We start from the raw sequence: 72089 nt of genomic DNA on the forward strand, positions 1-72089 counted from the left end.
AGTGAAATTTAGGAAATTGCACCAGCATCCTGAAGGTCGCACAGGTTGTTAGTAGCAAAACCCCGCTCTTCTAACACCCAGTCCAGCCCTCCCTGCCTCACGTCAGGCTGCCTCTCCAACCCAGGGGCCAGGTGACGATTCAGCATTCCTGCCAACACTGACACGTTTGACAACCCCAAACACAAATGATCAACCAACACTCTCAGCTGGATCCAGGTCATTTGTCAATAGGATCTGTGTACTGAATGTTTGCTATGAAGAAGAATATTAAAAAGTAGGTCTGGGAGTTCCTGGCATAGTCCCACCTGGCTTCCACACTCACTTTTAGCTTCCCAGAACTCTTAGGCTTAAAGAAAACATAATTAAAATCAAGTCAATGGAGAACTCCCTGAGAAACTAACAAGACAACACAGAAATAAATTAGGCTTTTTATCTTTCTCTCCCTTTTTGCTGGCCTGTCACTCTCAACCCAACATTTGAATCATCTACATCAAATACATGTATATATATAGACAGACAGATAGATAGAGATATGAATCTGAGAAAGATATCACAAAATCTCATTCAATTATCATGAAAAGCTAGAAGGAATTTCAAAAGGTAACAGACAAAGATCAGCTTTAATATTATGCAGAAATCTATGAGCTGCCTTCTTCAAACAAAAAAGAGAGTTTTCTGGAATTCCCTGGTGGTTCAGTGTAGCACTCCATGTTGTTGCTGCTGAGTGTCTGAGTTCAATTCCTGTTTGGGGAACTAAAATTCCACAAGCCATGTGGTGATGCCAGCAAATAAATGAGCAACAAGGATATATATATTTTTAAGAGAGTTTATTTAAGCATCAACTTAAATATTTGCAGTAATGAAATAGTTTATATGTGTGTGTGTGTGTGTGTGTGGTGTGTATGTGTGTACGGAGAGACATATATTTATCACATAAGTTTGTGTATATATATATATATATATGATTGTAAGTTCCTTTGTTTTCTGACTGTGTATAAACCAGCCAAGATGAGTGATATTTTGAAAACCTAAAATTTTGTGTAATTATGTTTACACCACAGGAGGAGGTGGGTGGAATTATTGTTAGACTTGAAATTAAAAACTTAGGTGTGAGGTCCTATAACAGAGATAATAAATTGTATGTGGTGAGGCAGTAGAAGTACCCAACAGGAATTTTGAGCCCATATTGGTCTACATTTACTAATTTTCTATATTGATTGCTAAGACATCCCTCTTAGCCTCGCTTTCCTCATCAGTAAAATAGAGATAATGCCTGTTCCTTCTATTTTCCAAGTGATTATAAAAACTCACAATCTAGTGTATGTTTTAAAATCTGGTTTCAAAATGCCAGAGTTGATGGTGATATCTGCCATTTGGGTTGGGAGGAGAGTGGGGAGACTGTCATGAACTTATTCCAGACTTAGTGGCCAAGAAGCCATCTCTGAGAGTATGACGTGAACAGAATTGACCGAGGATGCTCTAGGCAAGAAGATCAGCAAGCACAAAGGTCTACAAGACACTTATGAGCAAGGCACAAATGAAAAGCCAAATGCTAGTCACTGGTGTAATGAGAGCAGTGAAGAGACAGGAACGCAGCTACAGGTCAAGTCGTAGAGGCCCCCAGAGCCATTTGTGAATGAGGGGACTTACTCTAAGGGGATGGGGGCCCACAGAGGGGTTGAACCCAACATGTTTACTTCTGATGTGACCTTGAACAAAACTGGAAGCACAGAGATGGGTCCCACTTCTCCAAGATTGCTTTCTCTATAAACTGAATCTACTAATGCCCATCTTGAAAACTTATGTTGACAATCTTGTTCCCTCTTCTGTACAACATCTTTAGTATTTGACCCCTGATAAGGTGCTCTCCCTGTTATTGACTGCCATTGCTGCTGTGGTTGACAATGTCACATTATCATTATTATCATCTGATCTGTGTTAGCTCCAGGATAAATATTTGTAAGGAAGAGGGGTTGCAGAAGAGACAAGGTCAATATGGCACAAGAGCAGCTCTAGAATCACAAAGTGATATTTTATTTCCATAAATCAAATCAGTAGCCTTATTTTGTTCATATAGTTCCTTTTCCTTGTAGGCACACATCTACCATAGCATCTGACTTCCAGCTCTTGTTTAAGCTTGTGATGAATGGTGCCTGGCTTCTGAGTAGCTCAGTGCTTGGGTCTCCAGGACAGTGAATTCAATGGTCAGGCAGGGAGCCTGCTTTAGCAGAATGTGTGGCAAGCACCCAGATGGCAATCCAGGAGGTCAGGCAAAGCTTCTGGGAGCTGCCAGGGCTGATAACTCATCTTGGATGTGGATAGCAGGTATTTTGACTCATCACTCTTGAAAATAACAGTAATAGAACCAAGCACATTTACTGCAGCTGCTTTCTCACTGTGGTTTGTACGGAGGATGCCCAGCAAGCCTTGGTTTGGCTTAAGTGGGAAAACCAGAGAAATGAACTGGGGGTGTTCCAGGGCTGATAACTACTCAGACGTGCTTTGCAGATCTCATGCTTGCCTTCCTCTTACTCTCAGAACAAGAGTGGCATTCTTATAATGTAGGCATCGTGATCTTGACTAATAATCCTACAGTCTGCCTGTCTTTCCTCTTCCTCAACTTTGCTTTCTCTCTTCCTCCACTTCTACCTCTTTCTCCTCTATCTCTCCTCCTTTCCCATCACTTTCTATATTTTTCCTTTGTCTCATCTTTCATTTTCTTCCCTTCTTTGTCTTTCAGTGTGGATGTTGAGTATCTATTGGTTCCAACTAAGAGCCAGAGACTTTTTTGGGCATTAGAGATCCAAACACAGATATCACTGGATAACTATGGATGCAGCATCCTGTGATACATGGTTTTGTAGAAGCACAAAGGAAGATGGATTAATCAGAATTGGGACATCAGAAAGGCTTTCCTCTTGGATTCACTTTGGCAGATAAATAGAATGACAGAGAAAGAGAAATAAGTAAAAGGGAAAATCAAGCGCAAAGGCAGAGAGGTGTAAAACACCAGAAAGCATTGCAGTCAGGCTGCAAAGAGGGAGTCAGGGGGCTGTTCAAGCCATGCTAAGGGGATGGACTTTATAAAGGAGGAACAGAGAACCACTGAAGAATATTAAGTGTGAACATGATAGTATTAAATCTATGTGTTAGAAATCTCACTTTATGGTGTGTGGAGGAGGAAATGAAACAGACCAATTAGGCTTCTATTAGATTTTTCAGAATGGGAGTTGATAAACGTCTAAATCAAGCCAGTGACAGAGTAGATGGAGGAACGAAGATGAAGAGGTGAAATACATTAAGGTGGCAGAAACTTGAAGATAACATCCGCTTAGGGGGAAGGAAGCACTGCAGTATGATCACAAACTTTCTAAGCCGACAATTTGATTGACAATAATCTAAGCCTATAATTTGACATCCACTAAAATGGGGATGAGAAATGAGAATATTCAGTACATAGAAGTGTAGACATTTGGGGTTTGAAGTATCTGGGGGACTTCAGTCAATGTATAACTATATTGAACTGAGACTCGGGAAGTCTCCATTACTGAATTACTGATGGAGAGGTTGCATTTAGTTGCATTAATTTGGAAGATGTATGTAAATCTCCTAGCAGTCTCTAGCACATAAACTCTTCTAAAATATTAGTTATCCCTGTCTTGTTCTTTTACTGCCCAGAGTGCTCTGTACTTTTTAAGGGTCCTCTAGGGCTGCACATAACCCCTAAGAACTTTGACAGACAGATAGTAGACTGCCTCCTAGGAATGAAACCATGAGACCAACCACACACAGTTCAGAGCAGAGAGAAGCAGGAGGCGCTTGCTTGTTTCCACGGCTGCCTGATGAAAGGCCATCATATCTAAAGGGCACCTTGTCACATGTTTGTCTATATCTGTAAATGGGCTTTGTTCCAGGCATCCCTTCTGCCACTAATTCCAGAAGAAAGGTGAAGACTAGAGCCACAAAGGAGAAGAGATGGAGTCTAGTGGGGAGGAGGACTAGAGACCTTGCTAGTCCTAGACACCACTCCTCGTCGTGTCAAAAGGAGAAAGAGTTGGAGGTTCTTCAGGTGAATGAGGTAGGCTGCCCACCTTCCTCAAAGAGTTCTGACCAAAGGGGAGGGTAAGAAGGGAAAACAGCAGAGAAACTCCAGAGAGGCGGTGGGAAAATAGAAGACATGTCTTCTGCCCTCCCTGCTCCATCGGGATGGTCTGGGGGTGGGACAGGGCTGGAGAGCAGCGAGAAGATGAGAAACATGCAGAGAAAAGTCTCCGCATAAATTGCAGAAGCCCTAGGGGTTTCCAAATGGGCAGGGACACCAGAAGTGTTGACGGCATGGTGGACCCTCACAAGTCTGTGGCCAGAATGAGTCTACCCATTCTGGGGTGCCTCAAGACAAGAGGTGATACAATAGTCTAGCATGACAGATTTCAACAGTAGGTGCCAACGTCGTGCTTAAAATGAAGACACACCTATATACACACTTCTTTAAAACCGGGATACAGTTGCTTTACAATGCTGCGTTAGTTCCTGCTGCACAACAAAGTGGATGAGCCGCATGTATCCATTTATCTCCTCCCTCTTAGACCTCCAACCACCCCCATCCTACCCATCTAGGTCTTCACAGAGTGTAGACCCGAGCTCCCTGAACTATTCAGCAGCTGCCCACTAGCTATCTGTTTTACCCATGGTAGTGGATATATATCATGGAGGTTCCTTAAAAACTAAAAACAGAACTACCGCATGACCCAGCAAGCTCTCTCCTGGACATATACCCTAAGAACACCATAATTCAAAAGGAAAACACATGCAGCCCGATGTTCATTGCACACTATTTACAATAGCCATGACATGGAAGCAACCAAAGTACCCATTGACAGAGGAATGGGTAAAGAAGATGTGAGATATATATATATATATATATAATGAAATATTACTCAGCCATAAAATTAATGAAATTTGGTCATCTGTAGAGAGATATGTTTTCTTTTAATTTTAAAGACAAAAATCCCAAAACAAAACAGGTGCATAAAGACCAAACCAATTACACTAGTAAGAAACCAGTGAGGGCATGACGCCAGCCAGAATGTCTCTTTTGGTTGACATATGTGAGTTTCTCTTGCACCAAAATGCCATGCCAGGGAAAGGGAGAGAGGAGATCCTTTGCAGGAAAAAAAAAAAAAAAAAACAGCCCCATTGGATTGTTTGAATTTGATCCTTTTATCTCTCCACAGAGAGTAAGTTTAGTGAAGGAAAAAAAAAAAAAAAACCACACATTATCTCAAATAAAGTAGTGATTATTGGTCTCACCCTTTCACCCCCTCCACTTCTGAGAATAAAAGCTTGTAAGAATATTTTGATCATTTATAGAAAAAAAATAATAACTCCATTCTTTTGCACACCTAGGGAATAATGGATAAATTTTAGGCCCCACTGCACAATCATATAATCATCAAATTGTAGTAATAATGAGAGATTATTAGCTCTGGGAGTACAGCAAAACAACATTTTAAGTTGCAAACATGCTGGGCCACTCTGAGCAGTGATCTGAAAGGCAGTTGATTCCTGGTGTGGAGGTGGATGCATAGTAATGTGGCCCCTGAACTTCATGTACTTCTTCGGCAAGACCACCCTTCCTGTGAAAATGCTGAAACGGGCTGTTCCCTGGTGTTCCCTGGCATTCAATTCCTTTCACTTGCTCCAGATTTTGTGCCCACAAACCCACCTTCTAGATTGTCTCTAGGCTCATCATGTTTGACGTCAGGAAGTCATGTTGCAGTCACAGGAAGTTCAGATCACATCAGTGTAATCATTCATACTAAACTAGGGAGGGACTTCCCTGGTACTCAGCAGTAAAGAATCCGCCTGCAATGCTGGAGGCATCGGTTTGATCCCTGGGGTGGGAAGATCCCCTGGAGAAGGGAATGGCAACCCACTTCAGTATTCTTGCCTGGAGCATCCCATGAACAGAGGAGCCTGGAGGGCCACGGTCCATGGGATCACAAAGAGTTGGACACGACTGAGGTGACTTAGCACAGCACACGTGGAAGTGGTCCCTGAGGATGATTTTGTGTAGCTTGATTCCAGGGAGAGACTTTGATGATGACTCCAGTGCAAACTTCCTAATCTCAGAGTATTACCTCTCCAACTCCTCTCCATTTTCACGGCTGTGACACTAGTCCATGCTACCGACCAACCTTCGCCTAGAGAGCTGCATGGCCTCCTGCCCCAAGGTCCTGCTTAGCCAAGCTGAAATTTTTAAGCCTGACTCAGATCATGTTACCCTCCTGCTCAAAATGCCCCCAAATGGTTCACACTCAAAATAAGTTCACAGCCCACAAGGACTTTTAGATTTAGCCCATGCCCATCCCTATATCCTTCTCTCTGACCCTCCGGTCACCCTCATCCTCTACTACATCATCTGCACCGTGTCACCCCTGCACCTGGCTCCTCATGGCCTCAGAGACTTTTCCTTTCCCGAATGTTCTCCCTCAGGCATTCTAATCATAGGTACCCCTTGTCCTTCATTCTCAAGTTTCCTGTGGTGTTGTCTCCTCTTTGTTTTCTAACAAGGCTCTGCTTCCCTGCTACTTTGGAACATCATATCCTGTTTTCTTCTTCTTCAAAGCACTTATCACTGTGTCATATATTACATGGGCTTCCCAGTCAGCCTAGTGGTAAAGAATCTGCTTGCCAATGCAGGAGCCACAGGAGATGGAATTTCAATCCCTGAGTCGGGAAGATCCCCTGGAGGATGAAATGACAACCCACTGCAGTATTCTTGCTGGGATACTCCCAGGGACAGAGGAGCCTCCTGGGCTTCAGTCCTTGGGGTCACAAAGAGCTAGACATGACTGAGCACACAGCATATACACATATAGTACATTCTTCTTTATGTTTTAACCCTTTCACTATGGTTTAAACCTAACATAGCTTACAGGTTACCACTGTGTCCCTGATTCCTGAAACAGTGGTTTGCCCATAAAAAGGATTCTGTGCATGTTTATTTAGTGTTGAATAATGGAAGAAATTAGCTTTCTGATTCCAACATTACATTCTGTACATATTAGTTAGACTTCTGTCAAGCCAGGGTACTGTAAGGAGACTGTGTCTAGGTACCTTAAGCCTGTAGTGAGATTCTGGAATATACCTAATAGAAAATAGTGGCTTTTCCCTCTAGCCCTGGAGTCAAGATGAGTTTGAATTCCATGACTTCCTAGCTGTGTGACAGCACAATACATTATAACTCTTTGAGCTTGTGAAATTTTGTTTCCCCGTTTGTAAAATGAAACAGTAATAGTCCCTACTTCACAGGACTCATGTGAACATGCATAGACTAATTACCTGGGAGGAAGGGAATGGGAGCAGGGGAGGGATAAATTGGGAGATTGGGATTGACATATTCACAATACTATATATAAAATAGATAACTAATAAGGACCTACTATATAGCAGAGGAAACTCTATTCAGTACTATGCAATGACCTATATGGGAAAAGAACCTGTAAAATCTATAACTTATTCTCTTTGCTTATATAGTAGAAACTAACACAAATTTGTAAATCAGCTATACTCCAATGAAAAAAAAAATTATATTACATATGAAAAATAATACATGTGAAGACCTAGCCCAGCACCTGGCACAGAGTGATAGTGGAAATATAGATACAGATTTTGTTTTTTTTAATCACATGGCCTCTTTTGAGGATATTGCTACCACCTCCTTCTTGGCACCATTTCTTATTCACACTCACAGTTCTACAGTCATTGGATATTCGTCCAGGATGCCTACCAGACAGAGAATTTCTTTGTGAGAAGAAAACTCACTAAGCACCAGTGTGTTTCTTGTTCATCATACATGCTTAGAGGTAAGCTATTCAGCTGAATTGACTTTCCTCATATGTTCAGCTTATCCTTATCTCTCTTTTGCTTATAGAGACAAAGGTGTTTAAACCTCCTCTTATTTGTCTTTACCACTTTATCATAAAAATGATGGGTACTTAGAGAGTCAAAGCAAAGGTAGCAAGTATATGGTGTCAACTTTTGACTCAGCCTCACCTTGAATCTCAGCTGTATAATTTATGATTTGGGTGACCTTGCACAAAATGGTCATCCTTTCTGGTTCTCTCCTTCTTCCTCTTTTAAACATGGATGATACTAGCTACTTCTCAGAGTTGTGATAGGAATCAAAGAAAATATAGGTAAAGGGTCTGTCAGATGCTTAGAACCAGTTTAACTTTCCTGCCACATTCAAGAATCCCAGGGAAGCTTCTATGAATGGCAGACAAGTATGTGGTTAGGAGCACAGACTCTGAAGCTGGGTTTCTTGGCTTGATGCCTGCATCCATCCCTCATCAGCTGTGGAACTCCCACATGTATCACTTAGCCCAGAGATGCCTCAGTTTCCTGACCAGTAAAAAGAGAATAATGTTTACATCACAGGATAGAGCCAACGTTTAGTAAATTCTAAATGTGCCCCCCCACACGCACATTTTTGCATATTAGTGGTCACCCTTTTAGTTTAAAAATACTGTTTAAAAATTATATTTTTCTTCATGCTGGAAACTATTCCTTCATCTTTCTCCTCTAAAACTTCCTTCCTCCCTGATCATTCAGCCTGTTTCATCACTTTAATATCTCACTAGAAAATAAATCTTTCTTCTCATATTCAATAGTTTTTGTTCCTTTATGAACTGTAAATAGAGGCTCCAGTCTGTGTGAATGATTCTTTACCAAATAAAGCTGGGTTATATTATACTCTTAGGAGAAAAAGCTGAACTTTGGTGTCTTTTTATCAAATTGTATTTATTAAGGTTCTGTGTTGCTGGCAGTATGCTCTTCTTAAAAATATTCCAAATATAAATGCCCTCCATGTGGTTGATATGTTATCTGATCAATCAATTGGGGAAAATGAAATGCTATGTTTCTATATCTCTTCCCTAGATCTGATTCTTCTGAAAGAATAAAACACAACAAATCTTTTAATGTCCAATCATTCCAAGTTTTCTCTAAATTTAAATTATTATCAAGTACTGCTTATTTTCCAGTGGTTAAGAAGGTCACGGGGATGGCTAATTCCTTTTCAAAATGTGGTTGCAATATAAACATCGCCCATCATTCTTCTAGTAAATTTATGTTAAATGATTTTCAAAATATATCACTGTTAATTAAGCCTCTTGCAGACCTTGATTCTCATAAAAAAAACAAACACAACAAAACAAAAAACCTATGTCTAGCTTATCTCTGGATGAGGAATTACAAACAGTTATCTTTTTGTTCAAGTTTGTTGTTTCTCTGTCTTTCCTTTTGCCAAGTGGTGTAGGGGGAGTGATACAGCCCTGGGGGCCATGGAGTTCTGGCTGTGAATCCTGACTCACCACTCAAGTGAGCTACATTGGGTACTTGCTTGATTGCCCTAAGCCGTACTGTCTCCATCTGGAAAATGAATAAATGATTCCTTGCTTTGTAAGGTCGCTGTGAAGACTAAAGCTTACGGGGCATCTGAAGTACCTTGCTCGGTGCTGCGCTCAGTCCCTTCACTTGTGTCTGACTCTGTGACCCCGTGGACTGTAGCCCACCAGGCTCCTCTGTCCATGGGATTCTCCAGGCAAGAATACTGGAGTGGGTTGCCATGACCACCTCCAGGGAATCTTCCTGACCCAGGAATCGAACCCACATCTCCTGCATTGCAAGAGGATTCTTTACCACTGGGCCACAGGGGAAGCCCCTTACCTTGTTAATAAATGGTAAAGTTTTTTTTTTTTTTAATATTTGCATACATTAAATTTTACATAAAAATGTAAACACCTACTTGCTTGCCAGAAGACCTCTTTTGCAGGAAAACACAGTTACTCCATGCAGCCCATATAAAACAATGAAACAGAATATCTATGAAGGAGAAGAGAAGTATTCTAACAGGAAGAATTAGGTGGCAAATACAGCTCAGCTTCCAGGCAGTCAGGGCAATAAGCAGGGGTATCAGGAACTAACAGAGGGAGACTACAGTAACAAAGAGAGAAAACAACGTCCTGATAAAATATTCTAGACCAAATTTAGCATTAGATCCTGAAACAGAGAGAGAGCACAGAAAATCTTAGGAGTAAATGACTGAATTACAACTTTATAGGAAACTAAAAGCAGTCTTTTAACATTTGATTTTGCCCATTTTAGAGCTGAAAGTACTGAGTCTCAAAAACTTAAGCAAGATGCTCAAGCTTATACTGTTATAAGTGGCAGAGATGGAACTTTGTCCTAGGATTTTTGTTTATTGCTTTTTTATGCTTTTTGTTTATTTTTACCTTTTATATTATTCCCAGAAATACATATACATGTATTAAAAATATGTAATTATTGATATGTACATGTATGTATACATACAGGGCTTCCCAGATGGCACTAGTGGTAAAGAACCCACCTGCCAATTCAGGTGGACATAAGAGACGTGGCTTCAATTCCTGGGTCAGGAAGATCCCTTTCAGGAGAGCATGGCAATATACTTCAATATTCTTGCCTGGAAAATCCCATGGACAGAGAAGCCTGGTGAGCTACACAGTCCATGGGGTCACAAAGAGTCTGACACAACTGAAGGGGCTTACTATGCATGCATGTGTGTGTGTGTGTGTGTGTGTGTGTGTGTCTGTGTGTGTGTGTATGTGTGTGTGTATATATTTATTTATTTATGTATTAGTTTTCAGGGAACTAGTTTTTTTTAGAGAATGACATTCAGTGTTGGTTTACCTTTCACTAAGAACCCTGATATAGTGAAATATGTCATCTTGGACCAGCAGTAGAATTCTTTTCTAAACATCTAAATGCTAATTTTCAATTTGGGATGGATGTCATTGTTAGAAACCTTAAATATGATATGGGATGGATTTCAGTGTATTTAGTGAGATTCCTTAAAAAAAAAAAAACAGAAAAAGAAAATGTGATTTAGATAAATGGCCATGTATAAAATGCAGAAATAGTTCACCTACTAGAACATGGCCATGACCATCAGGTATTCAAATAGCTATGTGCTGTGCTTAGTTGCCCAGTCATGTCCGATTCTTTGCAACCCCGTGGATTGTAGCCCATCAGGGTCCTCTGTCCATGGGGATTCTCCAGGCAAGAATACTAGAGTGGGTTGCTATGCCCTCCTCCAGGGGATCTTCCCAACTGAGGGATCAAACCCAGGTCTTCCACATTGCAGGCAGATTCTTTACTGCCTGAGTGACCAGGGAAGCCCAAGAATGCTAGAATGCATAGCCCATCCCTTCTCCAGGGGTGCTTCCTGACCCAGGAATCAAACCTGGGACTACTGCATTGCAGGCAGATTCTCTACCAGCTGAGCTACCAGGGAGGCCCATTAAAATAGGTATAGGTTTTAACAAGCACATATTGAGTGTCCATGAAGCTGCATTTATTATTATGAATCTGAGAGGAGACACAGACACGGTGAGGAATAAAACACAATGAACACTTTGAAGACACTAGAGTGTAGGTACAAAAAGTGTTCAGTTCAGCTCAGTTGCTCAGTCATGTCCAACTCTCTGCGACCCCACAGACTGCAGCACGCCAGGCCTCCCTGTCCATCACCATCTCCCGGAGGTTGCTCAAACTCATGTCCTTTGAGTCAGTGATGCCATCCAACCATCTCATCCTCTGTCCTCCCCTTCTCCTCCTGCCTTCAATCTTTCCCAGCATCAGGATCTTTTCCAATGAGACAGTTTTTTTTGGATCAGGTAGCCAAAGTATTGAAGTTTCAGCTTCAGCATAAGCCCTTCCAATGAATATTCAGGACTGATCTCCTTTAGGATGGACTGGTGGGATCTCCTTGCAGTCCAAGGGACTCTCAAGAGTCTTCAACACCACAGTTCAAAAGCATCTATTCTTCGGCACTCAACTTTCTTCATAGTCCGACTCTCACATCCATACATGACTACGGGGAAAACCAGTAGTTATTTCTAGCTTTGACTAGAGGGACAAAACAGTGTGATGAATGCCATTTAATCATAGTTGAAGCCATGGGATAAATTTTAGCTTACTAAAATATAGATGGTTCATGGTTTGTTCAGTCACCCAAAATAGCCATAGGGACTATTTGAGGTTGGTTTCCCCAGGAAGCAGACTCTGATTATTTTTAATTGTCTGAGCCACCAGGGAAGTCTTTAATTTACCAGAGATTATTAAAGAGTATTTTTGAGATTGATGTGGAGAGGAAAGTAAAGAGGCACCAGTGAGCAGAGGTGAAGCCAAGCTGTCATAGAGGCCCAAGAGCACCCTCAGGTGACCCCATGAGGGGGTCTGTAGGTTGAATGACCTTTCACAGCTATCTTCTATTGCAGTGATAAGGCTGGGATTGTACAGCCTCTGAGCCCATCAGTCAAGGAATGCTGGCCACCCTAGGAAAGGGATGTGGCTTTAGGCAAGGTAACTGCACTTGACACATCTCAAAGGAACTGACTATTGGGGGCCACCTGTTAGCGGCGTTCCCAGTAAAAGACGTAAATGTCTTTCAATCTTGCCTTAAGATCTGAGCAACATTTCCCAGCATCCGCCGTGGAGACCTGAACCCTGCGCCCTTCCCTTCCTCCATCCTCAGCATGTTGCCTTTTGTCCTCAAAAGATTTCAGAGTTGATGAGATACCTACCCAGCTCCAAATACAACATTTCCACCCAAGAGCATACAAAAACAGGAAGCAAAGGGACCATCATCTTACACTATCCTTTTATCAGAGAAAAATCTTTCTTAATGGCCTACCAGAAGAATTTTCCCTATATTTCACTGGCCAAAAATACTGCCAGAGCACAATCAATGTTCATTATCCAGGAAGAAAGGAAAATGGCATTGTGTAGTGTTAAAGACTGAATATTTGTGCCCTCCACAGTTCGTGTATTAATGCCCTACATGATGGTATTTGGAGGTAAAGCCTTTGGGAGGTGGTTTTAGCTCAGTTGGTAAAGAATCCGCCTGCAATGTGGGAGACCTGGGTTTGATCCCTGGGTTGGGAAGATCTCCTGGAGAAGGGAAAGGCTATCCACTCCAGTATTCTTGCCTGGAGAATTCCATGGACTTCCTGGAGAAGTCCATGGGATTGCAAAGAGTCGGACATGACTGAGCAAATTTCATTTGGCCATGAGGGTGGAGCCTTTATAAAAGAGACCCCACGGTGCTTGCTCACCTTCTGCCATGTGAAGACCAGCGAGAAGACAGTTTCTTTAAGCCAGGAAGCAAGGGATCACTAGACATTGACTATGCCAGCACCTTGATCTTGGATTTCCTAGCCTCAAGGACTGTGAGAAATAACCATTTGGTGTTTAAGCCTGTGTCTATAGAATTGTCTAAGCCCAAATGGGCTGAGACAGGTAAGCTGGGTCAGAACTGACCCTGGTGACATAGAGGCATGTCCAAGTTATGCCCAGAATTTGGGAGAGGGGTCCTTTGTAGGATGTCACAGGGCAGAGGAGTATGCTCACAAAGAAACACTTAAGGCTTCTGTGTTCATGTTTATTCCCAGGATTTTAATTGAGGCAAGCTGTGCAGGTTAACATTGCTCAGCCTCAGTTTCATCCTCTCTAATGGGAATAATAATAAAAAATAAGGTAGTTAAAAGTTATGGGAGCTAATGGAATTAAAAGCTTGCTATAAACAAGAATTAGGAAAGAAGTAGGTATTAGTAGTAAGCAGTGTTAATAATAGTACCTATTGAAACTCACTAATGTAAATCCACAAAAACAAGAGGAGCTTAATACAGATCAATTCTAAATAAAACATGCCATTAATTTGAAGACATGATAAAAACACTCGTTAATACGTTTTGTGCAATGATCTTTGCCAAGCAAAGTTGATCCTGTTTTCTTGCTGGTTAAATATTTTCAAAGACTCCTGAAGCTTTCTCGTTAAATGTCAAACTCTTCACATGAGTGAGTAAAGGTTCCCCGGTCATGCCCTCATTTTCCTCTGTAGTTCCTGTATTGTGAAAGAAAATGAAAGTGTTAGTCGTGCAGTCATGTCTGCCTCTTTGCGACCCCATGGATTGTAGTCCATCAGGCTCCTCTGTCCGTGGGGATTCTCCAGGCAAGAATACTGGAATGGATTGCCATATCCTCCTTCAGGGGATCTTCCCAACTCAGGGATCAAACCCAGATCTCCCCCACTGTGGGCAGATTCTTTCCTGTCCGAGCCACCACGGAGTCATATGCCCTCATTTAGTCTTCACCAACCACAAAGTCTCATAGTGCCCCACGTGCCTCAAGCCTTTTATTACATATTGTCTTTCTGCCTCGAATGCCCCTTCACAGTTATTTATCTGCTACCTCTTCATGCCAGTCACTGCTGAGGACTGTCATCCTTTCACACACCTCCTTGACCTTCCCTCAGATTGAGATGCTGGTCATTCTGCTTGATCTGTGAATATCACTGTCAGAGCACACCACGCACCTTGTCATTTTCATCTTCATATTTTCACCATGATCCTCTGATCTTCTTGATGGCAAGTGCTATCTGATGGCAAGAGTCTGACTTGTCTCTGCCCATTGATAATGTGCCGTATGTGTATGTTTAATGGAGACTCTGCATGCTACATATCGTCATATAGTCTATAGATATACAGCATTTTTAAGAGCATAGAATATTGGAGTCAGACTGCCAGTATCCAATCTTGATTTTACCATTTTCAAATTATATGACCCTTGGCAAATAGTTCACCTTTCTGTAAAATGAAAACTAAAGAAAAACTAAGAAAAATCATGAAAGATACCCAAGAGTGCCAGACACAAAGAAACACTAAAAAATTTAGCCATGATGATGATAATGATGATATTAGGAAGAAATCCCCTAGAAAGGTATCAAATCCTTCATAACTTCCACTAACTACTGGATGTGAAGATAGTGAAGGACAGGGGAGCCTCACATGCTATAGTCCATGGGATCGCAAAGAGTCAGACACGACTTAGCAACTAAACACAAATTACTTAATGCATGTGGGATTCCTCATGTTATGTTAGATATGTAATAGGTAATCAATAACTATAGATTAATAATAAATAGCATACATGTATATGTGTGTGCGTGTGTGTATATATATATATATATATATATATATAACTTGCTACATGCCAAATAGTGTTCTAAAAGGTTTCATATACATTAATTGATTAATCATTTGAGGAAGCTACCATTATCATTCCCATTTTTGCAGACAAGGAAACTGAGGCGTACGGAGGTTAAATGACATACCTTACTTGTCTGTGGCAGAGATGGGATTCAAACTTAACCAGTCAAGCTCCAGAATCTGTTCTTTCTTATCACAATATCATGAATGAGTAAGTGAATGAATAAACTTTATCACTTAAACACATTCAGAAAAGGAGTCTATATGTCCTGTTCTTAAACCCAGAATAATTTAAATTTACCAGTTCTATCTCCTTCTTTCTGTAGCAACTTTTTGTGTTGCTTCTGCTTTTGGTTTCCTCATGAATATACAAGGAAGTGGAAATTAATCACATGGAATGAGATGCTAGCACTGAAAACATCAGTGTGTCTGCATCTCTGTTTAACAATTAAGAATATAAGGTTGGTGGTATATCAGATCAGACTGATCTTGCCATCTAGGGCCCACTTTACAGTCAACTAAAACTATTCTTGTCCCCATTTCTTATTTTCTGCATGCCCCTGAGCGAGGCTGATCAGGTGAAATGTTTAACTACATCACCCAGCAACAGCAAAGTCAAAGAGCAAATTTAAAACATGGTAGGGATCAAAAGCCAAAGAACAAGTTGGTGAAGTAATAAAAAATAGGATAAAGTACAGCCCTATGTGTGGAAGTGATCAAGTGTGGGAAAGTCATAGAGATCCACACCAGGTTGTCATAGAGATCACACCACACCAAAGTGAACAGAAAGCAGGTCAGGGTAAGTGGTCACACTGAGCCAGCTGTGGTGCTTCTTCTGTGATGTCTAATTAAGACATTAGGAATTTTCAAGCATCCTAGTTTCCTTGTTAACCCATTATAAATTTTGTTTTCAATTAATTTATCTAACTTTAATCTTAAGATATTAACAAATTTAGTCAGAAACTAGACAGAAAAAGGAAGAGAATTTAGAAATTATCTATTTCTTTCATTTTAAAATGAGTCAACTATACCTGAAAAAGTCAAGACATTGGTTTATAATCATTCAATCCAAGCAACATACTTTACAAGTTTGCAGCCCCTGCAGAAAGTGAAATTTCCTGATTCATCCTAAACTTGGTATTTTTAATTTCCAAAAGTGCCTCCCCCGCCTCAAGAAAAACCCACTTTGGAGATACTATAATTGAGTAGTATGTCAAAACTCCCATACAGATATAATCTCCAGTCTTACATGTAAAAGTCTTTAAGAAAAAGATTATTTTTCACTATTTCTTGGAGGAGCCATCCATTCAGGATTGAGTGATTGGATATACATTATGAATTTCAGTTGAATGAAATCAGAACAGCATCATGAAAATAGTTGCCTTTTGATTGCTTCTGCAGGTTGTCAAAATGTGTACTGAAAATAGACATAGCACAGGGAATTGAGGTTGGATTTGCCCCTGAAGAATTCCAAACTCTTCCTTACAGATGAAAGAATTAAACAAGTCAGTATCAACAGCTTCTCAGAACACATCATCACCTATGTGTGTAAATGTTTAGGAAAAATAAAAGTTTAACCTAAATCCAATCATGAGAAAATAATCAAGTCATACTGAGGGATAGTCTACAAAATAAATGACCTGAAAATATCAACAATGTCTTTAAATGTTTAAAGAGCTTCTACTGCCTAATGTTTATCTTTCTGGTGACCAGCCCCATCACGAGGCTAGCTAGAGGTCTCCCTATATGTCATTGCATTAGCTGAAACTCAAGTGTACCAAATGAGTTCCTTATGAATAATAAAAGACACTCCTATCACTTAGAAAATTTCAGTTGTTTTATGGCAAGATCAAAAGATAAAGACCAAATATATTCCTTTCGTCTTCTAGAAGCCTGCAGGATTTGCCTCTCAGGAATGGGTCATTTGGCAAGGAATTTCTGAATCTGGTAAAGGACATGGAAAGGCAGTTGTGGGGCAAAGGAAATGATCTTACCCTTTAATCAAAATTGTTTTGAAGTATCTTTCAGGAGGAGTTTGGGTGCCTGTATGTTCACTGAGTGACTTCCCAGGTTCCGTTCAGTTCAGTCGCTCAGTCATGTCCAACCCTTTGCGACCCCATGGACCACAGCACACCAGGCCTCCCTGTCCATCACCAACTCCCAGAGTCCAGCCAAACTCATGTCCATCGAGTTGGTGATGCCATCCAACCATCTCATCCTCTGTTGTCCCCTTCTCCTCTTGCCCTCAATCTTTCCCAGCATCAGGGTCTTTTCAAGTGAGTCAGCTTTTCTAATCAGGTGGCCAAAGTACTGGAGTTTCAGCTTCAATATCAGTCCTACCAATGAACACTCACGACTGATCTCCTTTAGGGTGGACTGGTTGGATCTCCTTGCAGTCCAAGGGACTCTCAAGAGTCTTCTCCAACACTACAGTTCAAAAGCATCAATTCTTCGGCTCTCAGCTTTCTTTATAGTCTAATTCTCACATCCATACATGACCACTGGAAAAACCATAACCTTGACTAGACGGACGTTTGTTGGCAAAGTAATGTCTCTGCTTTTTAATATACTGTTTAGGTTGGTCATAACTTTCCTTCCAAGGAGTAAGCATCTTTTAATTTCATGGCTGCAATCACCATCTCCAGTGATTTTGGAGCCCCCAAAAATACTGCTTCCCAGGTAGCACTGGTGGTAAAGAACCCGACTGCTAATAATGCAGGTGATGCAAGAGACTCGGGTTTGATCACTGGGTCGGGAAGATTCACTGGAGTAGAAAATTGCAACCCACTCCAGTATTCTTGCCTAGAGAATCCCAGAGACAGAGGAACCTGGCAGGCTATAGTCCATGGGGTTGCAAAGAGTCAGACATGACTGAGCAGCCAAATGAACATTTGTTCATTGGGTATCCATGTTGCTATCATTCGAAGTATAAGGGCAACCATTGTAGCAAATTTGCTACAATTTCCGTATTTAGCAAATTGTAGTTTAAACTATTCCACAGAGTGTTGGAGGGAACATTTTTCTTTCTTTCTTTTTTTTTTTAATTAGTTGGAGGCTAATTACTTCACAACATTTCAGTGGTATGAATCAGCCATAGAGTTACACGTATTCCCCATCCCAATCCCCCCTCCCACCTCCCTCTCCACCCGATTCCTCTGGGTCTTCCCAGTGCACTAGGCCTGAGCACTTGTCTCATGCATCCCACCTGGGCTGATGATCTGTTTCACCATAGATAGTATACATGCTATTCTTTTGAGCACACCCACATCAGCAGTCATTAAAGGGCTGAGATTCCAGGATTTAAGGGTGAGGCTCTCTGTGTAACTTGAATGCTTTGAATGGGCTTCTGTTTGGGGTCTTCCCTGGTGGCTCAGATGGTAAAGCGTCTGCCTGCAATGCGGGAGACCTGGGTTCGATCCCTGGGTCAGGAAGATCCCCTGGAGAAGGAAATGGCAACCCACTCCAGTATTCTTGCCTGGAAAATTCCATGGATGGAGGAGCCTGGTAGGCTACAGTCTGTGGAATTGCAAAGAGCTGGACATGACTGAGCAACTTCACTTTATCCTTTTCCCAGTTCCAAGTGGAGATCCTCCTACTGGCCCAGTTAGGGTAGGTAACTGCTCCAAAATCAACCAATCATGCCTAAGAATACAGGGACAAATTCTTAGCAGCTTGTCATCCCTCTATAGTAAGAGTCTAATGAGCCTGGAGAAGAGAAATTACATCCGTCAGCTAGATAATACACATACTAGTAACTTCAACTTCTAAATAAAATAAGCAATTGAATAAGCTATTTTTATTAGAAGAAATTATTATTTTCAAAATTGATAACAGGATAAGAGTTGAAATTACTTATGGCTTTTAAATACCCATGAGTAGGGGGATGTGTGTGCTCACATGTGTGTACAAATGTGTTTCAATGAGCATAAAATGATAGGATATACTGGAATTATGAGTTATAGGTAAATCCAAGCTGTGATTGACTTGATCAATGTCAGTGTTTTTCCTTGCTGATGGTTTCCATTTATCAGAAATTAATGGGAACAGAATGGACTATTACAGATGATGAATTTCCAAAGATGGCTTTCATGCCACTTGGCCAATCAGACACCCTACCTTGGCTCTGTTGGGCTTATTACTGATCTTTCAGACATTTGAAAATCTCTTGACAATTCTCCTTCACACAAAACGGAGCCAGCCCTTTCAAACAGATCTCATTAGACTTCTTATAAAACTGCTACATGCTAGAAAGACTTTCCATCCCAGAAGGGTTTCTGCATTTGAACTTATCAAGCCTCTGTACAGTTCTAGTCCTGATTAGTAATTTGTCCTCCTAAGAGCTTTAAAGATACACCTTTCTATCTCTGTAATTTCATCCCTTTCCCATTTTTTTCTTTATCGGCACATTCAAATGTATTTTACTCTTATCTTGGATCTGTCACTCAGCATATGTCAACTTCAAGAGTGCTGGACTATAGCAGTGACTGTCAGTAATGTTTCAGGGGAAAAAAGAGAAAGAAAGAAAAAAGAAAAAGAATGCATGCACCGGATCTCAGAAAGCTGCCTCACTTGATATATAATGTCCTGGCATGTTATTCTAAGTTATTTCCATCAGACAACCAAATGCCAATCTATACCCTTATCTGGGAGGAGCAAAGGAATATTCTTTCACTGTAAGTTAGGAAATGCCATGTCTAATCTATTCACATCATCTTTTCCTTTTAAATTTTCCCAACACTTTTATGTAAAGCTCTTCTATTTCTGACCCCCTTCTCAATAAACCCCTCATCCTCAGCCCCCGATTTCCCCTGTGAAGTCTTCCTAACAATCCCTGCTTCCTGTCTCATGTAACCATCCATCCACTCCCCTTTCTTTCATTCTCTGGGCAGACTTTGATCACTGTATTTGCCATATTTCTTTGAAGATTTTAATCATGTATCTGGCCCCAAAACTCAGACACTCTCTGGGTAGAGACTGCAAGTTATCATCTGAGCCAGAGTCTAACACATATATAAACAACCCAGATTGGTGATCCAAGGATGCTTACCTGTTGAGTCAATAATCAGATGGGCATAAAGATGGATGGATAGATATATGGACAGATAGATGAATGGATAGATGGATGGATAGATGGATGAGTGGGTGGACAGACATGAAAAACTGGGCTGCCTTATGTAAGTATATGGGATGATACCTACACATAGCAGATATTTAGTAAAAGGTTGTGAGTTAAGTTGTGTATCCTAAATATGAGGCAGAGTTAAATAAAGCAATGGAAATACCTTTAGAAAGATTACCTACTAGGTGATTCAAAAAGTAAAATGTGAGAGCTCGAAGTAATAATTAATATATAAATTAAGTAGGAAATGAAGGGATTCAAAGGCAGCTATTTACATTTCTTTCAGCAGAGAAGGAATGAACTTTGACTCAAGGTAAAGTTAGCTTTTCTAAAACCACAAAGTGGCAGAAAGTAGCATTTTCCTTATGTAGTGATCACTTTTAAAGGGAAGCTAAGAAATGTTGGATCACATCATGTTCAATCTGTTAACTGATAGTTTTTCACCAACTTCCTTGATAGTGGATCTGGAGTCAGAAGAATGTGTGTTAATTCCTGACTCTGTTACTAACTATATGACTACAAGTCTAGGAAATGCAAGCATTGAATTATCAGATGTTTACTGAGTGCCTGCTACATGGCAGACAACATACCAACTCATTGATGTTCACAACAATCTGATGAAATTTTCATTTTCCCTACCTAACAGATAGTGAAAGTGAAGCACAGAGTGATCAGGTAACTTTCCCAATGGCACAAAGCAGCTGTATTAATTTCTTATTGATGTAAGAGATTACCACAAAATTGGTGGCTTAAATCAACACAAATTTATTATCTCACAGTTCTGAAGGGCAGAAGGAAGGTTGCAATTCATTTCTGTAAGCTCGAGTTGGAATGTCTACAGGGTGAGTTCCTTTAGGAGACTCAAGAGGAGAATCTGTGTCCTTGTCTTTTCTAGCTTCTGGAGGCTTCCTGCATGCCTTGGCTCATGGCCTCTTCCCTGCATCAGTCCTAGCTCTGCTTCCAACATCACCTCTCCTATGATCTCCTCCATGTCAAATCTCCCTCCATTCTCATCCTATTAAGACTCCTATGGTTACATTTAGTGCCTACATTTAGATTATCTGGAATAATCTCCCAATCTCAAGATATTTAATCACATCTGTAAAATCCCTTTTGCCACCTAAGGTAATACTCATAAGTTCAAGCAATTCAATTCCAGGTATATTGGGGAGCTGCTATTCAGGCTATTATAGCTACTGAGTTTTGGGCCTAAGATTCAATTCCAGAAATTCTGGTTCTACAGAAAGCTGGTCCTATCACTACTGTGCCTAGCCACTTCTCTATAATGGAGTGCAGCTGCTCAGACAAGAATTGTAAGAAAAAGAACCTATTCCACGTAGTCTAAGAAAAGTAGGGTATGGTGCTTCATGGAGCCCAAGGGCTAGGAGTCAACAGAAGTTCAGGAAAGGTCCAAGTATATTTATGATGAACTCTTAGGACATACACTTCTGGATTTGTCTGCATGTCTCATCCATTCTTCTCTCTCTGCAGCTCATCTTTCTCTGCACCTTACTTGACAGGAAACTGTCATAGCTCAGTTTGACAAGTTTAGGTTCTATCCACACAACAAAACACAAATCTGTCCATCTTCCCCTCTGTAAGTGACCTTTGGTTCTAACTAGCTATGCTGAGGGCTCGATCACAGAGCACAGATATGGCTTCTGGGTGAAGTGAGATCAGAACCTGACCCAATAGACATTTTTTTGAGTTGAGGCTTAGAAACTGAACAGAGTCCAACTAAGTCACTTCTACAGCTTTCATCATAGTAAGCTCCCTAAAAGCGTGGACTCTAGATTCTACTTTGATTTGAAATCCAGGAGAAATGTGGCAGAATTTATTCTAACTCTATAAGAAATGATGGTAAAATTATGAAAGCAGCAGGTCCCAAGATAGAGAGGGACAGGCCCTAGGAGATTTAGCCAGTGACTTCCAACAGAGCTGTAAAGTATTCCCTTCCTTCCCCCTTCCTACCTTCTTTGTTCTATCTTCCTTTCTCCTTTCCCCTCCTTCCCCCTCTCTCTTCTTTCCTTCCTTCCTTCCTTTCTCCCTCCCTCCCTCCCTCTGCCTTTTTTTGGTTATATATTTGTTTGGTTGTTGGCATATATATATAAAATAAGTGAAAGTGGCTCAATCGTGTCCGACTCTTTGTAACTTCATGGACTGTACAGTCCATGGGATTCTCTAGGCCAGAATACTGGAGTGGGCTGCCTTTCCCTTCTCCAGGGAATCGTTCCATCCGAGGGATTGAACCCAGGTCTCCCACATAGCAAGCAGATTCTTTACCAGCTGAGCCACAATATATACATATATATGTGTGTGTGTGTGTATATATATATATTCTATATATATATATAGAGAGAGTATATATATATATACTGGGAAATATCTATATATATATATATTCTAAATATATATTTTCTAAATATATATATAAATATTCTAAATATATATATATATTCTATATATATATAGAGAGAGTATATATATATACTGGGAAAAAGTTATCGAAGTGAAGGAGAGGCACTTCCCAGAGGGTTCTTCCCAGAGGGTCGGGGAGCTGTGGGGGTTCTTCCCAGAGACGTCGGGGAGCTGTGGGGGTCAGCTGAGCCTACACCTGAGATAAGTATCACCTCAGACAAAGCATCTGAAGGACTTTCCTGGCTGTCCCATAGTTAGGATTTCCCCTTGCAATGCAGAGGATGTGGGTTTGATCCCCGGTCAGGGACATAAGAACCCACCTTATTTGCAGCTGAAAAAAAACCAAAACATAAAACGAAAGCAATATTGTGGCAAATTCAATAAAGACTTTAAAAAAATGATCTACATAAAAAAAATCTTTAAGACAGAACATCTATGATTATGCCAAGTTAGAATCAGTGTACAATCCAAGGCCCTGAAAGAGGTCAGGGACCATAGTACTGAGCATTGGTAGGATAATAGCAGATAGTATTCAGTGGGTGTGGGTTGCCTCAACCATGTTTTCAACCAAGGCAGCCACAGTGAATAAAATTACAAACACTTGAAAAGCTAAGTTTGGGTGGGGCAGTTTCCAAATGATGTCTATTGACAATGCTAATGATAATATTAGAACAAAGAAGACAAAACAGCTAGTATCATTGATGTGCATCGGTCAAAAGTCATGGAATGCCACTTATACAGGTTCAAAGATTTTCCCAAACATTCTGAGCATTAAACAAATCAAGATGCTCTTAAAACCCTCAGTGTGGACATTCCATGGCAATGAGAATTAAAATACAAATTACCTAGAACTATACTGAGCAAACCAGTCAATCCTAAAGGAAATCAACCCTGAATATTCATTTGGGTTGGATATTGGAAGGACTGATACTGAAGCTGAAGCTCTAATAGTTTGGCCACCTAATGCAAAGAGCTGACTCCGTTGGAAAAGACCCTGATGCTGGGGAAAATTGAAGGCGGGAGGAGAAGGGGATGACAGAGGATGATATGGTTGGATGGCATCACTGACTCAATGCACATGAGTTTGAGCAAACTCCAGCAGATAATGAAGGACAGGGAATACTACAGTCCATGGGGTTGCAGAGAGTTGGACATGACTTAGTGACTGAAAAACAACAATACTGAGCAAAAAGGGGCAGGCGAGCCTTGGGAGTGTACAAATCCAGGCATAAGTCAGATTTTGAATCATGCCTTCCTCACGTTCCAGTTGTATGGCTTTGGATAAGTCTTTACTTTTTTAAGCCTCCATTTTGAAGTAATAGCTTTCATATGGATGTTCAAAGCATTCACTGAGTTAATATAAGTAGGGCCTGACACATGGTAAGGACTAACCAAAATGCTTTTGACCGTCCATTTTCTTCTGCCTTAATCACTCTTCACGTGGACTCTATACTCATCCCTCTGTGAGCCGTGGAGCATGTTAACCAGCTGTCACCAACCTACCTCCTCTGTGCTGACCTAAAGTTACCCTTCACATGGATTGCTCACAAATCAAGTTGAGCAAATAGCAAACACTTAATGCAAAGTCCCTCATTGTCCATATGTTCTAAAAGTAAGTGACTCAGTTCTTCAGACTATCTGCAGAAAGTAGAGCTCTTTGACAACTGTATATTTTAGATTGTTTCTGTATCTCAGAAAATATCCAGGTGGCTTAGTCTTAATACAAACCATCACAGACTGCACAGGCCATGATCATAGGAAATTACATTTCCCATCCCACAGAGTGACTGGAGGCAACCTGTCATCAGAGAGAGAAAGGTGGCAAGAAGAGATCTCACTGAAATGAGGACATAAATTAGGAATATGGGAGTTGGAAAGCAAAAGAGACTCAGCAGCAATACAAGGCAGAGAGGGGTTAGAAGGGATGGCCAGTGGCATGGATTAAACAGAAGATATAACTGAATGATGTTTTCTAACACTCCTGATGGAATTGCAGAAATAAAAACATGAAGCAAGTTTTTACTGTTTTATAAAGAGTATAAAGGATGTGATATAACTAAGGGATCCAATTCAAAATTATATATATATATAGCATAATATCTGAAACCAATATACACTAAGTGATAATTTACTTGTAAATATGTTTGTATCATATCAATAAATGTTATTTATTTATTGTATACTTTCAATGCTTGGTACTTTATAAAAGCTCAAAACTTTATAAAAAGTTCAGATACACTAAGAGATAAAGATAGGTGGTAAATTATATATTAGAAAACAGAAAAGTAATAAAACCAACAAGCAAATTTAAGAATAAGTTTCTTTGAAGATGAACAATTCAAAATTACTGAAACTCCAGTGAACCTGGTAAAAAGCAAGGAGAGAAAATTCAAATATTCAGCATTTGAATGGAAAGGATGGGAGTGGAGGACATCAGGGATATCAAGGAAGTAAAAAGAATCCTAATAAAAGTGTTTGCAAGACTAATATTTTTGAACATCTGGATGAAATGAATGATTTTCTAAGAAAATAAGTCAGCAAAGCTGACTTCCTAAGGACCAGACAACCCAGACAGTTGACAAATTGAGAAAACTGTCAAAGATCTACACCCAGCCATGAGCTGGAGCTGTCTGGCCCTGATTTGTGAAGAAGGCTTCTGTACTTCTTCCCACCTTCAAGTTCAATGACATTGTGTTAATAGGCTTGAAATCAGCCCTGGTGGGAATACTTACAGTGGAAATCAGGAAATGCTACAAATAAGAACTCTTTATTCCTCCTGAAGAACCATTTATTAAACATTTACCACCAGCACACTCCTAATTATGTAGTTCTAACAAATCTCAGGGTCAGATGACATGACTCAAACTTTTAAGAAGCAGCCATTTCAGTTATCTGAAAAACAGTCAGCGGAGGGTGCCGGTGTAAAGTTCAAATCTTTGTTTGACAAGTGTTATACTGATACTGAAACAAATGCAGAGGGCTTTGGGCAAATCCTTCTCTTGTATATTAATGCAAAACAAAACCAATGTAAAATAAAAGCAAAGAGAATTCCATAGTTTATCACCGGCTAATACATCAGAGCCAACTGGGGTGCATTCCCAGAGACAATGGTGGTCTGTAGTAGGAACTCCATGATTTCAATGCATAATAATGTGTTAACTGAGAAAATATGAGTTATGTTCTCTCATGACTGAGGTGAACAGATGAAGAAACAATCAAACAAAATACAATATAGTTTAAAAGAGAAAGAAAAGATGCATGATCAGGGAAGAAAGTCTGAACTCTGTTCATCCGAAGGACTTGGCTACTTTCTACTAATTCAGCTACCCATATTTTTATAAATATAAGCAGGGACATGTATAGAAACTCCCCTTTGCTTTAGTTTGGAGTCACATATGATGAATATCTTAGGATAGTTCTACCAACTTATACTCGAGACAATTATTATAATGAAAGGGCAAAGAAAAAGAGAAAGATTGAGGAAATAGGGTGAAAAAGAATGTCAAGAAAAAGGGGGGGGAGGGAGAAAGGAAGATAAAGAGAAAGTAAGATAGTGGGAAAGAAAAACAAAACAAAGGAAGGAGGGAGGGAGGGTAGGGAGGAAGGAAGGGGAGAAGAAAACTACATTCAGCCTTCCTTGTTCCCTTTCGTGATTTAAAAGCTCCTTAAGGAGAGTGATCAGGTTTGGTTCCTAGGAAAGCAGCATCTCCTTCCCCTTCAAGCAGGTTTATTAAAGCACAAAAGCTCTGACTTGGCCCAGGTTCTACCAGTGAGGAGGCAGAAAATGAGGGGGAAGAAAAGACCAAAGCTCTGAGGTGTGCGCTGGGGTAGCCAAGCCTTTGCCAAGTCAACCAAGGCCACCAGGATCACAAGTGGCTGATCTGGCCACCCATGGAATGTGCTGCTGTGCCTCTGAATGCACTGGGTAATTGTCCTGGAGAGGTCTGGATGAGGGTGAGGGAGCAAGTTCTTAAAAATAGCTTAGCAGCTCTGAGTTGGCCAGACCCTTCCATGGGGTCTAAAAGTCAAGGTAAATAACCCTTTCATAAGCCAAAAACCAAAGCAAAGGAGGAATGAGACATGAGAGAGGTATCAACTGTCTCCTGATTTTTTTTTTCCTTCTTTCACTCATTAGACAGAGAAGATACGGACATTTTTGACTAGAGTAACTTAAGTCTCTTACATGTGAACAAGTTCCATTCCAACAGTGTGTTAATAAGTCCAATTTTTCATAAGTCCAACAAAGGTAGCTCAGACACCCAACTAACACAATCAACAGTATATTACTGTGCTGTAGTAAGTTTGTAATACTTTTCACATGAATAATATATAAAAAACAAGCACAAAAAATAAAGGAAACATTTTTAATCTTACAGTACATTACCTTGAGAAGTATAGGAGTATAATACAACAGCTGGGATACAGGGGCTGACATCGAGTGGACAGGCAAGAAGAGTTACTGGACTAAAGAGAAGGGGTGGGAGATGATAGAGCGGAAGGATCATCAGCCATGGGAAATGGAGGCCACCCTGCAATTGCACTCATGCCTGATGTTGATGGCACAGGTTCTGGTTCCTTGCTGGATTCAATTCTATCTACCCTCTCGATTCCAGACATCCTGGGCTTGAAATGAAGCTACTGTGCTACTGTACTCTATGCAGCACCATACAATAATGTTCACAAAAGCACAGCCACTTGTGGAGGGTGACAGTGTGAGCCAGACACGAACTAACGTGATTGAACATGCACACGCATATTCACATCTTTGAAAGTTTGCACCCTGAAGGTTCCTATGTAGGGGACTTACTGTATTTCAGGAAAAATAGTCATGTCCCAAGGTCTCGGGCGGGCTTCCTTGGTAGCTCAGTTGGTAAAGAACCTGCCTGCAGTGCAAGAGACCTTCGATCCCTTGGTTGGGAAGATCCCCTGGAGAAGGAAACGGCAAACCACCCCAGTATCCTTGCCTGAAAAATCCCATGGACAGAGGAGCCTGGTGGGCTGCAGTCCATGGGACTGCAAAGAGTTGGGCATAACTGAGCAGCTAATAGTTTCACACTTTCACAAGGTCTCAAGTGAATCCCTGGGATAGGCCACCAGTAAGAATCCTTGGCTTCATGCAAGAAATAATAAGAGTAAGCCATAGTAAAGTGAAAGCAGATTTATTCAGGGAGATGCACATGCCATAGACAGAGTGTGGACCGTCTCAGAAGGCGAGAGGCAGCTCTGAAATATGGGATGCTTAGTGTTTATGGGTTGGGTAATTTCATATGCTAATGGGTGGGAGGAAGATTCTGTATTGGAGAAGGGGCAGGGGTTTCCAGGAACTGGGGCACCACCCAGTTTTAGGCTTTTAATGGTTGGCCTCAGAACTGTCATGGCGCCTTGCAGCTGTGCCATTTAAAGGTGAATGTGTCACAGTGAAGACATAATGAGGCTCATGGTCTTCCAGGAGTCAAATCTTCCACCATCCTGGGGCCAGTAGGTGCTAACCAGTTTTTGTGGAATCCTGTTCTGTTTAATGGTTGTTTCATTTGTTGAATCATTGTGCCCTGCCCCATTCCTTCCTGTCTTAGTATCCAGGCAATTAAAAAAAAATTTTTTTTTGCACATATTGCTCTGCTGTATTCTGACAGCATTCCTGAGAGATATTCTTATCATCGGAGGAAGGAGAGGAGGAGAAAAAGAGGGAAGAGAGGTAGTAGGAATAGTTACAGTAGTGGTTGTATAAAATGGTCGTGATGGTGATAGACCACACTATCATTGTAGCTATTAGAAAGTTTTTTACTAAATAGGTAATAAAAGAAACTGTGATAAGAGTCATCATATGTACATAAAACAAAGAGGAAAGATGGAAAATCTTTCTGAGAAGATCTTAAACCCTCCCAAAAGCACCCGAGAGGAACTCTTAGGAATCTAGAAAGACAATAAAGTGAAAGTGAAGTTGTTCAGTCATGTCTGACTCTTTAACGACCCCATGGACTATAGCCCACCAGGCTCCTCCATCCATGGGATTTTCCAGGCAAGAGTACTGGAGTGGGTTTCCATTTCCTTTTCCAGGGGATCTTCCCGACCCAGAGATGGAACCCAGGTCTTCTGCATTGTAGGCAGACCCTTTTACCGTCTGAGCCAGCAGGAAAGACAATAAAGAGAGTAAGAAAGGAAATAAGAAATGACATTATGTGAGCTTGCAAATCATATACACTATTTTTAGGTGCTTGTCATGGACTGAATTGTGCCCCCCCCCCCCCCAATTTCTTTGTTGAAGCCATTACCCCAGTACATTCAGTCAGTTCAGTCGCTCAGTCGTGTCCGACTCTTTGCGACCCCATGAATCGCAGCACGCAAGGCCTCCCTGTCCATCACCAATTTCTGGAGTCCAGTCAAACTCATGCCCATCGAGTCGGTGATGCCATCCAGCCATCTCATCCTCTGTCGTCCCCTTCTCCTCCTGCCCCCAATCCCTCCAAGCATCAGGGTCTTTTCCAATGTGTCAGCTCTTCGCATGAGGTGGCTAAAGTATTGGAGTTTCAGCTTCAGCATCAGTCCTTCCAATGAACACCCAGGACTTATCTCCTTCAGGATGGACTGGTTGGATCTCCTTGCAGTCCAAGGGACTCTCAAGAGTCTTCTCCAACACCACAGTTCAAAAGCATCAATTTTTCGGTGCTCAGCTTTCTTCACAGTCCAACTCTCACATCCATACATGACCACTGGAAAACCATAGCCTTGACTAGACGGACCTTTGTTAGCAAAGTAATGTCTCTGCTTTTTAATATGCTATCTAGGTTGGTCATAACTTTCCTTCCAAGGAGTAAGCGTCTTTTAATTTCATGGCTGCAGTCACCATCTGCAGTGATTTTGGAGCCCAAAAAAACAAAGTCTGACACTGTTTCCACTGTCTCCCCATCTATTTCCCATGATGTGATGGGACCAGATGCCATGATCTTAGTTTTCTGAATGTTGAGCTTTAAGCCAACTTTTTCACTCTCCTCTTTCACTTTCATCAAGAGGCTCTTTAGTTCTTCTTCACTTTCTCCCATAAGGGTGGTGTCATCTGCATATCTGAGGTTATTGATATTTCTCCCAGCAATCTTGATTCCAGCTTGTGCTTCCTCCAGCCCAGCGTTTCTCATGAGGTACTCTGCATATAAGTTAAATAAGCAGGGTGACAATATACAGCCTTGACCTACTCCTTTTCCTATTTGGAACCAGTCTGTTGTTCCATGTCCAATTCTAACTGTTGCTTCCTGACCTGCATACAGGTTTCTCAAGAGGCAGGTCAGGTGGTCTGGTATTCCCATCTCTCTCATAATTGTCCACAGTTTATTGTGATCCACACAGTCGAAGGCTTTGGCATAGTCAATAAAGCAGAAATAGATGTTTTTCTGGAACTCTCTTGCTTTTTTGATGATCCAGTGGATATTGGCAATTTGATCTCTGGTTCCTCTGCCTTTTCTAAAACCAGCTTGAACATCTGCAAGTTCATGGTTCATGTATTGTTGAAGCCTGGCTTGGAGAATTTTGAGCACTGCTTTACTAGCATGTGAGATGAGTGCAATTGTGCGGTAGTATGAGCGTTCTTTGGGATTGCCTTTCTTAGGGATTGGAATGAAAACTGACCTTTTCCAGTCCTGTGGCCACTGCTGAGTTTTCCAAATTTTCTGCCATACTGAGTGTAGCATTTTCACAGCATCATCTTTCAGGATTTGAAATAGTTCAACTGAAATTCCATCACATCCAGTAGCTTTGTTCATAGTGATGCTTTCTAAGGCCCACTTGACTTCACATTCCAGGATGTCTGGCTCTAGGTGAGTGATAATACCACCGTGATTATCTGGGTCATGAAGATCTTTTTTGTACAGTTCTTCTGTGTATTCTTGCCACCTCTTCTTAATATCTTCTGCTTCTGTTAGGTCCATACCATTTCTGTCCTTTATCGAACACAACTTTGCATGAAATGTTCCCTTGCTATCTCTAATTTTCTTGAAGAGATCTCTAGTCTTTCCCATTCTGTTGTTTTCTTCTATTTCTTTGCATTGATCACTGAGGAAGGCTTTCTTATCTCTCTTGGCTATTCTTTGGAACTCTGCATTCAAATGGGGATATCTTTCCTTTTCTCCTTTGCCTTTTGCTTCTCTTCATTTCACAGCTATTTGTAAGGCCTCCTCAGACAACCATTTTGCCTTTTTGCATTTCTTTTCCATGGGGATGATCTTGATCCCTGTCTCCTGTACAATGTCATGAACCTCCGTCCATAGTTCATCAGGCTCTCTGTCTATCAGATCTAGTCCCTTAAATCTATTTCTCACTTCTACTGTATATTCATAAGGGATTTGATTTAGGTCATACCTGAATGGTCTAGTGGTTATCCCTACTCTCTTCAGTTTAAGTCTGAATTTGGCAATAAGGAGTTCATGATCTGAGCCACAGTCAGCTCCAGGTCTTGTTTTTGCTGACTGTATAGAGCTTCTCCATCTTTGGCTGCAAAGAATATAATCATTAGAGATGTTATTAACTGGATAAGGTGGGGCCCTAACCCAATCTAACTGTTATCCTCTTACGAAGAAGAGATTAGGACATGCAGAAAGACACCTGGGATGCATGCTCAGAAAAGAGAGGCTGTATGAAGATCTAGTGTAAAAGTGACCATGTGCAAGCTAAAGAGCAAGGTCTTGGAGGTAATCAGACCTGCTGACACCTTGATCTTGAACTTCTGGTCTCCAAACTGTGAGAAAGCGAACACTTCTATTCTTTAAGTCACCCAACCTGTGCGATTTTGTTATGGCAGCCCAAGCAGACTGAAACGGGCTCCACTGAAGATGTGTTGTGTAAAGAGAAGAGTCAGGGAGGGGTGGGAGAAAGGAGAAGGGAAGGAAGAAAACAAGGGGGAGTGCATAAATCTCACGTTCCTGTACTTGACCAAGATGGTAAGTATCACAATTTACTTCCAACTGCCTTACATCATTTTCTAGACCAATATTACTAAACATGATCATAGTCAGGGCTTAAAACTAGGGGAATGAGAAGAGACACCTTCTAGAATGTGCTTGATTAGGGATGTTTAAATTAGAGCTTTCTTTTTTTTTTTTTCATTTTCATGTTCCTGCCTTCTCACATAAAGTATTATTTGGTGTTGCAGAGGTTATCAGTCAGGGCCTACCTTGTTGATACACATGTATTTGCTTCTCCCTGCATTTATCCAAATCTTCATACACTGTCTCACGCACAGAGGATGTTCCTAGATATATGAGTAATCCTTGGGATTAGTATACTGACTGCTTAATAAAACCCAGACGATTTAGCAATTTCCCCATTTACCTTTCCATCCCTCGCTATTCTCTTTTCTGAGGGGAAAAAAATTTAAGATCGTAATAACATTAGTTTGTTGGTTCGAAAAGTTTCCACTTGGCAAATTAAAAGAGGGATTTAAACATCATTAAAGCATTAACACAGTGGTTACTCATTTGTTGAGCATTTGGGGGCAAATCAGGAGACATAAAGATGCCACAGTGATTAAAGTTGAATAATAATTTGCTAAGTGTAAAGAGTCGAAACCATGCTTGCAAGGGCTCATTCCCTCCCAGGCCATCGCTCTAAAGAATTCTGTGATGAGATGGGACTAAACAGCTTCCTTAGAGGACAGAAGGCTAAAAGTAGAACTCCCCCAACCACCCCCCCCCACCACCCACCAAAATAAACAGGGACTTCATGAAAAGTAGTTTCATGGGGGCATCTCTGGCTGCCAGAATCTAACCCATCCTTCAAGTCTGGCTTAAGAAAAGGGACCTGGCTCTATCAATCCCCAGATTTGGGGCATCCCTGAGCCCCATTTTCTAATCTATAAAATAGAAACCATTATATTTATTTCACAGAATTTTAAACTAGAGATTGTAGGGGACAAAAATAATGTTTCCTCTCCTTTCTAGGTTATTGGCTGAGACCACACCCCTACCCATAGTACAAAAACAGATTAACAGGAGGAAAAAAAAGTATCTACATACATACAGGAATCCCTCAAAGATGTGAGACTCAAAGGAAGCCAGACTATTGAGGCTTATCTATAATCCTGAATTAAGGAAGGGAATTGGGCCCTGGGGCTTCAAAGGGGAGCAGGCAATTTGCTGGAAGGTGAGGAGAGGAAATGTTTGATAGGCAAATATTGGCCCTGCCTGCCTTGGGGCAAGTTTTTCAGGCAAAAAAGTGAGGGATCTCTGGTAATAGCTCCCTTCCTGATTATAGGCCCCCTTTCTAGTGTAAATTTCCCTTACAAACGGGTAATTGCTACTCTCTTTCAGAGCTTCTAGTGTGTCTGCAGTTTCTCAGAATAATCAGCTGAAAATAATCATTATGCCAAACAGATATGCTTTGGGGTGGCATATTCTGCTTTACAAATGCCATGGAGACTAGACAGCACAGGCATTCAGTGTAAAGTGCTGTGTAAATGCAAGATGGCGGCAGTGGCGTTGTTGACAAGCAAGAAAACTTGATGAGGAAAGTACATTATCTCCAGAGATCCGAGTCATTGCTCCCCTCAGAAGTGTCTCCTCTCCTCTTGCCCCAACTCCCCCCTACAGCTCCAATACCTTCCAAAAGGAAGTGTGGTCAGCTTTTCCTGGCCCCCACCACTTACATCCCTTCAAGGATCCACACAAGAAGTGAATTTCTTTTTTGCTATTGCAAATGGGAATTCAGGCTTTATTGATTTCAGCCTTTTTTTTTTTTTTCTTTCCTGCTTTCAGAAACACTTCTTTCTTGAAATGTTCCTCAGATCTTCAGGTTCCCCACACCAAGGCAGTGAATGGTTTTAGACTCAGGTACCTCTGTTATCTCTAGTTACAAAGCAGGAGAATGAATCCTGAGGCATTAGCAGTAATGCGGACAGAGTCTTATGTCTCCCGGTCACTGCCACAGGCCCTTGTTATTAACAACGTTGATGGGAAACCCTGAAAGAGGGAAGCCAGTCAGGTAGACTGAATGTCATATGTTGAAACCCAGTCCCTAATGTGTGGATGTATTTGGAGGTGGGGACTTTGAGAGGTGATTTAGATCATGAAGTAGAATTTTCATAAATGGAATTAGTGCCCTTATGAAAGAGACCTCAGTGAGTTCTCTAGCTCCTTCATTCCATCATGTGAGGACACAGCAAAATAGATTACTGTCTCTGAACCAGGAAGATGGCGGTCACCAGACACCAAAACCCCAGCCTCCAGAACTATGAGAAATAAATTTCTGATGTTTATAAACCACACAGCCTATGATGTTTTTTGATTATAGAAGCCCAAACAGACTAAGACACCTTTGAGTGTCGTCTGTCCACACACACTCCCAGAGCCCTGACTGGATGCTGGGGGAAGAAGTGGATAAAGATGACCAAACCAGGATCTGCCCGCGGGAAAGGTAGCTTTCTTGAGGAAAGAAGGCTTCTATGATATAACTTTGACTGGGGGCTTAGAATATAGGAGGGAACACAGGAACAAAGTGTTTCTGAAGGACTAAAGTGGAAGAAACATTTCCTGCTGAGATTAAGGAACTCTTCATGGAAGAATGACATATGGGATTAGAGCCCTCAGTTTGGAAACATTCAGTCTTGCTGAGGACAGATAAGGAAGTATAGTTTAGTTGAGATGCAAAACTTGGACAAAAATCCCGGGTCACATCTATGCTTGAATATAGGAAACCAGAAGCCATAATTATGAATATATATTTTTGACTAATGCTAGTCCGTATTTTAAGTACTTATTTTATGTTTACTGTAATCCTTGTAACGGCTCTACAAAATAGACACGATTGTGGTGTCAATTTAAGATATGAAGAAATCAAGATCACACTATTTAAGTGTCTTATGATCTTTGGACTTATTTGTGTAGATACTGAGCTCCAGTTCAATTGATGGAGTTACATGCAAAATGCTAAAGGAACACAGAGGAAGTCCCTGCTATTGTATTCAGGAGAAGAATTATGAAGGAGGCAGGTCTTCACCAAAAGCAGAAAGAGATAGCAGAGAGAATGGAGTAGGCAACTTCTAGGTGGAAGGAATCACCACGTGCAAAGGTTGACACAATCATGGAAGTTAAGGGGAATAGGCGGAACTTCATAAAACCAAGTGTGGGGGCAAAGTGGTCCATGTCCAGTGGGACAGGGCTGTGGGATATGCAAGGCCTACCACCACACAAGTTTCCTTTGCCAGGCTATAGAATTGTGCCTTAATTCTCAAGCCAATAACGTTTTTTAAAAAGTTTTAAATGGAGGAGGGTTCTGATTGTTTTCCTTTCCCAAAGACCACTTTGGCTACAGTAAAAACTGGATGGTAAGAAGGACAGGCAGCAGGAGACAATTCGGAGACTCTTACAGAAGTCCCTATATGATGTATACAGGATCAAATGGCCTGGGGCTGATGTTTAAGAAGTTAAATGGTCCAGACTCAGTAAATGCTTAGCTGGGTTGAGTGAAAGAAGGGATAAAGTTGAGGATGACTCAAGATTTTAGGGCTTCCCTGGAGGCTCATTTGGTAGAGAATCAGCGTGCAGTGCAGAAGACCTGGGTTCAATCCCTGGGTGGGGAAGACTCCCCTGGACTGGAGGAGGGCTTGGAACCCCACTCTAGTATTCTTGCCTGGAGAATCGCATGGACAGAGGAGCCTGGCAGGCTGCAGTCCATGAGGTAAAAAAGGTTCAGATACAACTGAATGACTAAGCACAGCACAAGATTCAAAGGCATCTAGTCCTAAAGACTAGTTAGATAAAAGAGCCAGCATCCATGTTAGGAAATTCCAGTGTAAAGGTGATGTTCATAGTCTCTTAATGAGCCTCAGTGCCTCTAGTCTTTTTCTGTTTCATTTTCTATAATATCTAATTTAGAGGATTATTTTTAAGGATGCTACAATGTCCTAACAATCAAAATCCACTGTTTTCTTTTAAACATTGCCTGAGACAGAGAGAGAAAGAGAAGAGGAAGAAGAGGATAGGGGAAAGAAAGGAGGAAAGGAAAAGGAATGCTTAATTCCAATTTTAAGCAAGAGTTTGAGATTTTTATGACTGTGATTTGCTGCTGCTTGAAAGTAAAAGTAAAAAATACTATCAATTCATAGTTATAAGGTTTTAACTAGTAGCCAGGATTATTATTAGACACTCATCACAAATTGCTTAATTTAATCCTTTCATTTATCATGTAATTATCCCCATTTTTCATATGAGGACACTTATGGACAGACACCTAGAAAATAGTAATTCTAAAATTTGAACAAAGTATTTTGGCTCCAAAACCATTCTTCCACTGTGTCATGACAAATGTATTTTATAGACACACTCAAGGGACAAAGAGTCTATGTCCATCAAAGTGTGGAACTGATTTACTAAGGAACCAGAGAGAAAATGTGCCTCAGTATTCTCGTCATAACTCATGGCCCACCTCTGACAAGGTATGAGGGCTGATTGATTTTCACATGTTAACTGGATGCTCACCAGCTGTATAAATGCAATTTCTGGAACCCTAGGAGTGGTCCAAAATAGATTCCATTTTTCATTTTGTAAAACAAGAACTTGGCGACTGCACAACAGTAAATGTTGACAGTTGGGCAGCAAAGTCTTGAAGTGACAGCACAGGAAAAGCATAGTCAGTATTTTCAAAATGGCACTGGACAGGAGAGACCTGACCAAGACTGCAGTAAGTCCATCTGGACAGTGGGTCATTTTGAGGATGACTTCCTAAATGACTGTGCTCATTACTTCATTTCTTCTCCTTTGCCAGTCATGCAAAATCCTGTTTGCAGCTTGCTCTTGATGCCTTTCCTTCTTCACTTGGCTTGTAGCGGCTCCCATTGCTAATACTGGACATGCCCACCTCTTGGATGACTAACACTGTTCAGTGATCTGTTACTACTTTTCTGGCACTGATATCTGGCATGTGCTCCACATTCAGTCCTGTGCTAAGCCTGTGCAATAGAATGAGACTTTCTTTGGTGTAGGTGTATGCTGGGAGAAAATGTGGTGGGAACATAGGTTCATTGTCCAACAAACCTTTCCTGAACTTACATACAAAGCTATATATAATTATAGATCGATAGGTAGAGAGACAATAATGCCAATGAAATAAAGGTCCGTGTGAAATTATTTGGGAGGCATTAAAAAGAAAACTCAGAGCACTGAGTCATGAGAATCCCCCTTTTCAAGTCCTCCTTTTCTTTCTCCTTCAAAGTCCAACATAGATATTATCTTCTCCATGACAATATGCATGAGTGTCCTAATCAGTATGAAAGCACACTTATTAGAAACTCAACTGACTCATTTACTAAAATAACTGTGGAGTCCTGAGCCAAGCCTTGTACTATAAATTGGGGCACAGAAATGAAAAAGGCACATTTTCATCCCTCCAAGGAACCAAGCCACCTTTCATTCCCCGGCGGCTCAGACAGTAAAGAATCTGCTTGCAGTGCAGGAGACCTGGGTTCTATTCCTGGGTTGGGAAGATCCCCTAGAGAAGGGAATGGCTATCTGCTCCAGTATTCTTGCTTGGAAAAATCCATGGACAGAGGAGTCCGTGGAGTTGCAAAGAGTCGGACACAACTGAGGGACTACTAACACACACAAGGAACACGAGGAATTCTAACAGGTGAGATGTACAAATGAAAAAATAACTAAGGCTGTGGCTAGGTGTAGGGATGAATAAGCAGAGCACAGAGTATTTTTAGAGCAATGAAATGACTCTGTATACATATCATTATACATTTGTCTAAACTCATGGAGTGTACAGTGCTGAGAGTGAAGCCAAACATAAACTATGAATTTGGGGTGATTGTGATGTTTCAATGTAGGTTCACAGATTGTACAAATGTACTGCTTGGGTGAGGAAAGTTGATAATGTGGGTATATAGGAAATCTATGGGTCTTCCTAGGTAGCTCAGTGGTAAAGAATCTGCCTGCCAATGCAGAAGTAGGAAATGGCAACCCACTTCAGTATTCCAGTCTGGGAAATCCCACGGACAGCAGATCCTGGTGAGCTACAGTCCATGGGGTCACGAAAGAGTCAGATACAACTTAGCAACTAAACAACATCAAAATGAAAAATCTATATCTTCTGCTCAGTTTTGCTGTGAACCTAAACTACTCTTAAAAACATAAAGTCTTAAAAAATAAGGAAAAAATCACCAAGATAAATAAACCTTCAAGACCCCATGGTTGATGTTATGACATAGGAAGAAATGGGTTTCATTGAAGATTCAGACAAAGGCTGATAGTTTTATAGCACCTTTGCTGCCCCTTCTCCAGACACTGAGCATGTTCTTCCCTGTATAGGCAAGCAGAGAGAATCTAATGGAACTGTGGTCAAGAATCCTGAAGATGAGTCCTTCTTTCACAGCTGACCTGCTCTGGGCCTGTGGGAGAGTCACTCAACATTCTATGGTTCAGTAAAGTTGGGGTGATAATGGTAAATTAAGAATTATTGTGAATGTTCCAAAAAAAAAAAAGTATCATTTTTTGGACCTTGCCAAGCAATTGAACATGAAAGAACCCAGAGAATAGTGGTCCTGAGCTGGACTCAGAGTCAGACTACTGTCTGACTAACTGTGGGATCTCAGATATGTCGATGAAGCTCTCATGCCTTAGTTTCCTCATCTACAAAATTAAAACAGTACCTACCTGAGATGCTATGGGGAGAGCTCTTACAGTGGTGACTGGTGTGATGAGTATTCACAAATGCAGGGTGTTATAATTGCTGGTATAGTGATATCAATTATATTTAGTCCCATTGTTATTATTCTTATTATTTGCTAAAGCCCATTGGATTAAGGCATACATGCCTAATGTATTCAGACTTTTTGTTCTGCATCCTTCTGTCCTTCCTTCTGTTCTTTTCATCTGTCTTCTCCCTCCCTCCCTTCCTTTCCTTTCTCCTTTCCACAAATATAGCCTGATGTTATATTGTGCACACAGTCATGGTCTAGATATAATGAGGGACAAAATAGATTAATCAGATCACATCCTCAAGGGAAATACAGTTTTAGAGAAAATAAGGGAAAATAACAAATATAGTAAAAACCAGTGGAAAAAATGCTGACTTATCAGAGGATCAGTCAGTTCTGTTCAGTTGCTCAGTCATGTCCAACTCTTTGCAACCCCATGGACTGCAGCACGCCAGGCCTCCCTGTCCATCACCAATCCTCAGGGTTTACCCAGACTCATGTTCATTGAGTCAGTAATGCCGTCCAACCACCTCATCCTCTGTTGTCTCCTTTTCCTCCCACCTTCAATCTTTCCCAGCATCAGGGTCTTTTCCAATCAGGTGGCCAATCAGCTCTTCACATCAGGTGGCCAAAGTATTGGAGTTTCAGCTTCAACATCAGTCCCTCCAGTAAACACCCAGGACTGATCTCCCTTAGGATGGAGTGGGTGGATCTCCTTGCAGTTCAAGGGACTCTCAGGAGTCTTCTCCAACACCACAGTTCAAAAGCATCAATTCTTCGGTGTTCAGATTTCTTTATAGTCCAACTCACACATCCATATATGACTCCTAGAAAAACCATAGCCTTGACTAGATGGACCTTTGTTGGTAAAGTAATGTCTCCACTTTTTAATATGCTGTCAAGGTTGGTCATAACTTTTCGTCCAAGGAGTAAGCATCTTTGATTTCATGGCCGCGGTCACCATCTGCAGTGATTTTGGAGCCCAGAAAAATAGTCGGCCACTGTTTCCACTGTTTCCCCATCTATTTGCCATAAAGTTATGGGGCCAGATGCCATGATCTTAGTTTTCTGAATGTTGAGCTTTCAGACAACTTTTTCACTCTCCTCTTTCATTTTCATCAAGAGGCTCTTTAGTTCTTCTTCACTTTCTGCCATAAGGGTGGTGTCATCTGCATATTTGAGGTTGTTGATATTTCTCCTGGCAGTCTTGATTCCAGCTTGTGCTTCATCCAGCTCAGCATTTCTCATGATGTACTCTGCATATAAGGTAAATAAGCAGGGTGACAATATACAGCCTTGACCTACTCCTTTTCCTATTTGGAACCAGTCTGTTGTTCCATGTCCAGTTCTAACTGTTGCTTCCTGACCTGCATACAGATTTCTCAAGAGGCAGGTCAGATGGTCTGGTATTCCCATCTCCTTCAGAATTTTCCACAGTTTATTGTGATCCACACAGTCAAAGGCTTTGGCATAGTCAATAAAGCAGAAATAGATGTTTTTCTGGAACTCTCTTGCTTTCTTGATGATCCAGCAGATGTTGGCAATTTGATCTCCAAAGTCCTGCTAAATTTCTTTAGAATCCTGTAGGTGGGAGTCCTCACTTCTACCTAGAAAAAAGCAGGACTATTTCCAAGGGAAGTAGAATTGACGTAAATAATAATAATAGTGATAAATACTACTGACTTTTTTGAAAGTTTCACTGTATTAGACACTTTACATTCTCTCACTTCATCCTCCAACTGCTTATCTAACCCAACAGCTTCATCTCTTACCTACCAAGAGATACTCCCTGCTATAATCCATTTGGGCTTTGACAGAATGAAGCGCAGTATGCACATTTGAGAATGGAAAAGAAAAAGGGGAAGAGAAATTCAGTGGAGTAGTGAAGAGTAGAAATTTAAGACCCTGAAGAGTGAAAGCTTATGGTGTATCGGGAAATCATAAACTATTTCATCAAGGTGACCTGGAGGCAAATCAGGTAGGGACATGCATAGAAGCACACATGTATCAACTCTGTCCTGGGGTCTGCAATTTCTTCAGGTTAATTAACCTGGTTCTTGCTTTGGGTCTCTGAGCCACAGAGAACTTTTCTTCAATTGCCCCTTTACCAGTCCCTAGTCAAGGGCCTTTCCACAGTCATTCAACCACTCCAAACCTTCATTTTCTCCTCGGCACAAAGTGCAGAGTTATGTCTTCTTCCAGAATTGCTGTGAAGATTGAGATGAAGTATGAGGCCTGCCTGTCAGAGAGCTTGGCACATGGGAGAGAGTCAACAAATGTAAAATGTCAAATAATGCTACCGACCCGAAGGTCTGTTGTAAAGCTGATGTACCACTTAGGAGTGTGACTGACAGATGTTGGGCTCAGTAAATGTAGACACCCATCTCCCCTGAGGAGACAATGTCAAGGAGGTAGGGAAGGGCTCTCGGAGCATCTGTAGTGACTATGAGGCCCTTTGAGGAATCAGGTGCCCCCAGCAATGCCATCTTGCCCAGATATGGCAGGAGAGGAAGGACCCTTGCTGTTCCCACTGAAACCTCCCTGTCAGGACACATGTCTGTCCCCCATTCCAACCCCACACAACCTAGACTGGGAAGGAGGAGCAGCTCATGCTCTGTAAAGTTTAGTGAAACCTCCTCCTGCTGAGTGCAAATATTATGCACCTGTTCTATGTGCATACTTGGGAAGGTTCTTTTCTTTCTTTCCTTCTTCCTTTGTTGTAATTAGTTTAATATATTCAGGATTGGCATTGAACAAAGCTGTGATGTCCTTTGTACCTTACTTTGCTTGGAAAGGGAGAAAAAAGAAAAATGGATTTCTGTACTCAGTTTATGTGTTCTTCAGTCATTCTATACATCTTTAGCTAAGGTTTGATGAGTTCAAGGAACTTGATTTATTATAGTTTACAGCAGAAAAAGATGAAAGAACTTGAATTTCTGGATTGTTCACATATACTGGTCTCCATGCATGGACAGAAGAGCCTGCCAGGCTATAGTCCACAGGGTCACACAGAGTCAGACATTACTGAAGTGACTTAGCACGCACTCACGCATGCTAAGTTTTCCCATTGTCTGTCTAATTCTTACCACTCTTTGGGTAGATCAGTCAGTCAGTTCAGGCACTCAGTTATGTCTGACTTTTTGTGACTTCATGGACTGCAGCCCGCCAAGTTTCTCTATCACCAATTCCCAGAGCTTGCTCAAACTCATGTCCATTGAGTCAGTGATGCCATCCAACCATCTTATCCTCTGTCGTCCCCTTCTCCTCCTGCCTTCAGTCTTTCCCAGCATCAGGGCCTTCCCAATGAGTCAGTTCTTCACATCAGGTGGCCAAAGTATTGGAGCTTCAGCTTCAGCATCAGTACTTTCAATGAATATTCAGGACTGATTTCCTTTAGGTTTGACTGGTTTGATCTCCCTGCTGTCCAAGGGACTCTTAAGAGTCTTCTCCCACTACATAAGGGAGGGTTAAGTAGATTCCCAAAGACTTATACTGAGTAGGACACAAAGCCAGCATTCAAAAACAAGGTCTTTCTTATTCCATTGTTCATGCTACAGCCATTTTGTAGCTCTGTCTCTAAACTAACTAATTAGTTTAGGAAAGGAAACTGAGTCCCAGGAAAACAGTGCACTCAAGGGCCATACCTTGAAGCTAGTGACAAAGTTAGCACTCAAATAATGTATTTCTCACCCCTACCAGTGAACCAGTGAAGTTGCTCAGTCATGTCTGACTCTTTGCAACCCCATGAACTGTAGCCTACCAGGTCCTCCATCCATGGGATTTTCCAGGCAAGAGTACTGGAGTGGGTTGCCATTTCCTTCTCCAGGGGATCTTCCCAACCCAGGGATCAAACCCAGGTCTCCCACATTGCAGGCAGACGCTTTACCATCTGAGACACCAGGGAAGCCCTCTCACCCCTAGTCCAAAGTAATTTATTTTTATATCTGCCAACTCTTCTTTCATTCCCCCCCACCACCTCATTTTTATAAATGCTATTTTGTCTCTACAATGTACAGAGTACTGCTTGAGGTGCAATGAAAGATACAACAGTGAAAACTAACATAAACCCTGGCCTTAACCAACTGAAAGTCTGGGCAGAAAAATATTAGCACATTAATCATATAAATGAGGAAATAAAAGTTTTAAAACACTAGTGCCCTGAGAAAGGTACAAAAGCTTTTTAAGAGAGACACCAATGAAAATATATTAGGGTGTCTCTTGAGAAAGTGGTTGAGGCTACTTTATATTAGATGACCAGGGAAGGTCTCTTTGAGAAGGTGACCTTTAGTCTAGTGCAACAGTTCTAAAGCAGAATGGAATGAAGGCAAGTGGACTGGAGTCCAGTGGGCAAGGGAGAGTCACTGGAGATATTAGAGAGATGGGTCAGGTAAGGATACTCAGTTTTATTACAAAAAATGGGAAGTGTTTGTGGAAAATACACAGAGTGTTCACAAGGTCATTCTACTGCTATGCAGTGAATGGATTATAAACGGGCAAGTATGGAATCAGGGGAAGAATAAGGCCAGTGTGCTTGTCCCAAGGAAAGAGGATGGTGGTTGAGAGTTGGAGTGAAGATGGAGAACAGTGAACATATTCAAGATGGGGTCAGTATGCAAGTATGTAAGCCCGTGAGGGTAAGAATGTTTGTGTTTTGTTAGTATCTGTATCCTTAGTGCCTACTTGGTTTTCAATAAATATTGACTGAGGAAGTAAATTAATTGAAAGTATAGTATCTTAGCTGACTCAGGCTAGTGCAGTGAAATGACATAGGTTGGGTGGCTTAAACAACAACATTTTAACAACAAATAAACAACAAAAACAAGTAAACAACATTTATTCCTCATAATCCCAGAGGTTGGGAAATCCAAGATCAAGGTGCCAGTAGATTCTGTGGTGAGAATTCTCTTCCTGATTTGCCAATAGCCACCTACTTTCTGTATCTTGACATTCCAGAGAGAGAGAAAAAGAGAAAGAAAACCTGTCTCCTCTTCCTCTCTTTATGGGAACATTAATTTCATCACAAAGGCTTTATCCTCATGACCTCATGCATACATGCTAAGTCTCTTCAATCATGTCTGACTCTTTGCCACCCTATGGACTATAGCCCTCCAGGCTCCTCTGTCCATGGGATTCTCCAGGAAAGAATACTGGAGAGGGTCTCCATACTCTCCTCCAGGGGATCTTCCTGACCCAGAGATCAAACTTAGGTCTCTTGTATCTCCTGCATTGACAAGCAAGTTCTTACCACTAGCACCACCTGGGAAGCACCCCCACCACCACACCGCCCTGTGACCTCATCTAACTCTAAATATCTCAGAGATCAGAGGTCCCCCTTCCAAATACCATCACACTGAGCATTAGGACTTCAACGAATTTTGAGGAGACAGACACTCGATTGATACCATGGAAAGAAAGAAAAAATGTGACATCAAGAACAATTCAGGTACATGTAATCAGCTAGGTAAATGGTTGTGCCATTTACTAAGGATTTGGAAGTTACTGGGAACACAGGCAGGAGCTGTTAGTGATTCTGTCAAGTCTGAGATGCATTTTAGACATTCAAGTGGAGCTATCAAGCAAGCATCCAGTATACCAGTCCTCAGGAGAGAATTCGTTTAGAAGCTATAGTCACATAGAGATGATTTAAATTCATAGGCTTATACAAGATCACCGAAGGAGAGAGTGTGGATAGAGAAGAATAGAATTCTCCAGAGCCAGGAGACTTCTATTAGTACTTGTAGGTCAAACAGAGTTAGGAGCTGGGAAAGGTTTGAAAATGCAAGGAGGGCTACTCCATTTTCTGAGATGATGCTTAGTGGTCATGGAAGTGATTTTAATATTGCTGCTACCATAGAGGCAATAGCAGTCAATATCATCATCATAATATTGCCTACATTAATTGAGCACTTACTCTATCAGGCACAGTTCAAATGATGTATGTATTTACACATTTAATTATCGTAAGACATCTAAGAGAGATGGTACAATTGTTATGCTCACTTTTCAGAGGGCAGAATCAAGACATTGAAGGATTAGGTAACTTTCCCAAGGTCACACAGCTGTTAAGGTAGCAACACTGGGACATAAAGCCAAAGGTCTACTATCTCCAGAGCCCACCCACTTAACTCTTATCCTGTAAAACATAGGAAGAGGAGGGACACTAGAATGGTGACGGGAACAGAGGCTGAGAACAGCCACAAAGAAGGTGCTGCATCATCGGTGAGTTCAAAGGACTGATGGGGAAGCGGGTAGCTGACAGCGGTCGGAAAGAGGGCAGGTGACATGATCTAATCCTTTCAGGTTCAAAGGAGTCATGTTTCTGAAGGAGGAGGAAAAGGGAAATATTTGGAAGAGTGGAGTGAAAGAAGGACATCCAAGACCCAGTTCTTGACCTTGGGAATAAATGCGAATATAGCCACACTAAAGATGGTTCTGGGGAAAGCAGTGAGCCAGTGAACCAGTGAAGTTGCTCAGTCGTGTCTGACTCTTTGCGACCGCATGGAGTGTAGCCTACCAGGCTCCTCCATCCATGGAGTTTTCTAGGCAAGAATACTGGGGTGGGTTTCCATTTCCTTCTCCAGAGGATCTTCCCACCCCAGGGATTGAACCCAGGTCTCCCGCATCACAGGCAGGCGCTTTACCATCTGAACTACCAGGGAAGCCCAGGGAAAACAGTGCTAGTAGATAAAACAAGAGATGAATGGAATGAGAACTTTGAGAAAGTAGTCTAAACAATTAGAGAAGCATGCTGCTGCCTGAATATGGGTCCAAGAATGCACAATGGAAAACTTAAGTGATTGTAGAACTTGGGGTAGAGTTGGGGTGCTCTGGTGATAGCAGACGCAAAGAAGAAAAGAGGGCAGATAAATGCTGTCAGTGGTCCTGACAGTATCAAGAAGGAGGAGGATGATTGTTTAACTTGGAAAGTGTAGGGAAAATCTTCCCTCTAGCAGCTCTTGCAGCTGTGATAGCCCAGTGGATGAGAGAAGTCCCCTCCTGAACATACTGCTTTCTTAGGAAGCTAGGAGCCTCAGAAGCCAATGAGGTTCTCCTCCCTTCCAGTCAAAACAAGAGTGTGCTAACTCCACAGGGGCTAGGGCAGGACCAAAGGTTGGAGCAGGGTGATGTGTTGGGCAGGACATTGAAATGATCTGTTCTCTCCTGTAGTAAGTGATGGTTGGAAGGGAGGAAACACACCCATCTTTACCAGTTTATGACCTCAGAGTGTGTGCTGAACACTGTCAGTTTTAGTACTTTGTTGCATAGGCACGGTATAGATCCTGAATACAGACTGGCAAACATCCTTCTGATTAGGTTTATTCCCGACCTCTCTGCAGGCATATGATATTGTACATGATAGTAGAATCACTGGAGGCTTAGGAGCCAGATCCTCCTGGGTTTGACTTCCTTTTCTGGTCCTTATGAGTTAGGTAGGTGGCTGTAGCAGACCCTGATGTCCCCTGCTTTCCTTCCATCTTTTAGGCCTCACTGCTTCTGTGGGTACCCACTGACTCCAGACCACTGTATGTGCATTTCTTTGAAACACAATTTTCCCTAAAGTATAAAAAGGAACACTCTGCCCAGGCTTTTGGCAGACTAGAAGGGGCAAGAAGCTACGTCTCTGGGAGCAACACTTAAGCAGTGGTTGTCCGAGGTTTATGAATGATACTCCAACTGCCATATCCCTCAGATGGGACAACCCAGTGAAACCAGAGTTTCACCGCTGGATGGAGCTCCAGTGAGTCCCAGTGGACCTTGGTGACAGATCTTGGTGACAGCTGGCTTCATAAAGTGCTTTTCATCAATGCCTTCCTCCCTTGTCTGCCTTCTCCATTTCTGCAGAGGTTTTCTGCAAAATAATCCACCTGTAATCAGCTCCTTGTCTCAGCATCTGCCCTGGGGAACCCAAACATGAACACTGGCTTTTCAAGTCACCTGAATTCTTTGAGCCCCAGTTTTCTTCTCTGAAAAATACCTAGTGGTATTTTTTTTTTTTAAATAAGATCATTTCAGAGAAAGACTATGAATAAATCACTCAGCATACTCCGTGGCACAGGCCGGTATTAGGTCAGGATGAGATTCCTCCTTTTCCCCACCCACCTCACACCCCTCAGCAGGCCTCGCAGCAGCAGAGGCAGGCAGTTGGCAGGAGAGGTCACCTAGTCCACAGTAACTGCAAAGATAGCTTTACCCACCTTGCCACAACCCTGAGCTTCCGGGTCTTAGTAATGGGGAATTTGGCAGGGTAAACTTAAAGTACTTGATAGGCTTGTGTTGACTGAAAGTTGGTTTATAATAACAAATAATGAAATAGTTTAACTTAACATGTGCTCAGTAGCTCAGTCATGTGTGATTCTCTGGGACCCTGTGGACTTTAGTCCACCAGGCTCTTCTGTCCATGGGATTTCCCAGGCAAGATTACTGGAACAGGTTGCCATTTCCTCTTTCAAGGGATCTTCCTGACCCAGGGATCAAATCTGTGTCTCTTGTGTCTCCTGCATTGGCTAGTGTATTCTTTACCAATTGCGCCACCTGGGAGAGAGTTTAACTTAATAATATTTTAATTAATGTTGATCCTTTAAAGCAATTATTAATTAAATCATAATAATTAAAAAATTTGCCTTTGTAGTGTTTGACACTGTACCAAGCACATAGGAAATAAAGGAAGTATTATCTGCCTACAGTAACCACAGGGACATGTGGGAAGAGAAGATTCTCTTTGTACCTGGATAGTAGCTACTGGTGCTTTTTACAGAAAGGATATTGTCTTAGGTTGAGGAATTTGGTTTCCTGAAGGTAGAATTTTTTTTTTTTTTAAATAAAAGTGTTGCTTAAGGCCCATCCTGCCAGTCAAAATATCAGAAATGAGCCATAAACAGTCAAGGGAGTTGTGTAGCTGATATGTTTATAGAGCCTGAAACTATGGTATAATGAGCTATTTTATCTAAATCTCTTCTAACTGTGGAGCTGGACATTTTCAAAGGCCAGTGTCACCTCTCAGGAATGCAGGAATGAGTCTCTTTTCCCTCATTTCTTTGTTATTGAGGCAATTTGCATAAAAATGGAATTCCTATTCCTTCTCTGCTTCTTGGGCTTGTTTTCTTCTGCAGCAGAAAGTTACACCCTGGCAAGACAGCTGCAGGCATTCATAATTAAAAGTAAGCAGGGACTTAAAAGAATTCACTGCAATTAAAAGAGTAACCTCTGCATTCTGGGAACCGAGAAGTCAACCTGAGCTATAATTATGCGATATAAAGTGTGACCAGGAGCTCAAAAGAGAAGGCGGCCAGAGCAGGGAGCATTCGAGAAAGAGAGGCCAGTGAGATGGATCATTAAATTGTGGCATGCAGACACACACAGCACTGTGGAATAAGCAAGCTTTGTCTGATGGCTGGGGAGGTGGGGGACGGGATGTGCCAGCCACAGAGTTCCTGCTTGCTAGAAGAGAATGCCTTGGAACAGACTCTTTTTTAATGGGTTCCCTCATTGGTGCTTTCTCTCTTCCTTCCTCTCTCCTTCTCTCTCTCTCTCTCTCCTTCTGCCCATCTAATCTGGTTCATCCTCTCTCACTCAGCACTGTGTATCTGCAAGGTATAAAGACAGCCAGACCAAGGGCTTCTGGCTCTTCCTCAGTGGCCCAGTTCAGCTAATATTTACTGAACATCTACTAAGTACCAAGCACTATGAGCACAGAGATGAATAAATCAGATTGTCCATGAGGTGTTCACACTTCAGAGTGAGACAGAAGAGAGCAAAACACTTATAAGAGCTCAAGATGGACACAATAACAGACATATCTGTGATACTCTGTCCTGGAGTCCCTGCTTTCCGTCATTGACTTTGCTTCTTATAATATCCCCATTAAATTAAATGTATCCATTCTAGCTACATTTATTTAAGTCTTAGCAAGTATCACATACACTGGTTGGTTTCCATGATGGCTTGATGGTAAAGAATCTGCCTGCAATGAGGGAGACCCAAGTTTGATCCCTGGGTTGGGAAGATTCCCTGGAGAAGGGAATGGCAACCCACTTCGGTATTCTTGCCTGGAGAATCCCATGGACAGAGGAGCCTGGGGTCACAAAGAGTCAGACATGACTGAGCAAGCTGATACACAACAATGCACTATCACATACATTATATTATTACAACATATTGCTCTGAGATCTTATTTGTTTCTTTTAGGAGTGGGTGTGGGTTGGGGAGGATTGAAGGAAAGAAAAGTCAGGTAAGATAAGACCTCAAAACAGAGGTGATGACTGAGCCAAGTTTTGGAGGGTTTGCCAGAAAGTCCAGAATTGGATGAAATAGTGTAATGGTCCTCTCATCTCTGTAATTCTGTCTCATTCTATTTCACAATATTTTATCTGCTTCTTCTGATTCATTTTAATGATAGGAGACATTATCTATTTATTTCTGTTACATACCCATGCCCTGGATAGTTTAGACAAAGAGGTTGATCCTAAATATGCCCAGGAAGCAGTGCAATTAGATACTGCATTCATGGGTGAGCATACCATATATTTGTTACAGAAGATGAAGCTCATGTTTTCAAGAGCAGGGAAACTGTACTTTAACATGTTCAGTTATTCCATCTTCAGCCTCTTTTATGAATGTTCACTCATCCCAGGCACTAGGCTTCCTAGAGTTCAATACTACAATCTCAAACTACCCACTGGTCAGCTCCACTTAGATTTCAAGAGCTTTCAGTGGAAAGAGTTCTAAGCCTGGCTTCATCATAGTCATCCCAACCTACTTCTCCCCTCAAGTTTCCAGCCTTGATTGGAGGTATCTCCATTCACAGTGCCACCTGAGCTGCTATCCAAAGACTCATATGTACATCCCCCTTCTCAGTGGCCCATCTCAGGAGTCACTATGGGACTCAGTCTCCCTTTTCCATACATATTACGTTTGCTCAGACCATCCCATATCTTACCATCCGCAGAGCCTTTGTCCTGGTAGCTCTGACCCCAGGCTTTCCCCACTCCAGCATTTCCTTGCCAGCACAGTGGACAATGGAATTCTGTGTGCCTGGCTGTTTCCTCAGGAAGACTCCAAGTCACTCGGGGGGCAGGATGGTGTCTTCTTGTTCACCATGTACTCCAGGGCATGGTTTCTGGCATGCCCTAAGGGTTCAGTAAGGACGTCCCTGGTGGCTCAGATGGTAAAGAATCCGGCTGCAGTGTGGAAGACCTGGGTTCAATCCCTGGGTTGGGACGATCCCCCTGGAGCAGGGCATGGCAACCCACTCCAGTATTCTTGCCTGGAGAATCTCCACGGACAGAGGAGCGTGGCAGGCTACGGTCCATGGGGTCACGGAGTCGGACATGACTGGGCACCTAAGCAGCAGTAGGGGATCAGTAAGTGTTGCTTCCTGGACCTTAAGGGGGGCAGATGGAGAGGAAGAAGAGTTCAGGCATGTCGGTCTTTTCTGAGCCAGCCCTCTTATAAGACAGCATTGTTCAGAGCTATGGTTTGAGAGCGAAAAACTGGTTTTTGTTATCTGCACACATTTGATACCTCTAACCAAAATACCTGTTACGCTCTGAAAGTTCTAGAATAACTGTTTGTCGTTGGCAGAATTTAATGGAAATGGCACATCTCAGGATCAGAAGAGGAATGAGAAAGAGAGTGCTCAGATAATAAAAACAGAAGTAATAGAAAAGACCAGTCAGGGTAGGGGCCAGAGAAAACAGCGTGTGGGTTCCAGGTGAAGAGTGGAGAGATTTTTAAGTCCTGAGGTACCGAGTGCCCTCCCAGATAAAATACAGTAATATTAGATGAATTACAAATGTAAATGTTTCATTTGTGCTACAGTTTTACCTTAAAATATATAACAGTCTCTTCTCAAGACAGAACCATTCAGTGAACTATCCATACCTACAGTGCCTGACCTAGCACAGGGCTCTCCACCAGGGATACAGTGTGAAAATGGTGAGTGTAGACCCAGCTAGTGGAAGAAATAGGAAGATATAACAGTGCCTGACAGGAAGCAGACTGGGGCTGTGAGACAATGGCTAATTCTCTCCAAAGGAGAAGAAAGAAATGCGAAGGATGACTAAGGTAACCACGCTGAATGGAGGGCATATCGTAGCTCTGAGGGACTGGAGGATGCTACAGCTGATCAGTGGTGAGAAGTAGGCCAGAGAGAGAATTTTCATTCCACAAGTGAAGAAGCAGAAGAGCTGCCTGGAAGGTCATTCGTTGGCCCGCCACACATTTCCTCTGACATTTCTACAGAAGAGTTGCTTCCTTTTTGGTGCTCACAAGGCTGACCTTCAGATTGCAGAGGGTAGACCAACCATCTCTGAAAAGAAAATGAAAACAAAACAAAACAAAAAAACAGTGCATAGCCCATGGATGGCTTTGATATAGAGTCCTAAATTTATTATCAGATGTTCTAGACTCAAGTTCTGGTCCCAGTGTTGTTATGGGCAAGTCATTGAAAGTCACTGACTTTTAGTTTCTTTCTCTGTCAAATCTGTCAAAAGAACACACACACAAACATGTACACGTAATTTATGCTAAAACATTAGAGAAGAGGTTGATATGGAAAGTTGATATCAGATGACAGGTAGTGGTAGTAACATCATCAGTTTCCACGAACAAGAATATCTCTGAGTTCCGTATACCCAACCATTTCATCCTTCAGCAGAAAAATTGTTTTCAAGCTCCAGACTGGAATCAGTGATCTTCCCCACACTTCCATATCACCCAGCCCAGGCTTAGCATGTGCGACCTTGTATTAGAATATTCTCTCTCTCCATCTTTCTCTTGGACTGCACTGGCCTTCTGGAAGGAAAACATTTTGTCCAGTTCATCTCTGTAATCCCAACAGCCCTAACAGAGTGTAGAGTTAGTGCTTGGCTACTTAAGAATCCCATTGAACTTTAAGTTCATCAAGAAATTCTGTGATAACTCAGACTAGAAGTGAAGAGGGGGTAAAATACTAGCCTGTCCCATGCTTCCCTAAGGTAGACAGAGATGTAATTGAAACAATAGAGACTAGAGAGGTCAGCACATTGCCTCTGAGACACAGAGTGGTACCAGGACCTGAGGGAAAAGCCAGACATATTTCAGGGCACTAGTCACATGGAAATGCTGGGCTTGTCATTTCTCATCTATAGGGTTTGTGTGTGTGTGTGTGTGTGTGTGTGTGTGTATGTGTGTTACAGAAAACCTGTAATTATCCCAGATGGATGCCCCCTGACGGGAGAATTTTATAGTGTAGATTTTCTTTTTTTCCTCAAGAGTGATTTGTGTGATTATCATAGTCTCTCAAAAATAGTAATCTGCTTTCCTGAATTCAGCTTGCTGAAGTAACTTCAGTCATTCCCAAGAAAGAGTCCTCTTTGCCAACTTTTTCCTGACCTCCCAGAGACACTGGAATGTTACGAGCCATCAGTTAGATATTTAGACAATTCATGCTCCCCTCTGGTTTCACTTTGTGGTTCCATTTTCATTTCTCTAGTATACTTTTTCCATAATAGAGAAGCTGGTGATTGATGGAGCAAGGAAGCAGGAGTCTTGTACATCAGCTGCATCAGTGATGCCTGGTGAGTGGCATGTTCCGAGCAAGCCACATTCAGCATTCTTTGGGGCCCACTGTCCTGGAGACACAGGGCTTAGTGAGGCCAGAGGGAGACAGCAGGGTCAAAAGGGTGAGCCTATCAATGCCACATGCAACTCAGAAACATATTGTTCTCTAGAGGGCTTTTTGTTTTGTTCAAGTCTATTTATATTTATTTATTTATTTTTTACCATTTTTTGTATGCACATATAGCTGGGATTGGAGGTAGATGAGGGGATATTGCAAATGCAGAATCTCAAGAATCAAAGAGAGATTCAAGGTTATAAGGGACAAAAGCCCATCTTCTTTTGGATCTCCTCAATAACATTCATTTCAAAAGTTCTCCCAGTTTCCCACCGAATCTATCCAGAACAGGCAACTCATTACCCAACAGTGCACCCAGGATCATCTCTGGGCACCTCTGAGCAACAGAAAACCATGCGTCTCATTCTCTCACTTCTACCTACTATACAGCCCTCCTGATAATGTAGAGATCATGTCTTTCCTATAAGCTAAGCATTCCATATGTGATGTGGTTTTGGTTTCCTTTAAGATCTCGTTCATCCTCTCTGAGTATACACTAACGGGCCCTGAAGATCAAGCTTACCATCATCAGGAAGTGCTCTGACATCTCAGTGTCACTATGTGCATCGCTAAAAGCTAGGTAGTAACCCATCAGAATCCATGTGGTTCATGCCAAGAAACCTCGTGCTCCAGTTAATTCCAGCATCTGCTTGTCCCATGGAGCTGTTGCTTGTTCCTCTGGGCTGCCCTTGATCATGGGCTATGGATCATATGAACAAGGATGATTTATCGATTCTAATCATAAATACTGCAGCAGGACTTTGTTCACTCTTGGTTACTGCTATGACACAGTCTGACCACAGCTGTCCACAGCAAGGCCGAGGTGAGCGCATGCCTAGGTTTCGGAGGTGGGTGAGGAGGAAGACAACCCCTGGAAGGTTGAGGAAGGCAGGCGAACCAGGCAGAGGAGGTCCATGGGAGTCATCTACATCTTGGAAAACAAAAAAGAGGTTTTTGTCGTGTTTGTCTTTGTTTATTTACTTAAAAAAAATATATTGAGACCGCTAAGGATGCAAGTCTACATTCCACCAAGTCAGCTAAAGCAAATAGGTTCTATAAACCCAAAGAGATAAGGTCTATGAGATCAGTCAGGGTAGAAGTTCCAAGGGGATAAAGGTTATGAGATGTACTGTAAAGTGTAAATTTAAAATTATTATTTATTTTCTTATTTTTATTGTTACTTTGTTTTGTTTTGCCTGAGACAGAAGACTCAGAAAAAGTATCTGGGAAACCAAACAACCTGGAATTATGAACTGCCATTATCAGAACACATTACTTGTTATTCCCAACACTTTGTACATTACCTGGCACATAAATTTGAATAGCTATTTAATAAGCAGTAATTTTTAAAAGCATCTTTTGAATAATAACTCATAGTCTATTTTTCTCTTCATTTGAAAATGTAGCTATGCCTAAGATGAGCCAAAGAATAACTGTGAGGTAGAAATGTTTTTGATTTAAAAGATAATAAATTCATGTGTGCTCAGCTGCTTCGGTCCTGTCCAACTCTTTGTGACCCTATGGACTGTAGTCCACTAGGCTCTTCTGTCCAAGGGATTCTCTAGGCAAGAATGCTGGAGTGGGTTGCCATGCCCTTCTCCAGCATATCTTCCTGACCCAGGGATCAAGCACCCATCTCTTGCGTCTCCTGCATTGCAGGAGGATTCTTTACCACTAGTGCCACCTGGGAAGCCCCTTTAAAAGATAATAATGTGGGAGAATGGCATTGAAACATGTAAATTATCAAATGTGAAACGAATCACCAGTCCAGGTTCAATGCATGATACAGGATGCTCAGGACTGGTGCACTGGGATGACCCAGAGGGATTGGATGGGGAGGGAGGTGGTAGGGGGGTTCAGGATGGGGAACATATGTACACCCATGGCAGATTGAAGTCAATGTATGGCAAAACCAATACAATGTTGTAAAGTAAAATAAATAAATAAATTAATTAATTAAAAAAAGATAATATGTTTTATCACTCTAGGGCTGCTGTCATATAATAAGGATCTGTTTCTATGTTTCCTAGTACAGAGATCTTAAAACGCTTGAAATTTCCTGAGTGTTATGAGAGTCTTTAGTTATTCATAATCTGTGCCTTTGGAACACACCTAAATCAGAGCTAATGAGATGTCTCAGGGCAAGGCCCCCAGAGAGCTTCAGGATGTTGGCTGGTCATCAGAAACCAAACACAGGATTATAGAGTGAGAACTCTCAGCCTCTTTCCCCACTCAGACCTCCAGGGATGGGGAGGAGCCGGAGATTAAATTATAAAAACTCATGAACAGTAAAGTCCAGTGAGCTTCCGGGTTGGTGGGTACATTAGGGGCTGGAAGGAGGCATGTGCAGGAAGGGCCTCGCACAGCTTGGTGGGCCGTCTGCTCAGCTGTCCCCCCACCCACTCCTTGTCCTCTGCGTCACTTCCAGTTAGCTGGTCTTGAGTTGCTTGCTTTACAATAGACCAATGAATATAACCAAAGTGTTTTCTTTAGCTTTGTGAGTCATTTTTAGCCATTATTTAACCCGAGTGGGGGTTGTGAGAACGCAAGCTTTGTAACCAAGTGAGACAGAAGTGTGGGTAGCTCGGGGGCCCAGAACTTGCTACTGGAACCTGAAGTATGTGGGGCTGGGCCCTTAAATGTGTGGAGTCCGATGCTGACTCCTGGTAATATCAGAAAAAGACTGAACTGTTGAACATCTTATTGGTGTCAGAAAATCAGACAGCAGCAATAAGGATAGGAGAAAGATAAACTTCTTAAAGTTCAGACGTCTTAGATTTTATCCCTGGCTTTACCACTAACCTTAGTTGTGACACCTGTCACCAAGGAAAGTGAAAGTCGCTCAGTCGTGTCCAACTGTCTGCAACCCCACGGACTATATTGTCATGGAGTTCTCCAGGCCAGAATATTGGACTGGGTAGCCTTTCCCTTCTCCGGGGAATCTTCCCAACCCAGGAATCGAACCCAGGTCTCCCACATTGCAGGCAGATTCTTTACCAGCTGAGCCACAAGGCAAGCCCAAAAATACTGGAGTGGGTAATCTATCCCTTCTCCAGTGGATCATTCTAACCCAGGAATCGAACTGGGGTCTCCTGCATTGCAGGCAGATTCTTTACCAATTGAGCTATCAGGGAAGTCACTAAGGAAATTATACCCTAATTTAAGATAAAACATAATAATGAATACTAGAGAGATAAGGCACTGACTATAAAACTATTCTTTTTTTCTGCGAAATATAGACCTTATTCAACACTTAACCGTCAGTTATACGTATTCAATTATTTCACTCACTTGCTCATAAATCTTTCATAACACCTTCCAGAATTAATACCAAACAACTCCATTTGGCTTTCAGAACTCTCTGTCATTTCAGCACTTACCTACATTTTTAGTGTCATGCACAGATCTGTCAGGGGTCTATGATACTGGAATCCTGGCTCCATCAGTGTGTTGGAAAAAGTGATGACTTCATACATTGGTTGTCTCATGGGCGAAATTTTTATGCCCCCCACACACCATATATTTTGAGTCTCAACTTTCATGCTTGTAAATGGGATACCATTTGGAGTTGAATTATGTGTTCCCAAGATTCATATACTGAGGACCTAACCCCCAGAATTTCAGAATGCAACTTTATTTCAAAGTAGGTAGTTCCACACCAAATTGTTCATTGGAAGGACTGTTGCTGAAGCTGAAGCTCCAATAATTTGGTCACCTGATGAGAAGAGCTGACTCACTGGGAAAGACTCTGATCCTAGGAAAGATTGAAGGCCATAGGAGAAGAGGGCAGTAAAGGAAGAGATGATTGGATGGCATCACAGATTCAGTGGACATGAACTTGGGTGAACTCCAGGAGATGGTGAGGGACAGGGAGTCCTGCTGTGCTATAGTCCATGGGGTCACAAAGAGTCGGATGCAACTTAGCGACTGAACGACAACGAGGGTCATTGTAAAACAGCCAGTGAAAATGAAGTCACAATGGAGTAAAATGGTCCCCAAATCCAATATGACTGGTGTCCTTAAAAAGGGGGAAATTTGGACACACGCAAAAGCTTCATCCTTTGAAGATGAAGGCAGGTATCAGGGTGATGCATTTACAAGCTAAGGAACACCAAAGATTTCCAGCCAACTCTCAGAAGCTAGGGAAAAGTCTGGCTCAGATTTTCCCTCATAGCCTTCAGAAGGAACAAACCCAACCTTAACCGTGGACTTCTAACTTCCAGAACAGTGAGACAATGAGTGTGTGCAGTTTAAGCATCTCAGGTTGTGGTACTTTGTATAGCAGCCCCTATGAAACAGTGTGGTTATTAATATTACATTATCAGGCTTGATTTGACTTTTTTAAAGTAAAGTTTAAATGAAAATGAAGAACTGGGTCTAGAGTCTAACACAAAATAAGAACTCAGCATAAATATCTTGGTTAAATAAATAAATGAGCAAATGAATTAAAAAAAAAGTGTTTCCATTGCATTGTCACAGTTATTGCAAAAGAAACCACAGAAACAGAGATGCTGACCTCAAGAAGAATGATAGCAATTATTGTAAAGGTCACGTCTGTCCTTGGAGGGTTAGAGGGTTTGATGTTTGCTTTTCTAGGCTGTTCTGAACTATCCACACTCCAAGAGCAATGCCCATGATGTTGTCTTTTGTTGCCTTTTATTTTGAGGATATCATGCAAGGAGAGACAGCTTTGATTTGGAAAGAGAGGGAGGCTATCTAACCTAGTTGTATTTATTATTTTCACCAGACTTGTCTGTTCTTCCTGGGGAATGCCAGATAAGACATTCAAAGTTGGCAGGGGGTGGAAGTAAAGAATCTATAGAAAGCACTGGGTCTCTGCAAATGTGACCTCTTTAAACTTCTCTGCCTTGAGGGTCTATATCAGTCATCTTAGAAAAATCAAAGAAAGTCATGAATATTGACACTTGAGAGCAATTAAAGCCATTTTGTACATAAAATTTGCAATGACGGAAGAAAATAAATCCTTATTGATGAGTATGTGGGATCATGGGCTGATAGGGTGCTTAATTAGGTCAGATTTTCAGGAGAACAAATAGAGAGTGTGTATCAAAGCCCTCACAACATGTATATTCTGTAAAACTCAGCAATTTCAGTTTTAAGAGTTGATCCCAAAGAAATAATATTGGATGTGAGCAAAAGCACTGTCCAAGGATGTTTATTGCAATGTTACTTATAAAAAATTTTTTTAGTTAATTTAAGTAGTTAAGATTTGAGGTTGGGTTAGTTAATTATACTGATTATTAGAGTAATTTTTTAAAACCCACATAATGCATATATATGCAGACATTGAAACATACACTGTAAAGGAAAACTAATTAATTTAAAAGTATAACATATTTATTTTAGTTGTTACATCAATTGTAAAGCAATTATATTTTATTTCACAACATTTAAAAGTAGGACATGCTACAGTTCTGTATTTCTTTATATAAAATTAACCCTGCTACAACATCCACCGCCTACATGGTGCGACATTCATTCTCGGACATCAGTGGGTGGCACCCGTGAGATGCCACAAGGACCTTAGGTTTATGTGCTTCTGTAAGGTATTGGTTCCTACACCAGTTCAGAGATGCTCGCAGTCCAAGCTCATTTCTTCTTACAGAAGCTGGTGGTTCTACATATTAAACTTGAGGATATTTTGCTGCCACTTCTAAAATCATGGCTCGTGGTGGGAATTCCCTCCTGCATCTGTACATCACTGGCTGAGGTCCTTCTTTTGCTCGCAGGAGCTCTATGGAAAGAAGAACTTCCCAGGTGGTGCAGGTGGTAGAGAACGCTCCTACCAAAGCATGAGGCTCAAGAGTCGTAGGTTTGATCGCTGGGTCGAGAAGATCCACTGGAGGAGGAAATGGCAACCCGCTCCAGTATTCTTGCCTGGAAAATCCCATGGACTGAGGAGCCTGGCGGGCTACAGTCCATGCGGTCACAAAGAGTCAGATGCAACTGAGCATGTGTACACATGGAAAGAATATGCCAATCCTGAAGGGTTTAAAGTCTCCTCCTCAGCTTCAGAGCACCTTAGTTTCCAAGGTAGGAACCTCTTGCAAACTCTCAACTCCAAGCATTAGCCACTATGTCATAGAAATGAAACTACCTAGGGAAGTGTTCCTCACTGAGTCTGAAATCCTAAAGCTAGAAAGAGTATATGAAGGAGTTGTGGGGCAGGAGAAAGTGGAAGAAGGTGGAAGGAAGAAGCTCATACCCCAAGAGACACAATTCTGTCTTTTCTTTTTGGATAGGAAAAATTGATGCTAAAATCAGTTATTTTCTTAATTATTCACCTGGCTTGTTGCACTCCTGGATCTCAATAGTCAGATGATAGTGGAACCCTGTTCAGCCCTTTCCTTTCAGTAGGACCAAGAGTAACTTCCTTATGTCTTTCTGCTTCAGTTTCATTATCTATGAATTGGGAATTTAATATGCGGCTTAACGATATTTTCTACCCTCAAGTAGCAATCCCAGGTTGGGAGTTCCAACCGGGAAGCCAACTGAGACAGACATAAGCTTGTAAAATTTTATTGAGGACTCCTCTCAGAATCAGCACCTTTGGAGGAAAGATGGCAGCTGACTTGATCAGAAAAAGTTACAACAAAATTACCCCCCAAGAGGAGCTCCCAACCTTCTCTTCAGAGTGGTCCCAAGTTGGTCCTCCATGTCATTCAGTATTGGAAGCAGACTGACTCTGGAAGGTGGTGAGTTTGGGAGGCAGGTTTTTTTTTTGGGGGGGTGGGGGTGTCACATCACACAGCTTGCTTTTGAACTGTGGTGCTGGAGAAGACTCTTGAGAGTCCCTTGGACTGCAGGGAGATCAAACCAGTCAGTCCTAAAGGACACCAACCCTGAATATTCATTGGAAGGACTGATGCTGAAACTCCAATACTTTGGCCACCTGATGTGAAGAACTGACTCACTGGAAAAGACCCTGATGCTGGGAAAGATTGAAGGCAGGAGGAGAAGGGGATGACAGAGGATGAGATGGTTGGATGGCATCACCGACTCAATGTACATGAGTTTGAGCAAGCTCTGGGAGTTGGTGATGGACAGCGAAGCGTGGTGTGCTGCAGTCCATGGGGTCACAAAGAGTCAGACACAACTGAGCAACTGAACTGAACTGAACACAGCTTGCAGGATCATTAGTTCCCTCACCAGGGATTGAACCTCAGTGAAACTGCTGAGTGAGTCCTAACCGTTGGATTGCTAGGGAGCTTCCTAGGTGGCAGTTCTTTACTGCTAAGCACTGTCCACAAGCCACGCTTCCCAGCAGTAAGAAAATCTGTCCTTCAATTCTGAGGGGGTGCTCTGGAAGGTACAGCATATCTATGACAGTAGTGAAATAGTATGATACTTGCAAAGAAAAATAACACCCAGTGCCCAACCCATCTTAAGAGTTCCATTAACATTACCATGTACATATTTGTGCTTTATGAATATCCTTGGAATTAGATGTACCAAAATGTCAGTGATGTTTAACTTTGTGGTGGGGCCATGGCTGCTTGCTTTTTTTTCTTGGTGTTCTTCTGTGCTTTTGATTTCACAGTTCTCTGTTACATTAGGCCACCTTCCAACTACCTGATATAGATGTGGACAGATGTCAGACTCACTGGGTAGCTGAGCTGTGTCCTGTGAAGTAGAAGGAAGCACACAGCATCCTAGTCATATACTTTATACCAATTTGGTTACACTTGACTCATGTATACAAACACTGCCCCCAACACGTTATAGAAGAGTTGGCATTTCAGAAGCACCTCTTAAATGTCTGTACAATGAATAAAAATAAAATACATCATCATCTCATATACTTTTTACATACATTCCTTCCTCTATTCATTTGGTAATTCATGTGTTTATTCATTTATTTGTGTGTTTATTCAAGAATCATATATGAAATTATTATCCTGAACCAAATATTCTAAGGGCAAAGTTACTGCTAACAGGAATAGCTTTAGATTGGCATGAAGACCATTCCAGGCATCACTTGGTTGGGTCAATCAAGCTTGGATTATCTAACATTCATAAAAGAAAATCAGTGCAGTAAAGATGGTAGAAGAATCAGCAGCATTACATAGGACAGGAAGAGGGTTTGCAACTTCAAAATCTTTACTTGGAAGATGCACAGTTGCAAATGATATTTGAACAAGTGGAGTTAGATCCCAGCTATAGAAAGTTCAATTATGACCAACCTATAGCCCAAGTTTAGCCAGTCAATCCTAAAGGAAATCAGTCCTGAATATTCATTGGAAGGACTGATGCTGAAGCTCCAATACTTTGGCTGCCTGATACGAAGAGCTGACTCATAAAAGACCCTGATGCTGGGATAGATTGAAGGTGGGAAGAGAAGGGGATGACAGAGGATGAGATGGCTGGATGGCATCACCGACTCGATGGGCATGAGTTTGAGCAAGCTCCGGGAGTTGGTGATGGACAGGGAAGCCTGGCATGCTGCAGTCCATGGGGTCACAAAGAGTCAGACACGACTGAGCCACTGAACAGAACCTATGTATATAAGATTAATGCAGTTCTGTGCAAAATAGGACTATGCAACATAGAACAGACTAGCAGAGTATAGTACAGCACTATGCTCTCAGCCTTGTACATAATTCTCATTTATCATCCAGTCTTCTCATGCTGACTACAATGGTCGATGGGCATTCCTAATCTTTGACCTGGAGAATTAGATTAAGAGTCAGCCACCCGTGAGGCTCTGGGAGTCATGATAATGGTACCTAAGCCAGTTACAGGGTGTATCTTTCAAATAACCAATAAAACTTAAGATACCCAAAGTCTTCTTGACCTAGTCGATGAGATAGAACAGGAGAAACATGATATAAACAAGTCTGGAAAAGATAGTGTTTGAAGTGGACGTTAATGTCCAGTGAGACCTGGATAAAAAGAAAACTAGGAGTGCAAGGTGATAAGCTAAGCAGAGTGTTCCAAATAAACATACACTGCCTGTGAACTCTTGGAGGCAAGCCGTGAGATAATGTAGGTCAGATGGTCATATAACCTTTAAAATGTGAGGCACCACATCAGGTATTAGTTATTACTGTTATCCGCAAACTCCATCTTATCTGTGGGACAATATTTCAGTGTCCTTTTCCTTGGGAAACATACAGAAGAACACATCTTGTATTTTTTTTTCTCTCACACACACCTAGTCGACAGCTTCTTTCCAATACTCTGTCAACAGTCTTTCCCCAGCGCTCTTGACCTCTTCAGATTACATTGCTCGCTTTCTTAAGCATTAAATAACTGGAGGAGAACCACTGGCTGAGGTCAAATCATTTATCAGGATCAATAGCTTTGACTGACTCTGGGTAGATGTGGTACACTTTCCATATTGAAAGGTCAGAATCTGTCAACTAGCAGGAAATGCTCTCAGCTCAAATAACGCATGTCAGGATAGCATAAAATGTTGATTGTACTGTCCAGGGGCCATCTTGAAACATCCTCATGCCTTGGTGTCTAAAATAACCACTAGATGGCACTGCTATTTCAAAATGGATCATCTTAGAAAAGAAGGGACGCATCCTCTGATCTCCAACCCTGTCACCATCCCCACCATATTAATGTATACATTATGCATGCATTATAGATTGAACTCAAGTATCTGTTCTTCATTTCTTATGCTGTCAGTTTTTACACATAAAATATGAAGGGAGTGATAACTCTTGGTGTTCTTGTGAGGGCCACATTCAGTAATGAATAGTAACATATTTTATATGAAGAGTAAGGTATTCTGTGGACTCTAAAGCACTCAATAGATATTAATTTGTCTAGTTATTACCAATAAGTGTAAGTCAAATGAATATAAAGGTATAAGAATGGAGAAGGTGCTGATAATGATTCCAAAAACTGAGCTTCATAAATCATAAGATAGGCAGAGTGAAGACATTGAAAAGCACCTTAAATTGTCTATCTCAAAAGCCCAATTGAGAAAATAAATACTAAAGGAAGCTTACCTAAGTACTGCATTATGTATCTATATCTTTAAATAGTCTCAATTCTAGGTACTCTTTTGGTCTTCAGCAAACATCAGAAGAAAAATCCATATACGTTAGTTGTAAAATACATTGAAAGCATTATTCATTGTCTTACCTAGTGACCCCTTGGATAACATCACAGGGGATAAGTTTCCAATGGAATTTAGTAAAAGAAAAACGAAAAAGAACAGGTCTACTACACTTTATCAGATAGTAAGAGATTATGTAACATATCATGTGTTTATCTCCTTGTCTGCCAAGAGACTCAGAACCAATTTTCATGTTCATCCCAATATTAACCCTCCTGGCTAGCATACTTGATGCTTCCTCTTTTTCACAACTTGAGGTCTATTCCTTTTTCAGAAATCTTAATGTAAGTTTGACATTTTAAAATGGTCTATCTCAAATCCTTTCTGGAAGGAGTGGCAATATTGATAAATATAATATTATATATTAAATGTATTTTTAAATGCTTTGGCTTGTCAACCCAGTAAAAGACACATGCATGCATGAATGCTAGGCTTCAATGAGAAAGTAATGTTAGAGAAACAAAATATATCATATGTTTTTTTGGACAAAATATATCATATGTTGCTTTCATTGTCTAATTTAGTGCTAAGGTGAGTCTGAGGATATCAGAAAAGATTAAGAGAGATCTCCAGGTTGGAGAGATCTGGGAAGGTCTCCTAGAGAAGTATGGCTTAAGTATGTCCTAAGGGTCAAGGAATGTTAGATAAGCATACAGAAAAAACATGTGGGAGAGAAGTGAAAATGACTGAACTGAGCTGATATGTACATATGTGTATATTTATTATAATACTTACTATATATGTTAAGGATAGACACCATATCTGACCACAAAGAGGGAGCAAGGTCATCCTTTTTATTATTATTTTAGTAATTATTCATTCATTCACATCCATTCATTCAGTAAGTATTTGTTAAGGACCTGGAATGTGCCAGGCATTTTACTTAGATAAGTGAGTGTCTTCCCATGGAGCCTGCAACCTGAAGGAAAGAAGCTAAAGAAACAAAAACTATCACTGTATTAGTGATAATTATGTGAAGACTACTTTGACAGTGTGCAAGAGTTGGGATGTGGTGGTCAGGTCTGTCTTCCTTCAGGAAATGATCTTAAAAGCTGAGACTGAAAGAACGAAGAAGAGTTGAAGCAATGGAGAAAAAATAAACGAAAAGCAATCAAGCTGTCTGGGATGCAGTAAGCTGTTAAAATTTGTGTGCCTTGGTTTCTCCATCTGTAAAAAGGGAACAATAATAAAACCTGTTACAAAGAGTCTTGGGAAATAAATCAGATAGAGTTAGAAGAGGACCAGATTGGAGATGCCGATGGTGATGATGGTGGTGGTGATAATGATGGTGACGATGCTGAGTGTTATTTTAGGAAGAGGGAAGAGCAGTTGGAAAACCCTAGAGGAGGCATATTCTAGGCTTTGGTCAAGAAGCTGAATGAAGAACAAGGAGGACACATGGTGGAAAAGTGGGAAGAGAGCTATGTGTGAGAGCGGGGAGGCTCTTTGGAAGCTGTGTCTGCCTTTTGATAGACCTAAGCCTACTATTAAAGGGAGAGCACAGCAAACTCCCACTTTCCCCGTTTCTTCTTGGCTGCTCTTATTTGTTATGCTGTCGTTGTGTGTTGTTCAGTCGCTTAGTTGTGTCTGACTCTTTGTGACCCCACGAACTCAGCAAACCAGGCTTCCCTGTCCTTCACTGTCTCCTGGAGTTTGCTCAAACTCATGTCCACTGTTTCAGTGATGCCATCCAACCATCTCATTCTCTGTAGCCCCCTTCTCCTCCTGCCCTCAATCTTTCCCAGCATCAGAGTCTTTTCCAATGAGCTGGCTCTTCGAATCAGGTAGCCAAATTATTGGAGATTCAGTTTCAGCATCAGTCCTTCCAATGAATATTCAGGGTTGATTTCTATTAGGATTGACTGGTTTGATCTCCTTACAGTCCAAGGGACTCTCAAGAGTCTTCTCCAGCACCGCAATTCAAAAGCATCAAGTCTTTGGCGCTCAGCCTTCTTTATGATTCAACTCTCACATCCATATATGACTACTGGAAAAACCATAGCTTTGACTATGTTTGTCAGTAAGTGATGTCTTTGCTTTTTAATATGCTGTCTAGGTTTGTCATAGTTTTTACTCCAAGGAGCAAGTGTCTTTTAATTGTGTGGCTGCAGTCACCATCCACTGTGATTCTGGAGCTCAAAAAACTAAAATCTGTCACGTTTTCCACTTTTTTCCCCATCTATTTGCCATGAAGTGATGTCATGATCTTAGTTTTCTTAATGTTGAGTTTTATGCCAGCTTTTTCACTCTCCTTTTTCACCCTCATAAAGAGGATCTTCACTTCTTTGCTTTCTGCCATTAGAGTGGTATTATCTGCATATCTGAGGTGTTGATATTTCTCCTGACAATCTTGATTCCAGCTTGTGAGTCTTCAGGCCTGGCATTTTGCATGATGTACTCTTCATAGAAGTTAAATAAGCAGGGTGATAATATACAGCCTTGACATACTCCTGTCCCCCGTTTCCCAATTTTGAACCAGTCTATCGTTCCATGTCTGGTTTTAACTGATGCTTCTTGTCCTGCATTACAGGTTTCTCAGGAGGCAGGTAAGGCAGTATTCCCATCTCTTGAAACATTTTCTACAGTTTTTTTGTGATCCATACAGTCAAAGGCTTTATTTAGGGTAGTTAATGAAGCAGAAGCAGATTTTTTTTCTTTTAATTCCCTTGCTTTTTCTATGATCTAGCAGATGTTGGCAATTTGATTTCTGGTTCTTGTACCTTTTCTAAATCTAACTTGAACTTCAGGAATTCCCCAGTTCACATACTGTTGAAACCTAGATTGAAGAATTTTGCACATTATCTTGCAAGCATGTGGAATTTTTTATAGGACCTATTTGTAATATGAATTCTAAGTAGTAATTTTATGATTTTTTTTTAACTTTGATTTTACTTCTTTTTCTTCTAATTTGTTCTTTGACTTAGGTGTTGCCTAAATTATACAAAACCATTCTTGCCCTGCCACCCCTGGAATGACCTTGCACCTTCCTAAGTGTGGACATTTGTTGGTGTTTCATTTTCCCTTTTGCCTTCACCAAGCTCAGCTATACCCAGTTAGCTTCTTTAATCTTGTCTCACCCAGTTAGTCCCATTTTCTTAATCAGTTTTGTTCCTCCCCTCACTATTCCCTTGAAAATTGCTTTATCTCATGGTCAATTTATCACATAGCCATTTAATTTTTACCAGGCGTATAAACCCCTTGGTGGAAATAGTACTGAGAAGCGTATTAGCACTCACTGAAGCTCCTGCTTTCCTGAGTGTATTGCTCACTCTTGTCTTATAGATTAGTTTATCTATGATCTCAAAAAGGTGAGTGCAATTAACAGGATGTCTGTCTGCTAACAGCAGTACCATCTTGACTATTCTGTCTGGAGCAGACTGATGTAGAGAGCGTAGTTGTTAAAAGAACATGGACTGGCCCATTAGGAGACCCACCTGATAGTTGTGAGACTGACTTAAAACTCTCTGCACTATCGGGTCTTCTGTGTTAGATGGCGGCTGAGCATATAGCTGCAGCGTTAGACTGGCAGGGTGTCGATTTCCACTCTGCGCTCTACCATGCTGTGACCTCAGCTCAGCGACCTAACTGCTCTTTGCCTCAGTTTTTCCTAATATATGAACCAAGGATGATGGCCATACTTCTGTAATAGAGCATTTATGAAAGATGGACAGCAAAGTGCTTGAAAGAGAACCTTGCAGAAACTGGGGGCTCAGTGTGTTTTGGCATTATTTCCTATAAAATGGGTACAATAAAACCTAACTTGCAAAGTCACTGTAGCCATTACATATATATGACTGGTAAATCACCTAGTTATTGTAAAATTGTGTAGAGGTACACTAAGTGTTAACCTCTTGATCTTTCCCATTTGCTTTCATGAATGCACAGTGCAGAGTTTTCAAAAGAGATATAAAAAATGATCAGGTGATGAGTGGAAGATACAATGAGTACATGTAGTTTCTTGGAGGATGGATGGCTTTCTGAGGTTTGAAATAAGAAAGGAAATTACAAAGAAAAGATTGACATATTCAATTGCATGTGATTTTAAGATGTATGCACAATGAAAATATTATAACTAAAATAAAAAGGAAAACAACAGATTGAGAAAAGTATTTCCCCAAATATGCCAAAGGAAATTGTTGTGAAGATTAAATGAGATTAAATGAGATGATGTGTATAGGAATGCTTAGTCAACTGTAAAACATAATAAAAAATGTTTATGTTGTTAAAAATTGCACTACAATTTACTGAGCAAGTCTTACGCACTGAGTGCTTAAATTCATATAATCCCAGTGCTAATGGAGGCCTCCCTGCACCTTAATATCTCTCTAAAGATGACTAAAGCCTTTTTTGTTTGTTTGTTTTCTTTGGCTGTGCTGCATATGGAATCTTAGTTCCCTGACCAAAGATCAAACCCATACCCCCTGCAATAGAAGTGCAGAGTCCCAACCACTGGACTGCCAGGGAAGTCCCAACAAAAACCTAAATGGGGAGAAACGCATCTTTACATGCCATCTTAGCAATGTGCTAAGGGTTCTCTACTGCCCCATGTCAAGCGCAGTCCTTCCCCATAAAATGAACTCACTCCATATATTTTGTTGGGTATAGGACTTTTTTTTTAAAACCCATTGCAATCATTTTTGTAGGACATAAATGTAAAAGGGGCTAGAGGGAAGGAGAGGGAGACTTCCCAGAGGAGGGGTAGCAGAGCCTGTTTTCGAGGAAGACTTGGAGTTGTCCAGGTGGGGGCCTGCTGGCAGTGGAGGGCTGGGAGGTGGCAGGGCAAGAAGCAGCAAGTCCAGAGTTTCCAAGTCTTGAAAGAGGATGAGCCCAAGAGCAGCCAGGACTGGAAATGAACATCTGTCATCTGTTCCTGTGAACACGAGCATCCTTGCTCAGGTGCCTTTGCAAGTGAAAAGCAGCTCATGATGTTTGCTTCTCGAAGCTGATGGACAGGGATGATAATAGCAGGTTCCAAGTCCTTCCACAAAATGGGGGTCATAGCACACTCTGGTCTGGGGATCAGGTGGCCCCTGTGTGGGCATTTTGTGAATATAGGATCTTTAAGGAGATTGTGGAATGTCTCAGGGTGACAAGGATGTCACACAAAGCCTTTGTTGTGTTTTTTCCTGCTTCCTCTATCACTCTCCTCTTCCTTCTCCTTCTCAGGAACAGTTTTCTCCCTTAGCTCATGAAAAATGGTTTCTTTTATTTCATTAAAGCCTTGAAGCCCACCTCAAGTGGGCTTATTATGGCAATTTTTGAACAAAGGAGGCCCTCTTCCCAAGGTATTTCCTACATTAGCCTCTAAGAGGATTAAATTTTCTCTGTTTAATTATGTACATTATTTCAAATCCTCACAAAAGTCGTGTAAGTTATGTCCATTCTTGTATTTGCTGCTAGTAGAAATGGAGACAAAAAGAGACAAAGTACCTCCTTGAAATTATCCATTAATAGGTAGCTAGCTGCATGGTCTTAATAATAATTAACACAGTAATATGTAAATATAGAAATAGTATTTATTAAAAAAGTATATATGTAATAAATTATGGAACTATAGCCCAAATGATCAGCACTATCAATCCTCATAGTAGAAAATAGAAATCCTACTCCTTTGTGTCTATTGATATAAAACCACTACTTATCCTCCAGATAACAGCAACAATGATAATAATATGTAACGTAAGTTGAGTGATTATCATGTACCAGGCATCCTTCTAGGTGCTTTATATGTATTAACTTATTTAATCCTCACAACAGTCCAACGAGATGACTGCTATTGTCATCCCCATTGTGTCGATATGTATAAATAAACATCTTGTCTAAGCATGCAACCATACAGAAGCCTGTAACCCAGTAAGTTCTCATAACCTCTACACTAACATAGAAGGAAAGTTTCACAATTGCAATTGAAGGCCTTAAAAAAATCACACCCTACAAGTCATAATTTTGCATTCTTTAAAATTAGATTTTAAAAAAATGGTACTGGGTAATAGTGACATTATTATAAAACTCTGTATACACATGTGGTAAGTGGTCATGGAAATTTGACCTTTTTGAGAGACAAAATGATGATTTATAGTTCTTGATTCAATAATCTGTTTCTGGGTAATTCATTATTAAAAATGGGGAAAGTATAAAAAGAATATATATTGGGTTGCCTATGGCATGCTGTAGTCCACAGGGTCTCAAAGAGTCAGATACAACTGAGCTACTGAACTGAACTAAACTGAAAAATTCATTTGGGTTTTTTTGTAACAGCTTATGGAAAACTCTAGATGAATTCTTTGGTCCACCCAATAAATCATATTACTCATTGCAGTTTAACTGTCTCACACTGGGTAAATAAATTATGGTACATCAACTCAATAGAATAGAATGCAATCATTAAAATTTCGATTATGGGCTATGTGTTTACAGGGAAAGATATGCATGTATGAAGTAACAAAAATAAATCAAATAATCAATGAACAGAGTGCCGATATATAGTATTACTATCTTTTTTTTTAGCCGTGGTGGGTCTTTGTAGGGCACATGGGCTTTCTCTAGTTGCGCCGAGTGGGGGCTTCTCTTGGTTACGGTGGGCAGGCTTCTCCTTGCGGTGGCCTCTCGTTTGCTGAGCACAGGCTCTGGGCTTCAGTGGTTGCAGTGTGGGGACTCAGTAATTGCAGCTCTCGGGCTCCCCAGCACCGTTTCAGTGGTTGTGACTCTTGGGTTTAGTTGTTCCGTGGCGTGTGGCATCTTCCCAGATCAGGGATTGAGCTCGTGTCCCTTGCATTGCAAGGCAGATTCTTAACCACTGAACCACCAGGAAAGCCCATATTGTTACTATTAAATAAGATATATGCTTATGAACAAAGACTTAATCATCAATACAACGTGTATGAAGTTAAACTGGTGGAAGATGAGTGATTTTTTTTTAACGTTTCTACTCATATTACTTTTGTGTTACAACATTTGCACACTAGAATACAAGTGGTAGACAATTTGGGATGTCATTTGCATTATTCATAGCCACTCTTGGAGAGGGATCTAGTCTTAGAGAGTGAGCTGATATGAACCTTTCACTCAGCCTAAGTCCTCAAAATTCTACAAACCAAGCAGTTTTTCATCAAACTTGTTTACTCAGTGTCCCTCAAGCATTCCCTTCCAAGGAGCCTTTCTCTGCTAGGAGTTCTCAAGGGGAAACTGACATGCTCAGCCTCCAAATTCCTCATGAATTCTTACCTTTCTGTGTCATTATTATGATGAAATGTGCCCTGTGTTGTGCTGTGCTAAGCTTAGTCACTCAGCTATGTCTGACTCTGTGACCCCAGGCTCCTCTGTCCATGGGGATTCTCCAGGCAAGAATACTGGAGTGGGTTGCCATGCCCTCCTCCAGGGGACCTTCCCAACCCAGGGATTGAACCCAGGTCTCCCGCATTGCAGGCTGATTCTTTACCATCTGAACCACCAGGGAAGCCCGAAATGTGTCCTACTGTTCAAATATGTTGGGATTGAGGAGAAATTTAGAAACCCGTGTTGTTGTTGTTGTTTAGTTGTTCAATCATGTCCTACTGTTTGCAACCCCATTGGCTGCAGCCCGCTTGGATCCTCTCTCCATGGGATTTCCCAGGCAAGAATACTGGAGTGGATTGCTGTTTCCTCCTCCAGGAGCTTGCCCCAACTCAGGGATCAAAGTCATGTCTCTTGCATAGGTAGATGGATTCTTTACCACTGAGCCTCCTGGGGAAGCCCTGAACCCCTGTAGAAATAACTAAATGCTCTTATTCTGAAAAGTTCTTGTCCAAACCATCATCGCCCCTTTTCATGCCTACATTGTCTTCTTTGTGTAATTGATTCTCTTATGTTTGCATTCTCTGCTGACATTGTTTGGGAGTTCCTTGAGGGCAGATAGGACCAGGATCTAATCATTTTGGTGTCATGTCACCAAGTCACAATGATTTGCCTAAATTGCCCTTCTAATTTCGGATGCTTTTTAAAATTTTTTTCCCTTTTTTCACCTCTAAGGAAATGCTATTCAGATTTCTAACTATGCTTGGAAGATCAACTCTCTACAGAGTTTCCCAAACCAGGTCCAACAGAGAAAGGAGTTCCCAATTCTCACTCACAGTGACCTTCTGAACACCCTCTGCTATAATAATTCTCAGAGTGGATGTTACGTTCTACCATGATAATATCCTCGTAGTTATTGCCAGTTACACAAACAGTATGTCCACTTGGAAAATGTTTAAATATAACTACATAAAGACAAAAGGGAAAGCCTTTACCTTTATCTCACCCCCTGATAATCATTTCAGTGAATATTAAATTCAGTTATTAATTGTGTTCAATTATTAACTACACTTAACTAATGCTGCAGTGAACATATATATATATACACACACATATATATTTTCCTCTGTTTTTCTAAGACAAATGTCTACAAGTGAAATTGCCATGTAAATCTCTATATATATGTTGAATTTTGATGTATTACTGCATTGCCCACCAGAAAGACTGTACCAGTTGGAATTCCCATGAGACTGTATTGAAGTCCTTGATTTCCTATGCCCTTGCCTGCACTGATTATTTTTATATTATATTTTAAGTGCTTATTTATTTCTCTGCCTTCCTACTAGACTGGTTTTATAGAGATCAAGGGTGGATATTTATCATCTTTTGATATCCTATTAAGTTTTTTTTTAATACATATGAACACTTGGCTAATGGAAAGCATTTTCTTTCTAAAATAAATGTGAAAACCTGAAAGTGCTAAATCATGAAGCAGATTATATATACTCTACCATGTATTTGAGGGAACGTCTGAAAGGACATTGGACTGAGAGAGATGACAGAATGAATTCTGGCTCCATCTCCTTGTCTCTAAATCCCAAGCCAGGGAGCATAGACTATTTGAGCCACAGTCTTTTCTTCAGTAAAGTGAATACAATAGTTTCTCTAAAATCATTGTAACAGCATTATTGTGAGGATTAATTTTTAAATGCTATAAAATATTGCTCCTCTTAATAAGATTTATGAAAGCACAGCAGTCGCATCACCTGGGAGCTGATTGTAAATGTAGAGTCTCAGGCTATCCCCAGACCTACTGAATCAGAATCTGCATTTTTGCAAGAGCACCAAGTGATTCTTACTCAGTCAAGTTTGAGAAGCACAGACAGAAAACATTAGGCACAGTATCAGACACTAACAATCAATACAATAAATGATGACAGTGATGCTGATGATATGATGTATGTCACATACTCAGCATTTAATAAGCCATAGTTACTCTAATTTTTATTAGCTGTTCAAATTTGGCTTTAAAATAACAACCTGGGCTTTTGTAAAATGCTGCCATTTCTTTAATGGATGGAAGGCCCTATTTTGGGATGTTAAGCAATGTGCTTTACAGCGGAATAAATGTGATTTACACTTGGTGATTCATTTGGGAGGCTGTGGAGCATGGTCTTGGGAAGCAGAAAAGGCTGGATTAGAATCCCACCTTGCTTCCCATGAGCTGCAGGTTCTGAGCAAAGAACTTAGTACCCTTGAGCACTACTCTCTGAGGGTGGTTATACTGAGACTTTTAACTGTTTACCTGTAGAACACTATGAACACTATCTGACATCTTTCAGGAGTCAGGAATAACATCTACATTGTGTGAAAAGTGCTCAACAGTGTTCTAAATGCCTTATTAGTGACTTCATTTCCTCTTTGTGAAAACCTATGAGCTAAATATTTGTCATCATCCTCATTTTATGGAAGAGTAAGAAGTCTCAGAGTTAGGTTAAATTGCTTGGTATAGCCTGTAAATGGCATAGCTAAGTTTATAATCCCAGAGAGTTTGATGTCACAGCCTAATTCATCTTTTTCTTTTTCCTTATCTTTTCTTTTTTTCCTCTTTAACAAAGCTACCTTCAGAAAGTGAGGCCTGAGATGGGTTTTAGATTAATAAGAGTCTGACACGTGCCAAATCTTATGGAACATTTTCTAAGTAACTTTGTCTTTTTTCTCTCATATTTTTCACTTTTCTGTTTTTCTCCTTTCTTCCT

This window comes from Cervus canadensis, chromosome 29 (genome assembly GCF_019320065.1).
Source record: "Cervus canadensis isolate Bull #8, Minnesota chromosome 29, ASM1932006v1, whole genome shotgun sequence".
NCBI classification, from domain to species: domain Eukaryota; kingdom Metazoa; phylum Chordata; class Mammalia; order Artiodactyla; family Cervidae; genus Cervus; species Cervus canadensis.